The sequence below is a fragment of the Squalius cephalus genome (genome assembly GCF_949319135.1).
Source record: "Squalius cephalus genome assembly, chromosome: 24".
NCBI lineage: Eukaryota > Metazoa > Chordata > Actinopteri > Cypriniformes > Leuciscidae > Squalius > Squalius cephalus.
In genome coordinates this window covers 2,176,976-2,249,064 of record NC_137145.1, presented here as the reverse complement: position 1 = coordinate 2,249,064, position 72,089 = coordinate 2,176,976, and the positions used below count along the sequence as shown (strand labels likewise).

General features: G+C 37.7%; 1 protein-coding gene and 2 long non-coding RNA genes across 6 annotated transcripts; 2 read left to right on the top strand and 1 right to left on the bottom strand.

Moving 5' to 3' along the window:
- The first annotated feature begins 14,159 nt into the window (after nucleotides 1–14,159).
- LOC307152274 (uncharacterized protein) lies at nucleotides 14,160–17,229 on the top strand. Its single transcript, XM_079860779.1, has 2 exons — nucleotides 14,160–16,192; nucleotides 16,387–17,229. Exons 1-2 carry the CDS (start codon nucleotides 14,290–14,292, stop codon nucleotides 16,407–16,409), a joined length of 1,926 nt encoding a protein of 641 aa, XP_079716905.1. The 5' UTR covers nucleotides 14,160–14,289; the 3' UTR covers nucleotides 16,410–17,229.
- Nucleotides 17,230–17,699: 470 nt separating this feature from the next.
- LOC307152279 lies at nucleotides 17,700–46,775 on the top strand. 3 transcript variants are annotated; one of them, XR_013819988.1, is made up of 4 exons: nucleotides 17,700–17,849; nucleotides 17,930–18,254; nucleotides 19,830–19,977; nucleotides 46,572–46,775. It is a non-coding gene; the product is annotated as an uncharacterized lncRNA (long non-coding RNA). The 3 variants fall into 3 exon arrangements; XR_013819989.1 differs by lacking the exon at nucleotides 46,572–46,775 and adding an exon at nucleotides 38,402–39,142; XR_013819990.1 differs by lacking the exon at nucleotides 46,572–46,775 and having other exon boundaries at nucleotides 19,830–20,274.
- A 17,538-nt stretch (nucleotides 46,776–64,313) lies between these two features.
- On the bottom strand, nucleotides 64,314–71,510 carry LOC307152269. 2 transcript variants are annotated; one of them, XR_013819983.1, is made up of 4 exons: nucleotides 71,252–71,510; nucleotides 66,668–66,716; nucleotides 66,461–66,578; nucleotides 64,314–66,339 (listed from the first exon to the last, which is right to left on the bottom strand). It is a non-coding gene; the product is annotated as an uncharacterized lncRNA (long non-coding RNA). The 2 variants fall into 2 exon arrangements; XR_013819982.1 differs by having other exon boundaries at nucleotides 64,314–66,578.
- Nucleotides 71,511–72,089: the final 579 nt, after the last annotated feature.

Genomic DNA, 72,089 nt, shown 5'->3' with positions numbered 1-72,089 from the left:
CAGTACATTTGGAAGAACAAACTGTAATAGCCTCAGCTATAATTCCCATGACGCATTTTCAGGCCTGTGAGGAGATCTGTTTCTGCCAAAGCGGTGCGGAACAGGAGGCCGGGGGTTCGGGGGGAGAAATCCAAGTGCTTGAGTGAAGACAGTGACAAACTCAAGCTTTTCTGTGACTTCAGGCCTGGAAGAACACACCATTGACCACAGACACAGGATGAGGTCTTTAAAGAGGCCATATTGTGCCCTTTATCAAAGTTTTGATGATGTTTTTTGGCTTGAATGTTGATTATTTTCCCCATTGTTGCAGCTCCTCTCTTCCCAGTCTGTCAGTAACGCTCTGTTTAGTTCCTGTCTCTATGAAGCCCCTCCTTCTGAAAAGCACACTCTGCTCTGATTGGTCGGCTGGATCAGTGTGTTGTCATTGGTCGAGCGCTTCGAGTGTGTTTGGGAAATGTCCCGCCTCTTACCATAACCGCCAGTTTAACACACTACTAACTAACTCAACCAGGCCCCTCCCCTTTATTCTGCGTATTAATTATTTAAATGAGGAATATTGTGACGTGTTCGTTCCCGGAAGGAACTCGAGACTAAAATGGAGGCGTTTCAGGGAGGTCAGAAACACTGACACTGATATAGAGAAGAACTTTGTATCTTTGCAGAGCTTTTCCATGCTCAAACAGCAACATTACACTCTTTAAGAAAACCCATGCACTGAGAATTTAGCACTAATGTTAATGTTTGCACATGTATATATAGAATATTAGCTTACTGCATATAGTATGGTGTAAAATAGTATGTGAAACAGTAGTTGTGTCCCAAATGACACACTATACACTACGCACTTATACTATGTGCTCAACCTTGTAGTGTATGAATTCTGTAAGGAGTTATTTTGTCATTCAGGATCAGTCTGATAGCTTGGCCCCTCAGAAAACTGCAAAATTTGAGTGCATGAAGTGTTCAACAATCCACACTTTTTCTTTTTGTATTGTATTTCTCTTTGTGTTAGTGAAATGCACTTTTTCTTTTTGGAAATTTCAGTGTGAACACACTACTCGCACTATTTATACTATAAATATAGTGAATAAGTATGCAAATCGGGACTCATCAAACAGAAGTAGCCTGTGCTTTGTTGTCATATGACTTCACACTGTTGCATGTTTAATTCAACAACATCCAGTTAGAATCTCAGCAATATAATTTCTGATGATTTCTCATTTATTTTGTATTTTAATATAATTTTGCTTAACAGTGATTAATGTAATATTAACACATCACATAGTCATACTTCCTACTATTTAAAAAACAGCAACTGCATATCACATTATATACACTGTAACCAACGCAAACATTTTTAAGTTAACAAAGAAACTTTCTGTAAACTTTTAACTTCAAAAAACAAGTATGCACAGGTTTAAGGATGTACTATGTTGCATGTTTAGTTTAGCAAATATCCACAAAAAAAAATTATAATTTTTTTTATTTGTTTTTATTCAAATCGTAAAATGTGCAAAAATAAGTATGCCACTTGATCAAATAACAATTGATATCACGTCTGGTTTATTAATCAATTTGAGAGCATTGCATTATGGGATTTGGCTCTAACATAGAGTGATATGTTTGTATATTGCATATTTTAGCAAATGTCGAAGGTCATTCCATGCATGCACAAGATCCACATACAAAAATAACATCAGTATGCAATTCTGAGCATATCTGATTTTTAAAAAAAAATGCATGCAGAATTTATTTGAAACCTTTCATTGCTCATGAGCCATTGATGAAATGTGCTTTTCTCCAGCTCATTGAGCAGAGCTCTGAATGGCTGGATAAAGAGATACGGTCTCTGTTGAGCGCTGTTCACTTCCTCCTCGGGAGGAAACGCAGGTTGTAAATGTCGTCTGTTGACATGTGTTGCTAACACTGTCGTTTAGTGCTGGGCCGTGGTCAACTTTGATCCTTTATCAGAAGACAACCAGACCCAAACACACTACAATTACTGCAGAGCCAGCCGGGCCGGACAGAACCTCTCGCAGCCTCAACAGGAAGAACAATCGCTGAAACAATGAACGAGTGCAGCCAGGAACACCACAACCTCCTGCTGCTCACACACACACACACACACACACACACACACACACACACACACACACACACACACACACACACACACACACACACACACACACACACACACACACACACACACACACACACACACACACACACACACACACACACACACACACACACACACACTGAAAACTCTCATATGTCCCCATCAAATAAGACTGGATACAATATTAAACTTACTTTTTAACCACAGTTAATTAAACATGAGTGAATTATCAATCACTATACACACACACACAGCGCTTTAGAAATAAAGTTGACTTTCTGACTTGGCTTGTATGCATATTCAGTGTGTGTGTGTATATATACTGTTTATACTGAATGTACATACAAGCTACAATATAGATTTTTTCACAGCAGCTTCACAATAATCAAAATCACCCGAGAAGCAGCTTGGCCAACAAGACAAAAGCGTCAATATTCAGCTCAAGTCACTTCAGTGTAACATTCATCAATTGTGCATACATACTGTATATACAGTGTATTTGTGCACATACATGTACGTGTGACAAACTCCAGTACACTCCACTGCACACTGAACAAGCAAAATACACAAAAGAGTAGTGTTTTACATTTTTCGCATCCGTGTGTAGTTACCACGCAAAAACACCATTTTTGGAAGAGTTAAAATAGTTTTGAATGATGTGTTTGCTGTTGCAAGAGATGTCTGATGTTTTGCATGTTGTGTGTGTGTTTTGTGGTTTTGTGTGTAGAGTTTCAAGAAATTGAGCCATAGTTCCAGAAATTGTGTGTAAGCAATCTGAAAAACTGTAAAACACAAAAGCCGCTCCCTCAATGACATCATCGTCCAGGAAGTGACATCATTTTGGAGGGAAAACAAGAGTACTAGTAAGTATAAGCAATTGATTTGACTATTTACTGTGATATTTTGTGGTGTTAGTTGGTTTGTGTTAGGGATGCACAATATATCAGCGGCCATATATCTGCCGATATATGTTAATTTTTTTAAGTTATCGTTATCAGCCCGTTAAGAAAATTTGGCCGATATATTAAAGCCGATAAATAATGTATTATTTCCTTCAGCTGAGACTCTTCAGATGCGCACTGTTCAACATGAGGGTTTTAAATTGCTTGAAATATGATTGGAATCACTTCAAAACAGGAAAATACAGTTCAGTGCAACGCAAGTCTGTCATATCGGCTACATAAAATTATAATGAGAATATTATAATTGTGTGGTTGGGACATGGACTTTAATGGTCAGACTTTTGGTTTTGTAATCAGGCTCTCAAATATTACATAAAAAGTTGGATTTAGATTTATCGGCCAATATATCGGTTATCGGCTTCCAAATGAATTATCGGTTATCGGTATCGGGCAAATATATATATTTTTCATATCTGTGCATCTCTAGTTTGTGTCCATCCTTTTTTTTAATCAAAGTTCACAACTCAGTTTGATACTAACTTCATGATTACATTTAGCTCTTTATTTCCATCTTTTTTTAGTGTCAATTCTGTAAAGTGAACAATCAAGTTCTTATTAATAAAGTTTAAGCAGTGGCATGCACTTTAAATGCTATAAATGTTTTCATAGATTACAAGCATATTTATCTATCTATAAATTACAGAAACGTCTGTCTGTCTGTCTGTCTGTCTGTGTGTGTGTGTGTGTGTGTGTGTGTGTCTGTTATTCGCATATCTCTAAAACCGTTAGTCCGATGGATTTCAAACTCGACAGGTGTCTTGCTATGGGCACGAGTAAGTGCAGTGCCAAGTTTGACATTGTTTGGATGAGAAATGCAAAAGATATTGTTAAATATATCATTTTTAGAAGGTTGTGGTTTAAAAATAAACATTCTGACATTAGAGGGTTGTATCGGTCAAAGAAGCCCCAAGAAGGTTGTGGTTAGAGACATTTTTAAACCACAACCTTCTTGGGGCTTCTTTGACCGATACAACCACTGATCTATTCTATATAGATCAGTGGATACAACCCTCTAATGTCAGAATGTTTATTTTTAAACCACAACCTTCTAAAAATGATATATTTAACAATATCTTTTGCATTTCTCATCCAAACAACGTCAAACTTGGCACTGCACTTACTCGTGCCCATAGCAAGACACCTGTCGAGTTTGAAATCCATCGGACTAACGGTTTGAGAGATATGCGAATAACAGACACACACACACACACACACACACACACACACACACACACACACACACACACACACACACACACACACACACACACACACACACACACACACACACAGACAGACGTTTCTGTAATTTATAGATAGATTTTGATTTTCAAAGATTTATTATAAAAACGGATTATTTTTCCCCAAAATTGCAATAAATTCATGACACACTTTTTTTTTCAAAATGCAATTAATCCATTGAATCAATATAAAAGTTATTTTTTATCATATTGAAACTGTTGAAATCAGCCATCGCTAAGAAATATATCCTGAACTTTTTGATGGCGATCAGCTCACAAAAACTGATTTTGCACGGGCACTTCGCACTGCTCCCTGAATCGATGCGCTTATTCATTTGTGGATGTAAACTGAATCTGTAAGTCAGCTATGCTGTTTACTTCTGAATATTATATTTCATTCTGGTGCGCTTAATGTTATCGCTACTGTGTAATAGTAGCCTATGCTATTCACCAACTAAACATATCCTATTCAATGCGTTCCCAGTCCCTTTAACGGGCATCATTTGTAGTTGCCTATTCACAAACTGTTTGCTCAAGCATAGCGTTTTCTCGGAGTTCACTGTGTGCTTTCTACCATGCACAAATAAAAACGTCATTGAACTTTTGCTGTGTAATTGTAACAATGAGCACTCAAACACACCAAACCAACAATTACTAAAAACACACACAAAAACTGATTTTGCACGGGCATTTTGCACTAGTATTCTAAAAGGCACAGAATTCAGTAAATTCTGAATTAGAGGAATGATCTAATCACATAATCTTGGTCTGAGATCTGCTGTATTCCAACAGAAGGCAAACATTCAAGTTTGATACAGTGATTTAGGAGTGATAAAGTTAGGAGCTGTTGAAATGAAAATTATTCAGTTCATTTATTTATATTCTTTCATTGTAAATTAGAAGCCTTTGTGCTTTTTATCCATGTCTGCTTGAGATCATCTGCATGGTACTGTATTCCTAAAAGTTGACGCCCACTTTTCACCATCCAATCAATTCTGGATGGAATAAATCAAGTAAATAAAGTAATTTTTTCATCTAAATCCTGTATTGTTAGGAAATATGTCGAATTATTGAAGTAAAATGAATTGTAAATGCCATTTAATATTAAAAAACAAAAGCCACCCTCTCAATGACATCGTCCAGAAAGTGACATCATTTTGGAGGGAAAACAAGAGTACTAGGTAGTATAAGCCAGTGTTTCCCAACCCTGCTCCTGGAGGCACACCAACAGTACACATTTTGGATGTCTCCCTTATCTGACCCATATATTTTTGGTCTTGGAGTCTACTAACGAGCTGATGAGTTGATTCAGGTGTGATTGATTAGGAAGAGTTGGAAAATGTGTAGTGTTGGTGTGCCTCCAGGAAGAGGGTTGGGAAACACTGGTATAAGCAATGGATTTGATTATTTACCGTGATATTTTGTGGTATTAAAATGGATTATAAATGGCATTTAATATTGAGAAAAGGAAAACTGGTCATAAAAGTAAACTATGACCCTTTTTATGAAAACCTCGACTAACATTAAGCACTCCTCAGGGAAAGAAAGTAAACCTACAATGATTTAAAAAAGTGTATGATATGAGTGAGAGCTGCAAACTTTACTTTAACTGCAGAAATGAGCTGGTAAATGCCACTGGTCATAATGTGGGAGCAACAGAACGCACTGACCAATCAATACGCTTCACATTTTACCCAGTCGCCACCGTTTGCTCTTTTGGAAAAAAAAGTATTTCCATATGAGGGCTTTGAAGGCCACCTTTTGAACTTTCACATTCTCAAGATTTTCAGATCTCACTTTTCAATTATGCATGCTTTAACCTTTCATGCTCTCCTGTGCAAATCAGTGTCAGTTCTCTGTAATCTGTTTCTCACACAATCTGAGGGCTTTAAAACTATTCATTGCATTAAATAAAGCTTGAGTAGATAACGCAGACCCGACCACGTCTCTGGCCCCGGTTATCAATCATGAGTGGGCCTACAGAACACAGAGCATAATATGATCAAACCTGAACCTCGTCCTCCCCGCCGGTGTTTGTGTGTAATCTATTGAAGAAGATAATGTGGTGTTTTACCACACCGTCACAGTAAAAGCCTGTCGGTGCTCTGAGCATCACAGTCATGTGTAGAAATCCTGTTGGATGAACAACACAACAAGAGCATCAGATGATTCGATCCGCTGCCTCGCATATAAACAAAACATGAATTTATTGTGCTATTATGTGGTTGCTAGGGATAGGGCATTGCTAGGTGGTCTATATTGTGTTCTAGGTGGTTGCTAGGGTGTGAGTTGTTTTGATCGTAATACAATGTGGTTGCAAGGTTAAATAGGCCTTATTCAGACTGAGCAGCGCCATGACAGGTATTAAAAGCAGGGTAGCTGTTTTCAATGTAAAAAGCTGTATAAAAAGCTCCTAGATCACATAATTGTCTAGAGTTTTTTTGGCCTTTGAAATTTCTTGAAAAGATTCAGAAGAAGCAGTCGAACAACAGGAGAGATCAGCAGTCTGTGAGTGTTTACTTTTCCCAGTAGATTTTAGCGCGGCTGTGTTGCTAGGAAGTGTGTTTTACCGTGTTTTTACTATGGTAAAAACGCACGTGTGACTTTGTTTGTGCGTCGTGACTGGTTAGTTTCGCTTGACTAAACAGGAGGGCGGGACCTAAGCCAGTTAAAGTATTTATTCTAAGAAACTGCTAGTACTTATCAGAAGAAGCAGTCGAACAACAGGAGAGATCAGCAGTCTGTGAGTGTTTACTTTTCCCAGTAGATTTTAGCGCGGCTGTGTTGCTAGGAAGTGTGTTTTACCGTGTTTTTACTATGGTAAAAACGCACGTGTGACTTTGTTTGTGCGTCGTGACTGGTTAGTTTCGCTTGACTAAACAGGAGGGCGGGACCTAAGCCAGTTAAAGTATTTATTCTAAGAAACTGCTAGTACTTATCAGAAGAAGCAGTCGAACAACAGGAGAGATCAGCAGTCTGTGAGTGTTTACTTTTCCCAGTAGATTTTAGCGCGGCTGTGTTGCTAGGAAGTGTGTTTTACCGTGTTTTTACTATGGTAAAAACGCACGTGTGACTTTGTTTGTGCGTCGTGACTGGTTAGTTTCGCTTGACTAAACAGGAGGGCGGGACCTAAGCCAGTTAAAGTATTTATTCTAAGAAACTGCTAGTACTTATCAGAAGAAGCAGTCGAACAACAGGAGAGATCAGCAGTCTGTGAGTGTTTACTTTTCCCAGTAGATTTTAGCGCGGCTGTGTTGCTAGGAAGTGTGTTTTACCGTGTTTTTACTATGGTAAAAACGCACGTGTGACTTTGTTTGTGCGTCGTGACTGGTTAGTTTCGCTTGACTAAACAGGAGGGCGGGACCTAAGCCAGTTAAAGTATTTATTCTAAGAAACTGCTAGTACTTATCAGAAGAAGCAGTCGAACAACAGGAGAGATCAGCAGTCTGTGAGTGTTTACTTTTCCCAGTAGATTTTAGCGCGGCTGTGTTGCTAGGAAGTGTGTTTTACCGTGTTTTTACTATGGTAAAAACGCACGTGTGACTTTGTTTGTGCGTCGTGACTGGTTAGTTTCGCTTGACTAAACAGGAGGGCGGGACCTAAGCCAGTTAAAGTATTTATTCTAAGAAACTGCTAGTACTTATCAGAAGAAGCAGTCGAACAACAGGAGAGATCAGCAGTCTGTGAGTGTTTACTTTTCCCAGTAGATTTTAGCGCGGCTGTGTTGCTAGGAAGTGTGTTTTACCGTGTTTTTACTATGGTAAAAACGCACGTGTGACTTTGTTTGTGCGTCGTGACTGGTTAGTTTCGCTTGACTAAACAGGAGGGCGGGACCTAAGCCAGTTAAAGTATTTATTCTAAGAAACTGCTAGTACTTATCAGAAGAAGCAGTCGAACAACAGGAGAGATCAGCAGTCTGTGAGTGTTTACTTTTCCCAGTAGATTTTAGCGCGGCTGTGTTGCTAGGAAGTGTGTTTTACCGTGTTTTTACTATGGTAAAAACGCACGTGTGACTTTGTTTGTGCGTCGTGACTGGTTAGTTTCGCTTGACTAAACAGGAGGGCGGGACCTAAGCCAGTTAAAGTATTTATTCTAAGAAACTGCTAGTACTTATCAGAAGAAGCAGTCGAACAACAGGAGAGATCAGCAGTCTGTGAGTGTTTACTTTTCCCAGTAGATTTTAGCGCGGCTGTGTTGCTAGGAAGTGTGTTTTACCGTGTTTTTACTATGGTAAAAACGCACGTGTGACTTTGTTTGTGCGTCGTGACTGGTTAGTTTCGCTTGACTAAACAGGAGGGCGGGACCTAAGCCAGTTAAAGTATTTATTCTAAGAAACTGCTAGTACTTATCAGAAGAAGCAGTCGAACAACAGGAGAGATCAGCAGTCTGTGAGTGTTTACTTTTCCCAGTAGATTTTAGCGCGGCTGTGTTGCTAGGAAGTGTGTTTTACCGTGTTTTTACTATGGTAAAAACGCACGTGTGACTTTGTTTGTGCGTCGTGACTGGTTAGTTTCGCTTGACTAAACAGGAGGGCGGGACCTAAGCCAGTTAAAGTATTTATTCTAAGAAACTGCTAGTACTTATCAGAAGAAGCAGTCGAACAACAGGAGAGATCAGCAGTCTGTGAGTGTTTACTTTTCCCAGTAGATTTTAGCGCGGCTGTGTTGCTAGGAAGTGTGTTTTACCGTGTTTTTACTATGGTAAAAACGCACGTGTGACTTTGTTTGTGCGTCGTGACTGGTTAGTTTCGCTTGACTAAACAGGAGGGCGGGACCTAAGCCAGTTAAAGTATTTATTCTAAGAAACTGCTAGTACTTATCAGAAGAAGCAGTCGAACAACAGGAGAGATCAGCAGTCTGTGAGTGTTTACTTTTCCCAGTAGATTTTAGCGCGGCTGTGTTGCTAGGAAGTGTGTTTTACCGTGTTTTTACTATGGTAAAAACGCACGTGTGACTTTGTTTGTGCGTCGTGACTGGTTAGTTTCGCTTGACTAAACAGGAGGGCGGGACCTAAGCCAGTTAAAGTATTTATTCTAAGAAACTGCTAGTACTTATCAGAAGAAGCAGTCGAACAACAGGAGAGATCAGCAGTCTGTGAGTGTTTACTTTTCCCAGTAGATTTTAGCGCGGCTGTGTTGCTAGGAAGTGTGTTTTACCGTGTTTTTACTATGGTAAAAACGCACGTGTGACTTTGTTTGTGCGTCGTGACTGGTTAGTTTCGCTTGACTAAACAGGAGGGCGGGACCTAAGCCAGTTAAAGTATTTATTCTAAGAAACTGCTAGTACTTATCAGAAGAAGCAGTCGAACAACAGGAGAGATCAGCAGTCTGTGAGTGTTTACTTTTCCCAGTAGATTTTAGCGCGGCTGTGTTGCTAGGAAGTGTGTTTTACCGTGTTTTTACTATGGTAAAAACGCACGTGTGACTTTGTTTGTGCGTCGTGACTGGTTAGTTTCGCTTGACTAAACAGGAGGGCGGGACCTAAGCCAGTTAAAGTATTTATTCTAAGAAACTGCTAGTACTTATCAGAAGAAGCAGTCGAACAACAGGAGAGATCAGCAGTCTGTGAGTGTTTACTTTTCCCAGTAGATTTTAGCGCGGCTGTGTTGCTAGGAAGTGTGTTTTACCGTGTTTTTACTATGGTAAAAACGCACGTGTGACTTTGTTTGTGCGTCGTGACTGGTTAGTTTCGCTTGACTAAACAGGAGGGCGGGACCTAAGCCAGTTAAAGTATTTATTCTAAGAAACTGCTAGTACTTATCAGAAGAAGCAGTCGAACAACAGGAGAGATCAGCAGTCTGTGAGTGTTTACTTTTCCCAGTAGATTTTAGCGCGGCTGTGTTGCTAGGAAGTGTGTTTTACCGTGTTTTTACTATGGTAAAAACGCACGTGTGACTTTGTTTGTGCGTCGTGACTGGTTAGTTTCGCTTGACTAAACAGGAGGGCGGGACCTAAGCCAGTTAAAGTATTTATTCTAAGAAACTGCTAGTACTTATCAGAAGAAGCAGTCGAACAACAGGAGAGATCAGCAGTCTGTGAGTGTTTACTTTTCCCAGTAGATTTTAGCGCGGCTGTGTTGCTAGGAAGTGTGTTTTACCGTGTTTTTACTATGGTAAAAACGCACGTGTGACTTTGTTTGTGCGTCGTGACTGGTTAGTTTCGCTTGACTAAACAGGAGGGCGGGACCTAAGCCAGTTAAAGTATTTATTCTAAGAAACTGCTAGTACTTATCAGAAGAAGCAGTCGAACAACAGGAGAGATCAGCAGTCTGTGAGTGTTTACTTTTCCCAGTAGATTTTAGCGCGGCTGTGTTGCTAGGAAGTGTGTTTTACCGTGTTTTTACTATGGTAAAAACGCACGTGTGACTTTGTTTGTGCGTCGTGACTGGTTAGTTTCGCTTGACTAAACAGGAGGGCGGGACCTAAGCCAGTTAAAGTATTTATTCTAAGAAACTGCTAGTACTTATCAGAAGAAGCAGTCGAACAACAGGAGAGATCAGCAGTCTGTGAGTGTTTACTTTTCCCAGTAGATTTTAGCGCGGCTGTGTTGCTAGGAAGTGTGTTTTACCGTGTTTTTACTATGGTAAAAACGCACGTGTGACTTTGTTTGTGCGTCGTGACTGGTTAGTTTCGCTTGACTAAACAGGAGGGCGGGACCTAAGCCAGTTAAAGTATTTATTCTAAGAAACTGCTAGTACTTATCAGAAGAAGCAGTCGAACAACAGGAGAGATCAGCAGTCTGTGAGTGTTTACTTTTCCCAGTAGATTTTAGCGCGGCTGTGTTGCTAGGAAGTGTGTTTTACCGTGTTTTTACTATGGTAAAAACGCACGTGTGACTTTGTTTGTGCGTCGTGACTGGTTAGTTTCGCTTGACTAAACAGGAGGGCGGGACCTAAGCCAGTTAAAGTATTTATTCTAAGAAACTGCTAGTACTTATCAGAAGAAGCAGTCGAACAACAGGAGAGATCAGCAGTCTGTGAGTGTTTACTTTTCCCAGTAGATTTTAGCGCGGCTGTGTTGCTAGGAAGTGTGTTTTACCGTGTTTTTACTATGGTAAAAACGCACGTGTGACTTTGTTTGTGCGTCGTGACTGGTTAGTTTCGCTTGACTAAACAGGAGGGCGGGACCTAAGCCAGTTAAAGTATTTATTCTAAGAAACTGCTAGTACTTATCAGAAGAAGCAGTCGAACAACAGGAGAGATCAGCAGTCTGTGAGTGTTTACTTTTCCCAGTAGATTTTAGCGCGGCTGTGTTGCTAGGAAGTGTGTTTTACCGTGTTTTTACTATGGTAAAAACGCACGTGTGACTTTGTTTGTGCGTCGTGACTGGTTAGTTTCGCTTGACTAAACAGGAGGGCGGGACCTAAGCCAGTTAAAGTATTTATTCTAAGAAACTGCTAGTACTTATCAGAAGAAGCAGTCGAACAACAGGAGAGATCAGCAGTCTGTGAGTGTTTACTTTTCCCAGTAGATTTTAGCGCGGCTGTGTTGCTAGGAAGTGTGTTTTACCGTGTTTTTACTATGGTAAAAACGCACGTGTGACTTTGTTTGTGCGTCGTGACTGGTTAGTTTCGCTTGACTAAACAGGAGGGCGGGACCTAAGCCAGTTAAAGTATTTATTCTAAGAAACTGCTAGTACTTATCAGAAGAAGCAGTCGAACAACAGGAGAGATCAGCAGTCTGTGAGTGTTTACTTTTCCCAGTAGATTTTAGCGCGGCTGTGTTGCTAGGAAGTGTGTTTTACCGTGTTTTTACTATGGTAAAAACGCACGTGTGACTTTGTTTGTGCGTCGTGACTGGTTAGTTTCGCTTGACTAAACAGGAGGGCGGGACCTAAGCCAGTTAAAGTATTTATTCTAAGAAACTGCTAGTACTTATCAGAAGAAGCAGTCGAACAACAGGAGAGATCAGCAGTCTGTGAGTGTTTACTTTTCCCAGTAGATTTTAGCGCGGCTGTGTTGCTAGGAAGTGTGTTTTACCGTGTTTTTACTATGGTAAAAACGCACGTGTGACTTTGTTTGTGCGTCGTGACTGGTTAGTTTCGCTTGACTAAACAGGAGGGCGGGACCTAAGCCAGTTAAAGTATTTATTCTAAGAAACTGCTAGTACTTATCAGAAGAAGCAGTCGAACAACAGGAGAGATCAGCAGTCTGTGAGTGTTTACTTTTCCCAGTAGATTTTAGCGCGGCTGTGTTGCTAGGAAGTGTGTTTTACCGTGTTTTTACTATGGTAAAAACGCACGTGTGACTTTGTTTGTGCGTCGTGACTGGTTAGTTTCGCTTGACTAAACAGGAGGGCGGGACCTAAGCCAGTTAAAGTATTTATTCTAAGAAACTGCTAGTACTTATCAGAAGAAGCAGTCGAACAACAGGAGAGATCAGCAGTCTGTGAGTGTTTACTTTTCCCAGTAGATTTTAGCGCGGCTGTGTTGCTAGGAAGTGTGTTTTACCGTGTTTTTACTATGGTAAAAACGCACGTGTGACTTTGTTTGTGCGTCGTGACTGGTTAGTTTCGCTTGACTAAACAGGAGGGCGGGACCTAAGCCAGTTAAAGTATTTATTCTAAGAAACTGCTAGTACTTATCAGAAGAAGCAGTCGAACAACAGGAGAGATCAGCAGTCTGTGAGTGTTTACTTTTCCCAGTAGATTTTAGCGCGGCTGTGTTGCTAGGAAGTGTGTTTTACCGTGTTTTTACTATGGTAAAAACGCACGTGTGACTTTGTTTGTGCGTCGTGACTGGTTAGTTTCGCTTGACTAAACAGGAGGGCGGGACCTAAGCCAGTTAAAGTATTTATTCTAAGAAACTGCTAGTACTTATCAGAAGAAGCAGTCGAACAACAGGAGAGATCAGCAGTCTGTGAGTGTTTACTTTTCCCAGTAGATTTTAGCGCGGCTGTGTTGCTAGGAAGTGTGTTTTACCGTGTTTTTACTATGGTAAAAACGCACGTGTGACTTTGTTTGTGCGTCGTGACTGGTTAGTTTCGCTTGACTAAACAGGAGGGCGGGACCTAAGCCAGTTAAAGTATTTATTCTAAGAAACTGCTAGTACTTATCAGAAGAAGCAGTCGAACAACAGGAGAGATCAGCAGTCTGTGAGTGTTTACTTTTCCCAGTAGATTTTAGCGCGGCTGTGTTGCTAGGAAGTGTGTTTTACCGTGTTTTTACTATGGTAAAAACGCACGTGTGACTTTGTTTGTGCGTCGTGACTGGTTAGTTTCGCTTGACTAAACAGGAGGGCGGGACCTAAGCCAGTTAAAGTATTTATTCTAAGAAACTGCTAGTACTTATCAGAAGAAGCAGTCGAACAACAGGAGAGATCAGCAGTCTGTGAGTGTTTACTTTTCCCAGTAGATTTTAGCGCGGCTGTGTTGCTAGGAAGTGTGTTTTACCGTGTTTTTACTATGGTAAAAACGCACGTGTGACTTTGTTTGTGCGTCGTGACTGGTTAGTTTCGCTTGACTAAACAGGAGGGCGGGACCTAAGCCAGTTAAAGTATTTATTCTAAGAAACTGCTAGTACTTATCAGAAGAAGCAGTCGAACAACAGGAGAGATCAGCAGTCTGTGAGTGTTTACTTTTCCCAGTAGATTTTAGCGCGGCTGTGTTGCTAGGAAGTGTGTTTTACCGTGTTTTTACTATGGTAAAAACGCACGTGTGACTTTGTTTGTGCGTCGTGACTGGTTAGTGTCGCTTGACTAAACAGGAGGGCGGGACCTGCTGTATTCAATAAAGAGGTATTAGGTGTGTATAAAATTGGTTAGTGCACCGCGGCAGCGGTCGCGGCAGCCCTCGTGTGAAGCCCTCATCGTGTTAAGACCGAAGAGTGTAAAGACCAACGACTCTACCTGTGCGACTCCACCGAGCAAGGACACCAACAAGGCACTTGAGTATTAATTTTCCCTATTTATTCCTTTACTTTCTCGTCTACACAACTTTTTCATCTGATCTATTTGTTTGTGACCTTACACTATGTGTTTTCAAATCCCTACTATTACTAACACACGTAAATCAAATGTCACACGTCAGAGGCAGTCCAATCCTAACAACCTGCGTACTTTTCCGGTGTCTTCTAGTACTATATTCTCTTTTCCTATTGGTCTCTGGAATTGCCAGTCCGCTGTAAACAAAGCTGATTTCATTACATCTATTTCTAGTCATTTGGGTCTCAGTCTACTGGCCCTGACTGAGACCTGGATCAGACCAGAGGACACTGCCACACCAGCTGCCCTCTCCACTAAATTCACTTTCTCACACACCCCTCGCCTGACTGGAAGGGGTGGTGGTACTGGTCTGCTCATCTCAAACGATTGGAAATTTGATCATTTACTAACTCTGTGTGACAACAGCTCTTTTGAATCACATTCAATTACTATCACTAGCCCTATTAATATCCATTTTGTAGTTGTATATCGTCCCCCAGGGCAGCTCGGCAGTTTCTTGGAAGAGCTTGATGTGCTACTCTCGTCCTTCCCTGAGGATGGTACTCCTCTCGTTGTTCTTGGAGACTTCAACATCCACCTAGAAAAACCTCAGGCTGCTGATTTCCACACTCTGCTTGCCTCATTTGACCTCAAGCGAGTATCTACTGCAACTACTCACAGATCAGGTAATATATTGGACCTTATCTACACACGCTACTGCTCCACTGACCATACACTGGTCACTCCACTGCACACCTCAGATCACTTCCTCCTCACTCTCAACATCAACCTGCCACGGAACACAACACACACTCCTCCACAGGTCACTTTTCGGCGAAACCTACGCTCACTCTCACCCTCTCGTCTATCCTCTCTGGTCTCATCCACACTTCCTCCACCTGATCAGCTTTCAACACTAGATACTAACAGTGCAACTGATAATCTTTTCTCCACTTTAACATCCTGCTTGGACACCTTCTGCCCCCTTTCCTCCAGGCCAGCCCGCGCCACACCCTCTGCCCCCTGGTTATCTGATGTTCTCCGGGAACATCGTTCGAAACTTAGGGGTGCAGAGAGGAAGTGGCGCAAATCAAAAGATCCTACTGATCTTGGTCTTTATCAGTCCCTCCTCTCTTCCTTCTCTGATAATATCTCTACTGCTAAAATGACTTACTATCACAACAAAATTAACAATTCTTCAGACTCTCGCATGCTTTTCAAAACCTTCTCCTCTCTTCTCAACCCTCCTCCTCCTCCTCCTTCATCAACACTAAATGCTGACGATTTTGCTACATTCTTTATAAATAAAACAACCTCCATCAGCGGCCAATTTAGCAATCCACAAATTGACACACACACTTTTCCAGCTAACACGCACTCTCTACCCTCCTTCTCTCTACTCTCAGAGACAGAAGTCTCCAATCTCCTCCTTTCCAATCGCCCTACCACCTGTCCGCTTGATCCTATTCCCACTAACCTACTTCAAGCCATTTCATCCTCAGTTGTACCCACACTCACACACATCATAAACACCTCTCTTCACACTGGTACCTTTCCCACAGCATTTAAGCAGGCTCGTGTAACCCCACTGCTTAAGAAACCCACTCTAAATCCAGCACATCTGGAGAATTACAGACCAGTATCTCTCCTTCCATTCGTCGCGAAAACACTTGAGCGAGTTGTTTTCAACCAGATCTCTTCCTTCCTTACACAGAACAACCTCTTGGACAACAATCAATCTGGTTTCAAAAGCGGACACTCAACTGAGACGGCCCTGCTCTCAGTAATTGAAGCTCTGAGACTGGCAAGAGCAGCCTCCAAATCCTCAGTTCTCATCCTGCTGGATCTGTCTGCTGCCTTTGACACAGTTAACCACCAGATCCTCCTGTCAATCCTAAAGACGAAGGGCATCTCGGGAACCGCACTCCAATGGTTCAAGTCATACCTCTCAGGTAGGTCCTTTAGGGTTTCGTGGAGGGGTGAGGTGTCTAAGACACAACATCTAGCTACTGGAGTGCCTCAGGGCTCAGTGCTTGGACCACTTCTCTTCTCCATCTACATGACATCACTAGGATCTGTGATTCAGAAACATGGTTTTTCCTATCACTGCTACGCTGATGACACACAACTCTACCTCTCATTCCAGCCCGACGATCCGACGGTAGCTGATCGTATCTCAGCCTGCCTGACAGACATTTCTGGCTGGATGAAGGACCACCACCTTCAACTAAACCTTGCGAAGACAGAGCTACTCGTGGTCCCGGCCAACCCAACACTTCACCACAACTTCACCATTCAGCTAGACTCGTCATCCATAACTCCATCTAGATCAGCCAGGAACCTTGGTGTGGTAATTGATGATCAATTGAACTTCACAGACCACATTGCAAGAACTGCCCGGTCATGTAGATTTGCCTTGTACAACATTAGGAGGATCAGACCCTTCCTATCAGAACATGCTACTCAACTCCTTGTCCAAGCGCTTGTTTTATCCAGACTTGACTATTGCAACGCTCTCCTGGCTGGTCTTCCAGCTTGCACAGTCAAACCTCTGCAACTGATCCAGAACGCCGCAGCTAGAGTGGTCTTTAACGAGCCGAAAAGGGCACATGTCACTCCTCTCCTCACAAAACTGCACTGGTTGCCAGTTGCCGCTCGCATCAAATTCAAGTCACTGACGTTTGCCTACAGAACAACCACTGGTTCTGCTCCCTTTTACTTTAACTCTTTACTTCAGACTTATGTGCCTTCCAGGAACTTGCGCTCTGCAAGTGAACGGCGTCTTGTGGTGCCATCTCAAAGAGGCACAAAATCTCTTTCTCGGACCTTTACCATGACTGTTCCCTGCTGGTGGAATGATCTGCCGAACTCAACCAGAGCGGCTGAGTCCATAGCCACTTTTAAGAAACGGCTGAAGACACTTCTTTTTCGACAGCACTTGATCCAGTAATACTAACACTTTCTCTCTACTACTCTATTCTGTTCTATTAAAAAAAAAAAAAAAAAAAAAAAAAAAAAAAAAAAAAAATGCGTTTATTTAAACTGAGAAGGGTCATAGCACTTGCATTTTGTTGTCCTACTGCTAGTTTAACTGCTTCTATTGTTCTCATTTGTAAGTCGCTTTGGATAAAAGCGTCTGCTAAATGAATAAATGTAAATGTAAATGTAAATGTAAGATATTTTTGCAGGGTTTCGTCAGCAGAACAATTTAAAAACACATTAAATAACAGTATAACCCACTGAATATATATATATATATATATATAGAGAGAGAGAGAGAGAGAGAGAGAGAGAGAGAGAGAGAGAGAGAGAAAGAGAGAGAGAGAGAGAGAGAGATCCTCACAGCCTCGCTTTCATTCCCGTTAAAAATCAAAAATGGCGCTTATCTGATGAATACAGATATTCGTTTTATATTCATTCATTCACACTACCTTTCGATAGTTGTCTCTTTAATAGTTAATTTAATAGTTTTTCTAATATAAACCCCATTTTTATTACAATATCACATCCACCTTTTTTCACGTAAGAGTCATTTGCTACGCCTGGCTTCCGTTTACAGTTATTTTAGCTGTACAAAACAGCTTAACGTACTTGCGCGTTGAAAATAAGGTAGATAAACCCCCAAAGCGTTTCAAGTAAATCATATTAAAACACATATTAATAATCCCTTCCGTGTGTGTGTGTTGCAGCAGGATTTCGTGGGGTCTCGTCACAGCACACTAAACCCCGGGATTTTCGCGGGCCGCGGGAGGTGTGTGAGGGGCGTACGGGATTAAATTAGGCACACCGGGGTTTATGGGAACCGTAAAACAGAGCAGGCAGGGATAGTATAACACACAGCTCACCTGAGCGAGTGTCCTTGAGAGATATAGGATTCCATAATCCCTGCGCCTCCCCCGGGAACGCCGGGAATGCGCCGTGAATTGATGCATCAGGCTTACAGTCCCACTCGCTCACTCCAGTCATATGGATTTGCTGTATGTGCACCTACAGCCACACACTGATGACTGACAGGTGAGTAAATACATAGTTATAAGAAGGGGAGGCTAGTCTGCATGTTGGAAAAATTCCCTGGCTTTATGCAACTTCCAAAGATACTATTTTTCCATGTCAGGCATATTTCCCAAAGTTCTCCACGTGACTTCAGACCGTTGAAAGACACTCAAGTTTTGTTTGAGGCACAGGTTACCAAGTTATTAAAATCTTGTAACATGTAGTTTTGGTTTAGTTTCATGGTGTTTTAGTTTGGTTTTCCCTGTTCCTGTTTGACCTATAGTTCCCCAGTGTGTGCCAGTTTGTTCCCATTACTGATTAGTTTCACCTGTATTTCATTTAGCTCACTTTGTTTTCCCTGTGTATATAAGCCCTGAGTTTTCCTAAGTTCCTTGTCCAGTATTGAATGTTATGCTAGTTGTTTTGATGTACCCTTGTGTTAGTTAAATGTATCTTATTTATTCCATGTCCCGTTCTTCATTCCTTGGATAATAGGCTACATAGCAGCACGTAAGCTTGTTTCCACCAGTGAAAAAAATAAATAAAAGGTCCACTCTCTTTTTTTTATCTTTTTTTTTTTTTACCATTTTCATTGTGGTATAATGTTTCACATTTACTCTGTCTGGTTTAACACATTTTTACCAGTTATTTCCCTAAAACCGGTGCTTAAAATCTTAAAATGATTTAATGAAGCATGGGTGGTTTATGATGAATTACATCAATATAAGGCAAATGAAAATGTCACACATGAACAATGCTGGATCAATAGGAACTATCAACGTTTTCTTTATACCATTTTTATCGTGGTATCATCTTTTTCATATTTACTGAGTCCCATTAAATAGGGATGCACCGATATGAAAATTTTGCCCGATAATTCTTTGTATTTGAAAGCCGATAACCGATTTATAAACCGATAACCAAATTTTTATATAATATTTGAGAGCCTGATTACAAAAACATAAGTCTCACCATTAAAACCCATGTCCCAGGCACACAATTATATGCCGATATGACAGACTTGCGTTGCACATGTTGCACTGAACTGGATTTTCCTTTTTGATTCCAATCATATTTCAAGCGATTCAAAACCATCATGTTGAACAGTGCGCATCTGAAGTGTCTCAGCTGAAGGAAATAATACATTATTTATCGGCATTATTCTTATCGGGTTGATAACGATAACATTAAATACTAACATATATCGTCCGGTACTGATATGGTGGCGATATACTGTGCATCCCTACCATTAAACACCGTTCAAATGCATCCCTGCAGAATTATGCAGATTTTTCCATAAATTTGGTGCATAAAAAGCTAAATCTGTATCTGGGAATCAGTGATAAATTTTCTTAAAATATCTTCCAATAATTTAATGAAGTATAAGAATGGGTAGTTTATGATAAATGAGGGCTCATATCTGTTTAAAAAAAAAAAAAGAAAAGAAAGAAAAAAGAAAATCTAAGGTGCCCTTTAAGTTCATTAACTTTACTATTGACCCTGCGATCTAAAAATGTCAGCCTCCTCAACCTCCCCATGAGGGGAATTTGTCTGTGGTTGGCAAATTTGACTCTTTTTTTTCCCCTTTCGATACAGATCTAGCCTTCCCGTTCTCCCCTGGGCGTTGAGGAAACTTTCAGGCTGATTCTGCTGGTGTTTGAAGCCATCGGGCCCTCGTTCCCATCGCCGGGCTTCAAAGACCATCTCACCACAGATGCACCGTTAACCTGGAGATTTAAACAAGGTCTTTGCAAGTTCTTCTTATATCTAAAACATCTATCAGCATGTGATACATTGCACCAGGGTATTTGTGACCTTTTCTCTGGAGATGAAAGGCCCATCGCACGCTTTCATCTAAAGTAGCTGCGCTCTCAAGATTTGAAGCCACTGTCGCGTCGTATTTTTGAGTCTCCGGACAGGCGAGTGACGTCCTAACATCTCGACTTTAAAGGCAAATGAAAATGTCACTCATAGGAGCAATTGCTGTCCATAACGTTTTCATAAATGTCACTGCAGAGAAAGGGGGGAAATAATGGAGGATAATTAATGGACTTGGATTAATAATATCCTTTCTGCATTTTATTCACTAGATATTTACATGAGTGGCACTTTCCTGTGCAAAACCCGCTGACCATGAAGTTTTTGAAAGTGTCTTTATTTGTTATTTGATCAAAAACAGCTGACTTGACTTGACAAAAATAGTGAAATATTATTAGAATTTAAAACAGCTGTGAATATATAGTAAAGTGTAATTTATTCCTGTGAATTTTCAGCATCATTACTCCAGTCTTCAGTGTCACATGATCCTTCAGAAATCATTCCAATATGATGATTTGATGCTCAAGAAACATTTATGATTATTATCAGTGTTGAAAACAGTTGTGCTGCTTCAGATTTTTGTGGAAACCGTGATACTTTTTTCAGGATTCTATGATGGAATATAATATAGAACGTATATAGAACTTATTTATTTTTAATAGAAAGTTCAAATGACAAGAATTTATTTGAAATAAAAATATTTTGTGGTATTATAAATGTCACAATGCAGACGTGGAAGTCGGGCAAGACATCTTGAAACTAAAGGCAGCATTATTGGTGGCGTTTGCTTATAAGGAGAGCGTAAAATCAGTCAACTTTACAGTCAGGACTCTTTTCTGAAGTTCATATTAAAATGAGGTCCCTCGTGTAAAAACTCGTTCTGTAAATCCAGAGAGACACTCTCTGATTTATACATCTCACAAAAATGCCCTTCCCTCACATCCCAAGTGGATTTCTATAAATGCCTCATGAATACCACTTTTATTTTTATTTATGGGCCAGGGTTTTATAATTGAATAGTAATTAATACCGTCAGTCATGAGCCCCGGCTCCGTTCTTTACATAGACGCTTTGAGGTGATGAAGGGGGCCCATCTATTACACTACCTAACAAGGGCCGCTTCCTCACGACGTTCCTGATTAAAGCATCGTGCTCATTTTCACACGAAAAAAGACCAGCTCTCAATTTAATTTAGAAATTGCCCCCGATAACGTCGGACCGTTCTCCGGCAACCTGACCACTCAGTAAAATAGATCTCTTGTAAGATTCATAATAGATGAAGAAGAATAGAGACCATTAATAAAACTGATAACTTCATTTAGGCATTGTGAATTCAGGAGCATTTTACCAGAGGGCCCCCATTACTTTTTATTGTATTTAAAGGAGATATAATTAATGTCCGTGATCAGTGAAATTCCGAAATACCTTGACAGAGCAGGTAATTATGGGTATGAGTGATCTTCTAATATTCGCTTCGGCTCTGTTCCGTAATGCTTCCTTTTAATTGCATCTCGGAATGACATCACAGTAAATAATGTGAGCGTTCAACACGGAAACAAATAATGCCATTAGGAGAGGACGCAGTTACAGTTAACTCCGCAAAACATTCATATATTCTGAATATACTTTAACTAGTGCTTTGATTTACTATATATATGGTGGGAACACACACACACACACACACACACACACGTACTGTAAATACACTCTCAAACACTGAGACACACACACACACACACACACACTGTAAATACACTCTCAAACACTGAGACACGCACACACACACACATACTTTTATGTGGTTTTGTCATTTTATTAGTTTCTATTTAGTTTTAATTAACTATTTAGTTCTATTCACTTCATTTAATTAAAAAAGATATATTTTTAAGTTTTAAGGTTTTCATGTAATATTTACATTTTATTTTATTTCAACTTTATTTCAATTAACGAAAACTTTTAGTGAACAACACTGTTTAAAACCAGTGACATCAGTTTTCTTTTTTAACATTTTTACATGAATTTTGGAAAGTTATTATAACCTATTATTATTTTATACCCGATCATACACTATCCAAAATAAAGCAGATCTGGCTTGTTGAAATTAGGCTCTGGGTACCACAAAAACACAAAAATACCCAAAATGTATAGTAGAATTAGTTTGTTTTTTTACCATCTATGTTTTTTTTACATAAATGTTTATCCCTGCTGCAGGATTTCTAATCCAGTGAGTCACATGACTTGTACGGCTCAGGTGATTGGTTCAAAATGAAGCAAAGATGGCTGCATATATAGCTCATGTAGTTCAGCTGAGTGACTGCTTTGGTAACTAGACCCTCTCAGCCAATCAGAATCCTCCTATCACTCCAGAGAAGCACAAAAGCAGAAACACACACATTAACCTGACAGACAAGCACTTTCTATGACCACGAAGAGCTGAACGCACATCGAAACACTCTGTGTCTCATTGGCAGGGGGCCAGTTTGCGCATGTTGTTCTCAACCTTCCTCCAAAACACACACACACACACACACTCAATATATACTGTGTAATGACAGCATTAGTGCGGGCAGCACGGGCAAACTAAAAGCCACCACTTGTCTTTCCGTTTTCATCTCGTCTCTGCTGATTATTTTGCAGTTTGTTTCCCCGCTTGAGCTTCTGAAGTGAGGTGTGAGCCACCGAGACAATGAACACCTTATGTTCCGCTCCACCTGTTCACTGACAGGCAGCCGAGCAGGTGTGTGTGAGTGTGTGTGTGTGTGTGTTGTAAAAATGCGGAGCGGCTCCCAGGTGACAACACACTGACACACATACACAAACACACACACACACACTGGCACACTTTTAACATCTCAATTTAACCTCCTTTATGCACAAACTGGAGCATGTTGAAATGAAGGCCTATTCGGTCCATTCTGTGGTTTAGATGTGACATTGGTGGAGTATATACACCGTACACTACTTCCGTTTGAATTTAAAAAAAAAGAAATTAATGTTTTTATTCATCGTTAAAGGCATTTATAATGTTACAAAAGATTATATTTCAAATACATGCTGTTCTTTTGAACCTTCTATTCATCAAAGAATCCTGGAAATAAAGTGTATCACAGTTTCCACACAAATATTATGTTTTCAATATTGATAATAATCATAAATATTTATTGAGCATCAAATCATCATATTAGAATGATTTCTGGAGGATCATGTGACACTGAAGACTGGAGTAATGATGCTAAACTTGTTTTGGAGGAAGAACATAATTTTTTGCAGTGTTTAAACATGTTTATTTTCACTAAAAAGTATACTTCAGGTTCATACTTAAGGTAAGGTTCAAGTGTATTTTCAAGTTAACTTTATGTAATAATTATACTAATATAATGCACTTGTAAGTGTACTATTTCAATACTACTTGGTACTATATTGCCCCACTTTTTAGTGTATAAAAGTATACTTTTACCAGTAGTACACCTTGAGCACACAACTAGTTCACAACTATGTTTTTTTTGTTTGTACTGCAACTACTACAAGTGAACTTCCAGGTATACTGATAGTTTACTAATCAAATACTTGTAGCACATGTTTTTTTTTTTAGTTTATAAAAGTAAGTACACTTTGAAGTATACTCTCAGTAACTACTAGTTTAGTATAGTTTATACAATTTTCTTTATGTGAACATAACATCATACTTATATATTACTATTTATTATTTTTGCACTTTAAGTATACTACTATGTTCCTATTTAGGCATTCATTTTTATACTTGAAATACTTTAACTGTACTTTAACTCTTTTCCCACCAGCGTGTTTTTTTAAGTCGCCCTGTAGTCAATTATTGTTTCCCTTAAAACTCATCTTTGATCACCAAAATGACATATTGAAAATGAATGAAAAAAATGTCTTCATGCCTTAAAATATCTTGAATGTAACTCGACACCCTTGCCTCATTTAGTATGCGCAGTTCTATGAATATGCAAATTAGCCCCGCCTCCACTCACTCACTCAGCTCAGAGATCCACTGGTTGACGATCACACGTTGATCTGATTGGTTACAAGGTAGTTTGTGACGTCAGAAACACCAGCGATTTCAAAGCATGTTTTTGAGACTGTCTTTGGTTCACTGCAGTTTTAAGGAGAAAATACTCAGCAATGGTGTCGACTTATTAATTTACACATGGTTTGTCTTAAAGCAGATTAAAAACACCACTTGATTTTCACCACTGTAATTATACTTTTATCTCGATCAAAAGATTGAGAATGAGTATAGGTCAAAGACTTTTCAATCAGTACAAATCAAGTAGGCTAAAGTGTAATTTTTGAGAAGTACATAAAAAGTAGACTGAAAGTATTCAATTTAAAAGAAGTTTACTTAGAGCACACTTTTTGCACACTTTACTTTTTGCAAGGGCAACTTTAGTAGTTGTTTTAAAAGTGAAACTGACTGTAGACGAAGACATTCCTGCTAATGCAAAGCATGCTTGCGTTGCTTTATGAATTCTGATGCATGGAGTTGAGTTCACGGCTGGGGTTCAAGCTAATGTTCTCCTGCTTCTGGAAGTATTACAGATTCTGTGGATTTTCATCTTTCAATTGTTCAATCTCCAACGCCGCGGGAAGAAAACCTTCCTGATTAAAATCGCAGTCAGTGTGTTGTTTGACGGCTTTTCACTGTAATTTTATGACGTGACCCCTCCTGCTAAGTGAGCTATTAGCGCCTAACTGTCCATTTAATACACATAACCAGCGCAGCAGCTTGCAGAAAGCTTCATTAAGAAAGCATGTTTGGGTTAGCAAAAACACTACGCAGATATAAAGAGAGAAGTAATTACTGGAAATTAGCTGAACATCTGCTTGTGGTTTTGGGTTACCCTGAGATTAATTAAATGAAATATGGATATTTCTGGTGTGTTTTTTCATCATGCAGTGTGGCCACATTGAAACGCTGAGATCAAATGAGATTTTGAAGCTCTTGCTGTTTTGGCGAACCGACCTGAAGTGAATCTCCACAGATTTAACCACTGCACTCAAGATTTGTGATGAAATTGGGTTTTAAACGTCCAAAGGTTAGCAGTAAATGCGGTTTAAATTGAATCAGCAAACACAATATAAACAACAAGTACAGTAGTGGACAAAAACGATGTTTGTTTTTAATGACCCTACAACCATCAACATATGAGGAATATATTTTGTTTTTTTAAATATTTTATATGTGAGGGAAGAACAAAACACTAAACTTGATTACGATATTATCTGATAAAATTATTTGTTATTATTTATTTGTTTAAATAATTATTTGTCCCGGACAAGCGTTAATGACGAGAATTACGTCTATTTTTCTTGCATCGTCAAATATGTTTTGTGATGAACCAAGTAATTTTCCTTTTCAAGTAAATGCATTTTTTTTTTAGGAATTTGTGGATATTTGTAATGTATGGCAAGCCGTTTTAGCTTAAATTGTACCCAGCGTTACTCGTCGTAATTGCATTTTTACTAGTATGAATTCAATTAGAGAGCTCTACAATTCAATTCTTACTAGTAGCAATTACAATTAGAGAGCTCTCTTATTCAATTATTACTAGTAAGAATTACAATTACAAAGCTCTCTAATTCAATTCTTACTAGTAACAATTCCAATTAGAGAGCTCTACACATGAAATTTTTCTAGTCATATGTCTCCATTGACTTCCATTCATTTTTAATTACGGAGCTCTACAATTGAATTGTTACTAGTAAGAATGCAATTGCAGAGCTCTTTAATTCAATAACAGAGCTCTGCAATTATACATACCTTTAATTCGTTTTTTTACTAGTAAAAATTCAATTAGAGAGCTCTGTAATTAAAAATGAATGGAAGTCAATGGAGACAGCCTACAACTAGTAAAAATTCATTTGTAGAGCTCTCTAATTGGAATTGTTACTAGTAAGAATTGAATTGTAGAGTTCTCTAATTTAGTTCTTACTAGTTAAAATGCAATTACGATGAGTAACGCTGGGTACAATTTAAGCTAAAACGGCTTGCCATAGTAATGTAAAGTAAGCGAGGATCATTCGCACACATGCAGGTGTTTCCTGCACGCATCCTGCAATGGTTCTCATTAATCTCTTCATATCTCATCAGTATGAACCCTTAGAAAGCAGAAAGATGCGTTTGCTCTTTGGAAACAGCATTGCCTCCCTCCACCCCTGTGTCAGTTGTCTCTTTTTCTTTGTGTCATCTGTGCAAAGTCTACCAGTTGTCATGGCATTGTGTTTAAAGTGTCTGTCATCCATTCCTCTGAGAGAGTGTGCGGCATTCCCGACAGTTCTGGCCGGAGAATACAGTTATAAACGCTGTGACATTTCCATAATAAGCTATACGGTAATGACTGGCTAAACTATAACAGGAGTTTGTGATGTCAGAAAGAAATGAGAGGTAAAGTGCACGCGTTGTGAAAGAAAGGCATGTGGCGCTTCAGAGGCGGCGAGAGATGGAGGAGGTGGAGCTCTTTTCCACCAGCCATCATCCCAGATAATAAGCAGGGAGGTTGGCCCAGCGGTGGGGCTGTCACACACACACACAGGTCCCAGTGGCGCTGATGGAGCCATCAGCTGCTGGCATGACAGGTGCCCCCTCGTCCCCGCGCAGAGGTGATCATTTTCTGCCGCTGCATAATGGACCATTGTTCCACACTACACACACCCCCCCCCCCTTCTGTTGTTTCGCTCACACACTCTCTTTGTCTCTTGCTGCCTTTAAGTCACGTCGGAATTATCGTATTTGCGAGCGCACAGTACCGCCACCAAAATAACACACAGTCAAACCAAAAATTATTCACACACCAGATATTTTTATCTAAGACACTATAGTTCATTTATGTAACTGAGGAGAGCAAAATAAAGTAAACTGTGACATATTATACACAAACATTCTTCATACAGTGACTACCAGTGAAATTTATAAAAATTTGGGACCAAAAATTATTCAGTTACTATTATTATATTATTCTTTAATTGCTAAGGCGACCTTTTTACACCACAGACTGAACACAATTAACCCTTAAACAGGCAAGAGTAGAAAATGATAAGCAACAAATAATTTCATGTCATTTTTTATATCATCTGGACTTAAGTAAATCATATCCAAAAGAATTTTTAAAAAATGTTATGTATTTTGGATTTTATGAGTTGTGACTCCCAGATCACATTGCCTGTTTAGTGTATAAAAAAAGGACCAAATCTATAACTGTAACTGCCATTGCATGTTTAAAACAATTATATCCTATACTTCAGCTCATATAATGTTGACACCTGTGAAAACCGTTTTGAAATCGGACCTTACGTTACAATAAAAATGGTAAAAAAAAATTGGTAAAATGGTAAAAGATGTTGGATTTAGGTCAGGCTGACTAATTGATCACAGATAACTTGAAGCAAATCATGTGACAAGCATACTCAAGACAGACAGGCTGTATCAGTTTAACCTGTAAATTTTATAATTTGTAAAAAAAAAAAAACCTCAGAATACAAAGATTGTTACAAAAATGAATACTAAGTTAATCCCTTTTTTATACCCAAAAGTGGCAATGTGACTCGGGTGTAACATATATTTCAAAACGTGCTAAATAACAACATGAACAACATTTTTATACATTTTCTTTTTCAGCACCTTAAGACAATGTTCATAATTAATGTTAGCAGTGTTAGTATTATTTTTTCAAAAGAAAAGTAAGTTTAATATATATTTACTTATCTCAAAATCTGAATGTCCTGCACCACTGGCAGCCATGTTGGATTTAGGTCAGGCTGACTAATTAATCACAAAAATTTTTAAACAAACCATGTGACCAGCATACTCAAGACAGACCAGGCTGTGATAAATGATAAAAGGATTTGATGAAAAAATCATTCTTACGCCCCAAAAAAGATGACAAAAACTATGTTACACCCAGATCACATTGCCAGTTTTAGGGTTAAAGGGTTAGTTCTCCCAAAAATGAAAACTCTGTCAGTGATTACTCTCCCTCATGTTGTTCCAACCCAGTAAGACTTTCGTTCATCTTCTGAACACAAATTAAGATATTTCTGATGAAATCTGAGAGCTCATAACGGAGGCTCACTATTGGCCGATGCTGGTCATGTGTGTGATGCTGACCAATAGTGAGCCTCCGTTCTGACGTACAACCCAGAAGCGCTGCGCTGTTACACTACGTGAACTCACTCAGAGAAACACAGAGGAAAATGAAGAGTTGAATAAAGTCGTTATTTTTGGGGTTTTTTGCGCACAAAAAGTATTCTCGTCGCTTGATAAACTTAAGGTTGAGCCACTGTAGTCACTTGGACTATTTTAACAATGTCTTTACTGTCTTTCTGGGCCGGCAAGTTTCGATTACCTAGCAGCCTATGGAGGAGTAAGACAGCTCTCAGATTTCATCAAAAATATCTTAATTTGTGTTCTGAAGATGAACGAAAGTCTTACGGGGTTGGAACAACATGAGGGAGAGTAATCACTGACAGAATTATCATTTTTGGGTGAACTAACCCTTTAAATTTAAATTTAACAGCTGACAGATATTCAACATAATTCATGTGTGAGACAGTCTAACAGAAGGATGGACAAAACCAGTGAAATATCAACTGAGTTCTGCTCATATTTTATTCCCATTTTCGAAACTGTAGCGAATAAACTGTGAGAAATGTTGAAGGCGTCTGAATACATTTTGGTTTGACTGTAATTACCAGTGGGAAACTTGAGACGTTTGTTGCATTCGAGTGCAATTGGAATTTTCCGTTAGCATTCTCATTCATCTCGATGGCACTTGCTTGGCTGGCACACAATGGGTGCGTCTCAATCTCCCGAGGTCGCTGAGATTTTGTGTTCTGTTTTTTTTATTGTTCTGTGTGAATAAACTGCATTCTCCCGTAATCTCGCCTTGCTGAGTCTCGTGTTACAGAACATAAAACCCACCAAACCCGTTTCACTTGCTTCTTTCAGTCATCTCTTTAGCTCTAACATACAGAAAAATATAAATTAATATTTAATATTTAAAGTCGGCATGTAGCGGAAGTTGCGCTAGTCTTTAGCCTGGTTAAAACCAGACCATTCTCAGTAGTAACTGAGTTATGGTCTGGCAAAGCTTCTTTAATAACTCATTTCCAAAGGGGCGTCACCAACGGACGTCGCTCAAATGCCTCTGGGCGCAATTGGATAGACCTAAAACTCCTAAAACCAATCAGAGCGATCGTCATCGTGTAAAGCCATATGCTGCGTCCCAATTCGCCTAAGTTACACTACGCCATAAAAGTATGTACTCTTTTTGTGAAGAAAAGGTATTTACTTTTGAATGTGTAGCAAAAAAGTAGGCAAGCTTTGGGACATAATACTTCGTCATCTTTATCGGACGGATCTGTCGCGTGCGTCCTGTCACGTAAACTGCCCTGTCAATCATCTTGTCACAGTTAAAATCCTCTATTAAATCTAATTAAATTTCCTACCGTTTCGGAGAGAAATGTAGTAGCACGTTCATCTGCCAGTGGGTCTTTCATGGAGACTGTCCTCATGTGTTTACAATTTGAATATAATAATGCATTTAAAAGTTGGTGCGCTTCACCAACAGAGTGGACGTCGCTCAAATGCCTCTGGGCGCAATTGGATAGGCTAGACCTAAAACCAATCAGAGCGATCGTCATCGTGTAAAGCCCGCCTCAACGTTTCTGATTGGTGCCGTGATTTCGACGGCAAGGAAATGGGCTTGAATGAGCTCTTTGCCAGACTACTTGCAGAGCAAATCTAAATTTGCCGGAAGTTGTCTGGGTTTTCCCAGGCTAGCTAGTCTTGTCTTCCCTAATGTGACGTATATCCCAGTGAAACTGCTTCTCAAACAAGAACAAATGTGGGCGGGGCTTGATTGTGTCTGTGAGGAACTGATTGGATGGTTGTGGTTTGCTATTGGTGGATCTCATGTGAGTGACAGGTTGCCCCGCCCACAGCATCAGAGAAGAGATATTCTCTATACATTATATATATTTTTATATATTATAGATAATATTCCATACAATTTTGATTTCATGATGACGTTAATATTAATATCATACATCATATTGTAATCACGAATCCTGACCTCATAAGAATGACGTGAAGGCAGCATTAGCCGGTGTCTCTTATCACCTCGTTTCCTCTCTGTTACAACAACCGTCTGAAGATGTTCGCTAGCGTAATGCTAAACATGAAGCACAGGTGATGCTGAAACACTGCAGCAGGATTGCTTCGGCTCGCAGGAACAGAAGCTCTCAGCCGCTCTCATGTCAGATATCAGCAGTCTGGTGAATAGATGAAGCAATTTGTGGGGGTGTGAAGGTGCTCTGAGAGAAAGAGAGCAGAATGAGAAGGTGGAGACAGGCGGGTATGAAGGTGATGTGATGGTCCGGGTGAGACTGACGCTTCCCTGGGGAAAGGCGGATCACAGGGAGTCCACAGGGGACCAGATCTAGAGATGTGTCAGGATTCAGGCTCTCGCTCCAAAGCCTTCATCAGGATTTCTGTCCCAGAATCCTCCATCATCTCCGGGAGCTCGACTCGAACGGGAATATGAGCATGTCAGATCTTTCTGAAATCTATTTCTGCATTTTCGCTCCCTTTAATTTATCTATTATATAGTTTCACATCTGTTATCTGATAAAAAAAAGAAATGTTAGTTGGAAAAATTTAAACTTGCATGAAAATTTACAAAAGTCTGTAACAAAATTGCTATTAATGAAAACTAAAATGACTCAAAATGATGGTGATTGTGATCATTTTATTGTATTTCAGAGAGTATGCTAATTGTAATATATATACATTAGTGGCACAAAACACAATTTAATCTCATAAATAGTTCAGTTTGAACCGTCTTGAAAATAAAAAGTCATCATTATCCTTAAAATAACTACAATTTATTTATTTATTTATATTTATGTCGCTTGCCAACAAACATCTACCAGCTGCTAACCAGGTTACGTATTTGTATTTTTATTTTAATATCATGTCTTGTATTTTGAAGACTTGCTTTTTTCAGAATTTAGATTATTCAGACCTGTGAAGTATAGCCAGATTTAAAGGTTCTACGCAATTATTATAATTCAGCATATTTGTTTTTGGTACCACGTTACAAAACGTTTTATTAGTTCACTACCTTAGTTAACATGAACTAAGAATGAACAATACTTCTACAGCATTTATTAATCTCAGTTAATCTTAAATTCAACATTTACTAATACATTATTAAAATCAAAGGTTGTATTTGTTAACATTAGTTAATGCACTGTGAACTAACATGAACACACAATGAACAGCTGGATTTAACTAGCATTAACAAAGATTAACTAAAACTGTAATAAATGTATTGATCATTGTTAGTTCATGTTAGCTAATGCATTAACTATAACTAATGAACCTTATTGTAAAGTGTTACCTTGTTTTACCTTTTATAGATGGTCTATTACTTAAAAAGCTGGTGATTGTGATAACAATGACTTTAAATTAGGGCTGTCAAACGATTAATCGCGATTAATCGCATCCAAAATAAAAGTTTGTTTTTACATAATATATATGTGTGTACGGTGTATAATTATTTTCTATATATAAATACACACACATGCATGTATATATTTAAGAAATATTTGCATGTATATACTGTGTATATATATTTATATTATATATAATTTATATTATATATCAATATTTTATATATAAATAACACATTTTTCTTAAATATATATGCATGTGTGTGTATTTATATATAGAAAATAATTATACTCCATACACACACATATATTATGTAAACACAAACTTTTATTTTGGATGCGATTAATCGTTTGACAGCCCTACTTTAAATGTCAGTAAATTCATTGCATTTTCTATGACTGGAAGAAGAAGCGTCAGAAAACTGGACGTGTCTCGTTTCAGACTCGATCCTGAAGGTCGACTGAAGATGCTCATCCCTGCATCTCTCGATCACACACTGTATAGTGTGTCCCTCGTCGTAGAGTATTCATTTGTTCATTTGCTGAAGAGTCTCACGTACCTGGAATTCACTTCAGATTCTCTCTCTCTCTCTCTCTCTCTCTCACCCTGCTCTTTATTACACTGAAACGCTTCTGACCCTGACTATAATTCCCATTCTATTTCAAGGAGAGCATCGCAATAAAGCACAAATCTAGGGGTGGGAGTGAAATCCAATGGGGTCCTGGATTGTGAATGTCAGCGCGAGCAAACAGAGGGGGATGGGCTGGAGAAGAAAGAGGGAAAAGCGCAAGAACAGAGAAAGGGAGAGTGTGCGATGGCTGACTGTGAATATTTTCGCGCCTCTTGTGTTCTATCTGTTATTATCGCGGCGTTTGACTCGCCTCTTGACGTGTCAGCCCCGACTTCAAAAGAATCCAGGCACTAGCCTTCCCCCCCTTATACATGCTTCGGCATCGCTTCTGGGATCGAATTAGGGCAAATCCATTATACTGTTGCCATGGAGACCAAGGCACAAATGCTGATAAAGTGTGTGCGCACATGCATTTTTTTTTTTTTATCTCTCGCCCAAATAGGCTCGATGAAACAGACTGCATGCATGCATGCCTCATACCGACAGCGAAACTCCCTGTGTTTTCCATGAAAGGTCTGACTCCGATTCGGGAATACTTAAGTAGTGGAGCGCCTGCAGGAGTGCTGAACTTACCCATACTATTATTTGTTCTACCCATTTTTTAACAAACAAGTATTCATTACTTCAATGAGCTCACTGTTTCTGCATTAAATTATTACATTGTTAAAATTTTTAGCTAACTGTGAATTTGTATTTGTACATTCCTGAAATACATAACTTCACTCTAAATTGTCATATGGACTCATGCACTTTCAGTAAAGCTCCTTTAAAATGATGTGTATTGTGAAAAGCGCTACAAATAAACGTGAATTGAATTGAACTATCACTACCGGTGCCAATTAAGGGAAGGTTGGGAGCAGCCACAAATAATCTGTCACTTTCATTGGGCGGCTACAAACGCCAGAGATGGTTATCATTACAAAAACAAGAGCATGTTCAATCAGACGGAGGGATAAATCACGCCGCGACTGACGGGAATGAAGGCACCGGGGGGCGAGCGATAGGCTCTGTGTCCCCTGAATATAAAAACACATGCAGTACAGATGCTTACAATGCCGCCTTTAAAGGGAGAGTTTAGCCAAAAATGAAAATACTGTCATTGTTTACTTGCCTACATGCTGCTATGATAAAGCTGATTTGTAGTACACTAGTGCTCAGTTGGTTTTGCTTAGAGATGCACCGATGTATCGGCCAATAATCGGTATCTGCCGATTAAAGCAACACCAAAGCACTTTTCCTCTTCGGTCCCCCTACAGGTTGGAAGCGGAATTGTCCATTACCGCTGTCGTAAATAAGTTAGCCTACCGTCGCACGCACGCTATTTGTTTATCCAGCACCGGCTTAGGAAATAACGATGTCCACAGACAAGGAAGAGTATGTTGCATGATTTTATGAAAGTATGATGTATTGCGACATCAGAAACAAAGAAAAACAAAATAATGACGTATCTTAGATATTTGGGTTACACTTTATTTTAAGGTGTCTTTGTTACCGTGTAATTATACATTTAAGTACTGAGTAATATTAATTAAGAAAATGTACTTACTAGGTAGGATTAGGGTTTGGTTGAGGGTTAGTTGCATGTAATTATGCATAATTTACTGTTATTACTATTTTAAGTATGTAACAAGGACACTGTAAAATAAAGTGTGACCGATATCTGTACTGGAAAACCAGACAAAATATACTGAGTAGTCACTGTTCACAAAAGGACAGACCCGTAAATGAGATTTGTTCACTTAAAATGTCCGTTTGATGTTCTTTAGAGATGTGCTCGAGCAGTTTTCTCAAGGCAAGAACGATTCTGCGCACACAGCATCTGCGGGCCGCTCTGTAATCCATGCGACCTTTCTTTGTGTTCAAGCCGTACAGTAAGTCAATACTCTCTTTCTGCCAGCACAATCTTTAAACTCTTTTATTTTATGCAGACAAGCAGAATTCCACATTAGCTTATTTCCAGGGGGCGCCGTTGGAAGTCGTGGAAGCACCTCTAGCCATGTCATTATAATATATTATACACAAATTTGCCTCAGATCACTTTCATCCCGGGCAAATGGCTGCGGAGAGACGGAGAAATGAGAGTAAAGGGAGGCAACAGCGCGGCCGTGCGCCACCATTCAACAGAATCCAATTTACAGAGGCAATGAGGGATATGACACATAATGTATACTAATTTCACATCAGGCTAATATAACCTCAAACATGCTCCTCTTTACAGAACGCGCATGCATAAACGTCCCCGGCCTCATCCGACGCTCAGAAAGCTAAAATGCTAAAACGCCACAGCTTGACACACTCTGAAGATGCTTTATGAGAGTAATTGCTGACTTTTATTTCCTCAAACTAAATAGAATTAAGCAATAACGCAACGTCAAATGTGATTCACGCATATTGAAAGTTGAAGACATGTCGCTCTAGATTTAATATCAATGACCCCAGTGGCACTGCTGCTTATAAATTTGAATATGTGGAAGTATGAATATTTGAGAGCTACTTCTTGAGATTTAAATCTGTTCCTCCCTTGTTTGGGTTCAGAAGACTTTTAGTGGAATATGGCTCATGAGACATTTGCATTTTTAGAGAATGTCCGTCCCTGGTCACTATACTTTCTATTACAGATTTGCGCTAAACTTTTGCGATATTTTTCTAAATGTCGATTAAAAACGATTGCCGTTTCCATTAACCGATGTTATGCGACTAAAACATAATTTTTTCCTCTCGCAATAAGTCATTCCCAAAATCATGGCAACTGATGTTGGTAGGTTTATGTATATCTCAGTCACCACATATTTGTGATTGTGAATAAAGCACCGTTTCCATCCAGCGAGCCGAAGAGAACAAAATAGTCACTTCCTGATAAACTGGCGCTAAATATCACTGAGAAAATTAGAAAGTTGCCGCATTAGGAAAAGCCACTGTCTAAAATAATAAAAAATAAAATAATTTCGTATATAATAAATTAGGTTACTTGTGCCTCAGAGTGTGCAAACGAAAAATAAATTCTATATACAAAACCCTCAGCAATACCCATTTAGAAGAAAATTTTTAAATCAAGACTTTTAAATTATATGATTAAATCAGACGAACATCATTAGCCGCGTGTCCGTTACCCTTCAAATTGCGCAAATTGAAAGGAAACATGTCATTTGTGCAAAAACTCCTACATATCGCAAAAAAGTTTTTAACGTTCGAATAAGGTGGTTTTTCAGGCAATTCGAAAAAGGAATATTTCGCAAAACTGCAATGGAAAAATTTTTCTCGCATTTACAGGTCACCTGACGTACGTTAAAGTCGATCATTCTTTAAACGTACAGTATGTAATTTTTTTCGCCGCTAGGGGTCGCTAACCTCTTACTTTAACAAAGGCGTAGTTTGATGACGCAACATTTGCTAAGAATTATGGATCTTGTCGTCAACGTCAAGCCGACCGATCTAATAATGTTTATGGATGAGTGAATACATCGATGTTTTTATCATGACTGTGATATGAAGCAGTTCGGGATTGCTAAGAGACAGCTATCAGCTCCACACGCGACGCGAGTCCCGCGGATATAAAAGGAATATGGACATTTCATTTTACTGAACTACACGCAAGTGCAGAATTACTGCTCACAGGTCAGTTTATTAGACAAATTAAACTTGTGAGGTAACGCAGCGCTGTTTCACTTGGTCTAACATTACACTATCACACTAAACTGCATTTAAATGTGTTTAAATTGATGTGTTAGTTTGTCTGTATGAGACTAGCAGTAAGCTAGATCAACATTAGAATAACATTGATCATATTCTAACATTTTATCATTGTTGAACTATATAACATTGATTCGTTTTATGTAAATGTGCTCACCTGTTTAATAAAGTACATGTAGGAGCGTTTGTCGCCTTGGTTACTATCAGAGGGCTCTGGTTGCTATGGCAGTACGAGCGGAAACCAGAGACAACGCAGATATGACGCCATTGACGGCGACAAAACGGAAATAAAGAAACGGGACGTGTCTTCGAATTAAATTACAAATTTCTCCTGGTTTGAAAGTTGTTGGAAACAGTCGGGATAATGTACGTACACAACTAAAAAATATATATAACATAGATATAGTGATTTTTGCTATTTTTAAAGCAGAAAAGTTACATATTGTACCTTTAAAGATGATGTGGTATGTTTGGACAGAAGACGAGACAGAGTCCTTTATTAAACCCATAAAAGACAAAAGTACCACGATAAATGGCTCAATCAAGAGCTTGAAGCAGATATGAGGGAGAAACACCTTATATGTGCCGCTTATAAGTATAAGGGTCTTTCCTTGCCATTAATGCTTGAATAACACTTCCATTAAAAATAATGGCTAGTGTTCCCATTTCGTGCATATGTTCAATTCACAACATTGGATGGAAACATAGCTTGAGACGATGACAATAGTACTAATTATGTGCTTTATTTAATGTTAGTCTGAATACCATTTTTCCGTGATATGGGAAACGCTGAAAGTATAGCGCCGAATATTGCAGATGGCGTGATTGACCAATCAGAATCATGTATTCCACAGAGTCGTGTAATAAATGTTTTTATTTTACTCCAAAACGCAGCATTATCACTCTTTTTTTATTCGCACAGAAGAAAGCCACACTGAAACGACGCGAGGGAGAGTCAAAAGATGACAGAACTTTCATTATTTGTGAAGGTAATTGCTTTTCTTGTTCTTTACATCAGAGCCCGTGTCCTTGGCTGTCTAAACCAAAGGCTCTGTAACTGTGAAAGGCCATTTATCTGGGAGACGTTCAGATAAATGACCAGCTGAAATCCTCCTCTTGGAGATGTTTCACATCCACATGCAGAAGAACAGCTGTACTCGTGTGCTTGCATGCTCGTGAAGCACATATCTGCGTGTTGGCTGGAAGAGATACGGCGCAGCATATGACCGCATATCTCCCTGTTGACATTTAGAGAGTTTTGGTATGCAAATGGAACTCCATGTATGTGCCATCTGTGTAATGTCTTTTGTTGCATATGTGTGGCTGTAAATTGAGCCCGAGAGAGACGCCATTTCACATAATCAGGCACAAAAACACAACCAACACACATTTTTGGGGGTCAGGGACAAATGGTGGAATGTAAAAATGTAGATTTTTTTTTTTTTTTTTTGTCATACCAAACATAAAAAAAATATCCTAAAACATTTATAAAAGCTTAATTTTTCAAGTGCATTTTTTACAAGCAAATATGCGACTTAATGTTTTAGTAGACCACCAGTAGAATTTACACGTTATTTATTCATTTATTATTTGTCCTTAAATAAATATTTGATGACTTCTAGCTACTTGCTTCTAAAAAATTATTAAAATAGCCAAAATTTATAATAAAAAAATATTAAGCAAAACCCATTAAGCAAAACATAAAATTGCTGTGAGATTGTGTTGGACATTTTCTCTACAGTCTGTATAATCTTTGTTCTAATATGCAAATGCATGCATATTAAGAAGATGGTGCCTATTTGCACATTTTAACAAATTAAAACCTAAGAGAAAATTCTTTGTGAATTTTCATATGGCAAAGTTTTATTTTGATAAACCAAAGATAAAATTGCCTCTTCGCCTGTAGTTTCTCCCCTTAAAATGGGTAGTTCACCCAAAAAACGTCATTTACTTTAGGTAGGGATGCACCAATATAGAAAAAAATTGGCCGATACCAATAATATTTGAAAGCTGAAAACCAATATATTGGCCGATAAATCTAAATAAAAAATTTTATATAATATTTGAGAGCCTGATTACAAAAACAATAGTCTTACCATTAAAAGCCATGTCCCAAACACACAATTATAATGTTCTCATTATAATTTTATGTAGCCGACATGTTGCACTGAACTGTATTTAACTATTTGAAGTGATTCCAATCATATTTCAAGCAATTCAAAACCATCATGTTAAACAGTGCGCATCTGAAGTGACTAATAATCCATTATTTATCGGCTTTAATATATCGGCCAAATTTTCTTATCAGGCTGATAACATAACATATATATCGGCCGATACCGATATGGTGGCTGATATATCATGCATCCTTAACTTTAGGCATTTCTTTCTTTTGTATAACACAAAAGAAGTATTTTTTGGTGAACCATCCCCTGAGGAAGCAAATGATGGCACATGAAGACAAAAGAGAATTTCCTTCCACTTTTGTTTTTTGGATGCATGTTCTCTGCCAGACCGAAAGTGCTTAAAAAAAGTTCATTTATCACTTCACAGATCACTAGTTCCTGTTAAGAGCGCCTGAACGCGCCGGAGAGACGCGTTTGTCATGCCGAGAGAGATGCATTGCGATTTGCACAGGATTGTGTGAAGCTTCACCCCCCGTCCCGTTTCCTTCAACCACTTCTGGGGCCGTCCACGTCCACACACACACACACGTGTGGGGACGAGAAACATCTTTTATCACAATTGTGGGGTGCAGCGCGCGGTCCAGATGGAGGGATAAAACATGCATGAGTCGCCCGCAGCTCTGAAAATAATTATACTCATTTACTAGAGACAGAGAGAGTGCATCCAACCAAGTCACCACCCATCATAGAGACAAGCTCCCTGCATACTAATGAAGACATGAGCCAATGACTGACCACCACAGAGAGAGAAACATGTGAGAGAATGTGTGTGTGAAAGATTACAGAAGGAGTGAGGGAGAGTGTGTGAGTGATGCCCAACAGACCATGTACAGGTTTAGAGGAGTTTAACAGTATCATGGTTCTCCATGCTGAACTTAGTCGGCATGAAAGGGAAGTTGCGCCAGTCGTTTCTTCTCTATTGTGACGTATATCCGAGTGAAGCGCTTCTCAAACAAGAACAAATGTGGGCGGGGCTTGGTTGTGTCTGTGAGGAATTGATTGGATGGTTGTGGTTTGCTATTGGTGGATCTCATGTGAGTGACAGGTTGCCCCGCCCACTTCATCAGAGAAGAGAAGCGATGCTGCAAGAGGAAGATATTCTAGATTACCAAGAACATGAATTTAAAAAAAAATGTGCATTGATAAACCAGTCATAATAAACTACAATATTGCATAAAATTGTCCACTTTGATTTCATGATGACTAAATGAACTTCATCTGTGGCACAGAAAATCATTTAATTTGGTAAAATTTAATTCATACATTTATAGTCCGAAAAGTCCATACAGTATAAACTTAGTACAGTTGGCAATATGTAATATGAAGCTGCCTTTATGTAAAGAGGTCACATGGTGCTGCGCTCATCCAATCAGTGATACTGACACTGAAAATATGCAAATAAAGATGTTAACCCAGAGTTTAGAAATGTACAGGGTGAAACGTCAGCTCATGAATACCCAGGATTAGTTGTTAACCCCAGGTTATTTATGAGCAGTGTGAAATGTGAATCAAGATAACCCTCTGTTGACCCAGGGTTTAGACTGACCCAAGGTTAACTAGTTCAAGTGTGAAAGCCGTATAGTGTTAAACTGAAAGTTCTTCTCTCCTCTGCATTCAGCCCTATCTTTAAACTCAGTGTCGTTCACAATGCTGCTAATTTGCTTTCCATTTACTTTAAACACAGTTTGTGTTCTACTTCACAATATTAAACATAAAACTATAAGGATGCACCGATATGAATATTTTGGCCGATACCGATAATTCTTAATATTTGAAAGCCGATAACTATGGAAGCTTGTTTCCGCCACTGAATTTTTATCTCACAATTCTGACTTTTTTTCTCACAATTGCGAGATATCAAGTCAGAATTGTGAGAAATAAAGTTGCAAATCTGAGAAATAAAATCGCAATTGCGAGATATAAAGTCGCAATTCTGAGAAATAAAGTCGCAATTGTGAGATATAAAGTCAGAATTGTGAGATATAAACTATTCTGAGGTAAAAAAAAAAATAAAAAAAAAATGTTTCCCTTATAGAATTGGACTTTATATCTCACAATTGTGAGTTTATATCTCACAATTCTGAGAAAGATGTCAGAATTGCGAGATATAAACTCACAATTATGTGTTATAAAGTCAGAATTGCGAGATATAAACTCACAATTATGTGTTATAAAGTCAGAATTGCGTGATATAAACTCACAATTATGTGTTATAAAGTCAGAATTGCAAGATATAAACTCACAATTATGTGTTATAAAGTCAGAATTGCGTGATATAAACTCACAATTATGTGTTATAAAGTCAGAATTGCAAGATATAAACTCACAATTATGTGTTATAAAGTCAGAATTGCGTGATATAAAGTCGCAATTGTGAGAAAAAAAGTCTGAATTCTGACTTTATAAGACGCAATTGCGACTTTATTTCACGCAATTCTGACTTTATATCTCACAAGTCTGACTTTATAAGACGCAATTGCGACTTTATTTCAAGCAATTCTGAGAAATAAAGTCATAATTGCGAGATGTAAACTCGCAATTGTGAGATAAAAAGTCGCAATTATCTTTTAAAATGTTTTATTTTGTGGCGGAAACAAGCTTCCATAGATAACCGATATATTGGCAGATAAATCGAAATAATAATTTTTGAGTGCCTGATTACAAAAACAAAAGTCTCATGCCTCAAGCACACAGTTATGATGTTCTCATTATAATCTTATGAAGCCGATATGACAGACTTGCGCTGCACATGTTGCACTGAACTGTATTTTCCTCTTTTTAAGTGATTTTAATCATATTTCAACAATTCAAAACCCTCATGTTAAACAGTGCGCATCTGAAGAGTCTCACCTAAGGGAAATAATACATTATTTATCAGCTTTAATATATCGGCCAAAGTTCCTTATCGGGCCGATACAGATAGCATTAGAAATGAGCATTTATCGGCCGATACCGATATGGTGACCGATATGTTGAGCAATCATTGCATGGGACAACAGCATCATTATACCAAAATATTTGACTGCAGAATCAAGAAAGTTAGTGGTCATTTGAAACCAGCTCAGACTACAAGTGACTCTCGGCCTGCAGAGACTCTTCGTCGTGTGTGTTTGGGATGTGCATTCTGCCGCCAGCGCTACAGTAATTGATGAATGGGCTGTTTAAACGGTGGAATATGAATGAACAGCAGGTCCCCTTGAGAATATTCAGCAGTATTGTAATCAACCCTGCTGATAGTGTCCCTACCTTTGACTAATGGCCTTAAAAGAAGCCTCTTAGAGCTCCGTTATTAAATTTACCATTCACGCAGCCAGACGTCCCATCTCTGACCCAGTCGGACACGGACAGAACGATTAGTCGCTCACAGACGGGGAAAATATTAAACAATATACCAGCTCTGGTATGCATGCGGCATTTTGTGAAAAATGTAATTAATTTAGTCCTCCATGAATGATTCAAACAGAGTTTTTTATGTTTGTTAATGAAGTTTGAGATTCACTGACAGTGTTTTGCAAAACCAGGTCACTTGCCTTTTGTCTCTATTGCATTTATCATACAAATGCAGCCATAATTGAAATATAGTTCATGTAATATTCTTTTGTGATACCTAAAATATTAATAAGGTTAATGAGGAGATTTGGTATGTATATGTACATGTACATGCTGCATAAAAGGTCATAATAAGGTGTTAGTTGGTTACCATATCAGAATTATTTTATTACCTGTTCCAGTCTCTCTCTCTCTCTCTCTCTCTCTCTCTCTCTCTCTCTCTCTCTCTCTCTCTCTCTCTCTCTCTCTCTCTCTCTCTCTCTCTCTCTCTCTCTCTCTCTCCAGTGAACCTGTTTGAAAACTTTTCCGGTCGGAGGTGGGAATCTGCTCAATGAGCCTTGATTTATGTCTTTCGATATTAACACATTTTTCATCCTGCGGCCGGATGGAAAGCAAAGCTGATGAAGGATGGGAGGTAATCAAGGGTCTAATGTGGAGCAATGCCGGACCACAAATGAGTAATGAAGTTGCTAAGAATTCAAATGGCATTAGTTCAGACATTATATAATGAATATTGCATTGACTTTCAGACATTCTGTAATGTCCTTTGGTAAAGTAACGACAGGTAACGGATCTGTTTGTTCCACTTTGTGACTATTAATCATGTGGTCTTTTGAAAATCACTTTTGTTTACATTGGGTTTATACTATCATTCATAAGTTAGGGGGCGAAGTTTTTGAAAGAAGTCTTTTCTGCTCACTTTTTGTTCAAAAATACAGTAAAAACAGTGAAATATTATTCCAATTTAAAATAAGAGTTTTCCATTTTTTTCATATATTTTACATATTTCATATATTGTAAAATGCACTTTATTCCTGTGATCAAAGCTGAATTTTCAGCATCATTACTCCAGTCTTCAGTGTCACATGATCCTTCAGAAATCATTCTAATATCATGCTTATGACTGATAGTTGGTGTTCATTTGACTAATAATTGGTCAAAACATTAATGCATTGTGGAATATTGCATGAAATGCATGCCTTGTATAAGCTATAAGATCTGCTTGTATTAAACATGTATAGATTCAGAACAGTACACTAATAAACGCATGCAAGTGGCCTTTAGCAACTGTCCTCTGAGACTCGGCATTGACAAACCTACAAGCAGTAATTGGACCATTACGAGTCCCTGGGATCTGTATTGATTTTTCTGTTTTTAGGGCCCAGTCAAATAGTCATGGTCTAGACATCAGGGCTTGTTTCTTAAGTCCTTCCTCCATAATCAGCATATGTTGCCTGATCTTTGCGCATTTCCATGTAGAGTTTAATAGAGGATTATGCTGGTTTAAAAAAAGATCATAATCATCTCTCTAAATCGCACTTATATCCTCCAGTTTCTTGAGAGAACGGAAGGATAGCATGAATAATTGGCTTTTGTGGTCATGATGAATCAGGCTATTGGACATAGACCCTCACCTTTAAATCCAAACCCATCACGATATGGATCGGGAATGAAGAGAAACCTCCGGCACAGCTTCCATAGTAACCAGCAGACCTTGTGAGACCTAAACCAAAATAAAAATCAGTGTGTTTTGTGAGTGTTTATGCATTTACATTTAAGCAGAAGCTTTTATCCAAAACGACTTATAAGAGCATTTTTAAGTTAAAAGCTGTAGTGTGTAATTTCTGTATCACTGGAATTGCATGAATAATGCCTATGGATTTTTGCAGGGATTTTTGCATGTATTTTTGTCGGCCAAAACTTTTGAACTAAAATTGAATTTTAGTCGTCTCAAAGTCAATGGGTTTTTCTTTAAATGCCTGAAATAAGGTCTGTGGTGAACACATGCTCAAGATTATTTCACATTTCATTTTATGACATAAAATAACCCTCTTGTGATTTAAAAAAATGTTTTAATAATTTTTAAAGTTTGTCTTGAAAAAGGCAGTTTCTATCAAGTGGCTTAATGGGACTAACGAGGTTGTTAAACGTCATCAGCCGAACAGGTAAACTCATCTAATCACTTTACAGCCTCGTTGTGTTCATAATCGTGCTCTTGCAAACAATTACAACTCGAACTTTCAGGGAAAACGTTTTTTAAATAAAGACTAAAGACTTTTAAAATCCAGCTTTTACTGTTGTTTATGTGTCTATGTGGTGTTTTTAATGTGCTTTAAGACAAACCATGTGTAAATTCATAAGTCGACACCATTGCTGAGTATTTTCTCCTTAAAACTGCAGTGAACCAAAGACTCAAAAACACGCTTTGAAATCGCTGGTGTTTCTGACGTCACAAACTACCTTGTAACCAATCAGATCAACGTGTGATCGTCAACCAGTGGATCTCTGAGCTGAGGGAGTGAGTGGAGGTCGGGGCTCATTTGCATATTCATAGAACCACGTATACTAAATGAGGCAAGGGTGACGAGTTACATTCAAGATATTTTAAGGCATGAACACATTTTGTTCAGGAAAAAATGTTTAAATATGTAATTATGGTGATCAAAGATGAGTTTTAAGAGAGAAAATTATTGACTACAGGGGGACTTTAAGAAGCTAATTGATGGTGACGTTGAAGTCATGCGACCGTGTTGTTACATATACATTTCAATCTATATATTTTAGCGTGTCAACAATCAGCACTATTTTTGAAGAGTGTGCAAGTGCGCAAAATGTGGGAGGGAACTCTGGAGTATGACGTATGAGGGAACCCGTGATGAATCAAACATTTCTGCTACAAATATTCATATTATCATAGAAGAACTGGGATAAAAGTTTATAGTTCAGATATAAACACTGATGTCTGGTAGCGTCAAAATAGAGCAAATCACTTTTTGAAAGCAACTTCAAATAATGATTGTATCGATTACATCGTTACACCAGTAGGTGGCGGCAAGTGACTGATAATAAATGTGTTTGTCATTAGATCATTCATTCAAGAGATTCGTTCAAAAACGCTGAATCATCCAGTAATGAAGAAAGTGAAGTCTTTATGAGTGAGTCATTGAATCATTCACTCAAAAAAATTCAGATTAAACATTTTAAATAGACTGCAGCAATTAACATTTTGTCAGAACCTCTAGTAAATTACATGTTATTTTGTTTAGTTGTCTGTTCAGAATCGTTGTCTGTTAACGAAAATCGTGCACATCAAATATCTCGGAGATCTCGAATAGATCAATAAGTTAATACTCCACCTGCATGTGACGTCATTAGCGACAGGCCTATATGTGGTGCGACCATGTTACTGTGGTCTTGGAAAACGGGGGGAATAGTTGGTTAGTTTCACCAATGATGCATTGCACTATGGTAGTTAATCATGCATCATTGTACGGGAAGCATTTAAGGGAGCGTTCGGGAAAGAGTGAGTTTGGGACGGGCCTTGACTTGCTACTGGCTGAAATATTCATCAACGGCTGTCTGAGCGAAACACATGTGCTAATGCCTACAAGCTCAGTGCCAAGGGCTCTTTTCACATCGTCAGTCACAGGACATCACATCAAACGCCCATCTGAACGAAAGAAAGGCCCAGTGCAGCCAGATGCACCAAACCTGCCCACACGCTCCCGGATAAAAATACTCACCGATGACAAACAGTGTGGATGTGGCTCACAGATGATTCTCTGAAGGGTCTGGTGTGATGTGCTCATGTGTAGTCCTCTATAGAGACCATACATCAATGACCGTTACCACACATAAGAACATAGGAACAAAGGACATAATGAGAAACCAAGGAAGAAAACGGGAAGGAAACATGGAAACCAAAGGGAACTAGTGTGGTAAAGTTGATTAATCGCAATTAATTGAATCTAACATAAAAGTTTGTAAATGTATATGTGTGTGTTAAACACATATTACATATTTACAAACTTGACACCATTGACAGCACTAAATGAAACACAACACAAGAGTCCAAAAACAGAATATAACCATTAAGTATATAATTATGATATATATATATATATGTGTGTGTGTGTGTGTATATATATATGTATATAGGAAAAAATTTAATTACTTTTAGTTTTATAAATATATATATATATGCATATATGTGTATATATATATATATATATATACATACATATATATGTGTGTGTGTGTATATATATATATATATATAAAGATCATGGTAATTATAGCAACACCCTGGAAACCATAGCAACACCCTGGCAACCACATAAAATGACAGGGTTGCATATCAACTGTTGAGACTTGTCTTAAAAGTTAGTCATCTAAATGTTTTTCTTCAAGACTGGTCCTAACTTTATGAGGTCAGAAACACAAAAAGGTAGATTGGTCTAATTTAAATTGAAAGAGTAAGACTGATTGCCCCTGGGTTAACTGATAGTTAGTCAAATTAGTTCTTAAGACACAGTTTTTACATAGGGGCTAAGCTTATGCAACTGGACCTTGGTAACTATATAAAAAGACACTGATAACTATAGCAACACCCTGGCAACCTCATAGCAACACCCTCGCAACCACATAAAAAGACTGTGGTAACCATATATAAAGACACTGGTAACCACAAAGCAACACCCTGGTAACCATAGCAACATAAAACAATGTAATTCAAAGGGAAAACCAATGACCTTACAAACAAAAAATGAAATCTAGTGGAGCTGAATGTGTTATTTCATGTTTATCCCGGTGGTATTTAGGCTTACTGGTTTCAGTCCATTCAAATTAAAATTTGCTCACTGTATATAGTATTTCCAAGGCTAGCCTTAAAATAGCAGACACTGTAAATGTTTTATTAAAAAGTTCAATTTATGGCAAAGCCTTAATATCTACAGATATCCTGGCTCTGAGAGCAGGCAGGGCAATATGACACAAGATAGATGCGTCTCATTTGAGACGAGCTTTGCATATTCAGGAGCCGCTATAATAAAGTCAGATGGATGGGGTGTGCATCGTTCATGATAAGTAGAGGAGGAGGAGAGAGAGAGAGAGAGAGAGAGAGAGAGAGAGAGAGAGAGATGTAAACAGTGAGTGACACGCTGCTCTAAAATAAGCCCTTCATAACCCTTGTGTCTCCTACCTGACAGGAGCTGTAAATCCCCAATGTAATGATGATACGGCAGCAAAAGCAGCACTGAACGCGCTCCGTGAGGCCTGAGGATACAATACATCTGAATGAGCAATAACTCAAGACGCGAGTCTTCTTCAAGGCCCTAAAAGACTGATCAAAATATAGCCACGCATGATGACTGCCATTGAAGAACTTACTATACCCATCAGCAACTCTCAAATCCGGCCGCATCTGCTTTAAATGATTAGTTGAATTTAATAAAAAAAAATTATCGTAAGTGGTTGCACACAATTGATTTTAGCTACATTTAAACAAATGCATTAAGTTGAACTAAAATTGGTTAAGTTCAACTTAATGCATTTGTTTAAATGTAGCTAAAATCAGTTGTGTGCAACCACTTACGATAATTTTTTTTATTAAATTCAACGAATAATTTTTTTCAGTGTAGGCTCTTTGTTTCATTCTATGCATATTTCTATATGGAAGCCCATTTCTGCCACATAGAAAAAAAATCATGCTCTCATAATTCATAATTATGACCTAAAATGTCGAAATCATAATTATGAGGTGAAAAGTTGAAATTCTTACATTAAAAATAAATTATGTAATGAAAAGTAGAAATAATGACTTAAAAAGTTAAAATTATTCAAACAAAAAGTCAAAATTATGACTTAAGAACTTAAAATTATGACTGTAAAAGTCAATTATATTATTATTTTCTAAATAATGACTTGATCGAATTGATCATTTAAAAAGTCATGCTTTGGTCAGTCATATATGACATAAAAAGTCTAAATTATGACTTAAGTCATAATTATGAGAGAAAAAGTAAAAATTTACATCATAATTTTACATTTTCTTTATGACTTTATGTCAAAATTGACTTTTTTTGTCAATTACTTATTTCTTATAGGTTAACTTATTTTAAGTCATAATTTTGAATAGGTATGTCAATTTATGGAATCCCATTACCGCCAGATAAGAAAAAATAAATCATGCTCTGGTGAGTCATAATTATGATGTCAATTTCGATTTATCTCATAATTATGACTTTTAATAATTTCAACTTTGTATGTCACTTTTGACTTTTTGTCATAATTTAGACTTTTTAAGTAATAATTTGTAGTTATATAGCTCGCTGAAACAAATCATGTATGAATATCTTTATCTAGCACTGAAATGGCATCTTATGCCATATTTTATTTCTGTTCAAGTTGAAATATTGTTTGAATGGAAAATTATGCATACTTTCTATTTAATGTAAACTACCTATTGTTTCTTAAATACAGAATGTGAAACATTGCACAAAATGTTGATCACTATCACTCTCAGATTAAAAGGTTCTTTTTAGAACCTTAAAGGGTTCCCATCATGGTATCACTTTATGGACTTAATTTTAATTAATTTTTAGTTTTAATTCAATTTTATGAATTAATCAGCACATAAACAGACTTTATCACTAGAAACATTTGAAATAACCTGTCAAACATGAAAGTATTATACAATCATTTAAGACATTTCACTTTATATAGAACCTTTCTGGCATAAAGCGTTGTTTAAAATTGAGTTCTATATAGAACCGTTTTTCTAAGAGAGTGTTGCCTGTTTAATTTACAGTGTGGTATCTAATTGCTTGTTGCAATTCCAATTTCTTAACTTTCAAATCACGAGTTAAAGACAAAGATTTAATATTGCTCCAGTTCAAATGCATGGAAGTTGAGTGCATTGCATTGTGGGATACAGTATAGGCCTATTCCTTCCAGTTTTCTGTTTGTTTACTGCACATTTTGACGAAAGTCAAGTCTGAGAATTCACACAGAGCAGTGTATGCTTACCATTGAACAATTTGTGGTTGAGAGCGCCACCGTGTGGTTTCAATCTGCTTCTGCTAGTCCAAAACAAAAAACCGCTGCGAGTGAATGACTACCTGACGCCTGAAAGTAATCATCATGCTTATAATCATCGATTTAGTAAGTAATACATTTACTTCTTCAAATCCCTGTTAGTTTTCATCTAAATAGCCTATGTTTGGTAAGCATGGTTGTTTACTTGATATTACAAGCTTCTCCAAAGTCTATAAATAATTTCTCAGTGTCCCTTTGATTTTCTCAAAACGAGTTTCATGCACAGGAGTTATTCTTACATGCATTTTTAAAACACTAGTCATATGGTTTGGTAATAGTTTGGAGTTTGAAGCTATACAGTGTGTGCAAGTTTAATGGGAAAGCTAGATTAGCCATTGAATTCACCCTGTGGAAATGCATTAAATCAGTTCACAGCAGACCGAGTGTTCTGGCATGTTAGACTTTGAAAAAGAACACGCTTGCTGTTGATGTTACAGCAAAAGGAGCTTTGCGCGTCTGTCACGAGTCTCGTTTGGGAATTGCATTAATTTATTTATTAGGCAGAGATGCCAAATATCAGTTTAAGTTAGATTAGCTGGAGATCCACTTTGAGGGTTTGACAGTAGTGAATAATTTACAGAGACAAACATGTAGATTAAGCACAAGCAGTCTGTAATGTCTGATATAACACGCTGGCACGCGCGTCCTTTCTTTCTTGTTCGCACCGCCATTTTAACATCAAACCCTCACGCTTTGTTGATGGAGTATCAAATGCGTTTACAATGAAACTCGGTCTTTGGTGGAATACACAGTTCTGAATGGAAATTGACAAATAAATGCATGCGTGTGCGCTGAGAAAAATAATTGCTGAGCTGAGGTGTGACAGGCTTTGAATAGCGGAGGAGATAATGACTTTATCATCAAAGCGCTGGATACATGACAGCCAGAGGACTGGAAATGAGAAATAACTCACTTCACAAAGCACACATGGATCAGCTGATGGCAACTAGTCTGCGCTTATTATATTCTTATTTGAATGACAAAACAAACAGAGATTTGAGCCTATGTTTGCAGGCTGAACACCTCAAGTTGGTTCGTTTTCATTTGATGCGAGGCATTTAAATTCAATTTTGGATAGACATCTTCAGTTGTTTATCATGTGTCTTTTTATGTTGGTCTGCTATGATATTATCTGAATATGTTTTGATGTTGCTTTAGCTAGCTGGTGCTAGCAACACAAGGCCATGTGTTCGATTCCCTCCGAATGCATGAGCTGAATGAATGCAATGCAAGTCAGTTTGGGTAAAAAGCATCTGCCAGATGTGCAAAAGTAAACGAGATAAGCCGTGCAGTAAATACGCCCTCAAAAACTGCATGCGAGACAATATGCAATAAAGCAGTAATAATGTAATAAAAGAAGATATTTCAACAGTAAACATTCCAAATAAAAGTTTGCATTGTAAAATACTGGCTTGTTTATTCGTAAAACTGGAAATTTTAGGTAAAATCAAGAGCAATGCATTGTGGGATACGTCAGACTGCACATTTTGCCAAATTTAGTAGGTAATCAGGGTTTTCTCTGCATACTATGAATTTTGCATACTATGCACAGCTTTCATATACTGTAGAAAGTAATGTGCTATTATGCATAGAAAACCCTAACAGAAAAAAATACATGAATTTCACATCTTCCACATATTTTATATGTGCTTTTAACATGTTTTCACATGTTAAAAACATGTGACCATGTGTTTTTGCGCATGTGAAATTCATGTGTTTTTTTCTGTAAGGCTCTCTGCAAATGTCTATTGAAATAAAAGATTGGCATTCAGTTCATCTGTTTTATTCAAGTGTTTGCGATGATTTCCTTTGCTCTCTTCTCATGCGTGCGGCCTTTGTAATCTCACACTGATATAGCAGGGGTGAGAAAACACAAACACACAGCAAACAAACGCATTGTTTTCTCGAAGCACACACTCTCGTTCTGCGTTTGAGATTCTCTGGAGGAAGTCTTTCAGTCGCCCTTCACCTCGCGATCAGTGTGTGTGTGTGTGTCGTCTGTCAAACTCCACGCGGGAGAAGAAAAACACTCCATTCCCCGGGTAATTCATCTCCTGCTGCGCACAAGAAAAATGAGTGGAAAGAAAGTAAATACGCTCCATTCAGCGACAGATGCATCATGGGATGCGTGTTGTCTTCCTCTCCACTGCCTCAATCATGCGATCCCACACACTGATCTGAGGGAATACAGTGAAATAACGATATTGGCCTTGACATTTTTGCTCTGCATGTTTAATTGTGTTCATCATGTAGGAGCAAAAGATGCAGATTCTGACCGGGAAGAAGCCATTAGTCAGATTACACACACCGTCTGGGTCTTTACAGAAGCCAATACCTGACACCAGACCCTTTTATTGCGGAAGAATGATGGCAATTCTAGCGTGACACATTCATTTCTTTGGTTCAGACGTGCTGAATAAAGGGGTTAGATGAGGAATTTCTTTGTCATCTCGGAACAAAGCAATAAGGAAATATGATATTTTGTAAGAGGGAGTTTAACTATATCATATGGACCATATGGTTAGTTCATATATGAAGCACTCGACATACACTGAAGGAAGTTCAAGAGTGAAGTTCTTGAATACCACTGATTTGTCCCCTAAAATAAATGTATTTTATGGGATAAACGTTCAAATAAATGGTGTATAACTACAAAAATTAAACATTAGTGTACATCATTTAATATTTCTTTATTAATTGTGCATAATATTTAGCCATTTTTATAAAAAAATATATTATACCGTAATAATTTGTTTTTATATTATTTAAGGGATGAGTCGAAATTTATTAGATTTTTTTTCTCTTTAATCTCCAAGAGGCCAAACAAGAAAAATGTATGTTATAACATAACAAATGTTATGTTGTGTTGTGTTATGTTGTGTTATGTTATGTTATGTTATGTTATGTTATGTTGTGTTGTGTTGTGTTGTGCTGTGTTGTGTTGTGTTGTGTTGTGTTGTGTTGTGTTGTGTTGTGTTGTGTTGTGCTGTGTTGTGTTGTGTTGTGTTAGGTCAGTATTTGTTCTATTAATTGAAAGATATCAAAATGAATTACTTTAGGCCAAACAAGAAAGACCTATGGTACAAATTGTATTATATTATATTATATTATATTATATTATATTATATTATATTATATTATATTATATTATATTAGCATTTATTTATTTTTTTACTAATTGAGGGATGCATTTTTCATTTGATCTACAAGAGGCCAAAAACAACTTACAAACTGTACAAAGTTTAACATGTAGGTTTCTGTCCAATAAATGAGATTAAATTTAAAAACTTTATGAATCTAAACTTTGGAAAGGGTTTAAACCCCATATTTCCCTTTTAAATATATGTAAATATATAATAAATATACACTAACATTCAAAAGTTTGGAGTCAGTAAGAAATTTTTATGTTTTTGAAAGTCTCTTCTGCTGATCGAGGCTGCATTTATTTGATTAAAAATACAGTTAAAATAGTGAAATTTTATTACAATTTAAAACAGCTATTTGTATGTGAATATATAGTAAAGTGTAATTTATTCCTGTGATCAAAGCTGAATTTTCAGCATCCTTACTCTAGTCTTCAGTGTCACATGATCCTTCAGAAATCACTCTAATATGATGATTTTAGAAACAGTGTGTGTGTGTGTGTGTGTGTGTGTGTGTGTGTGTGTGTGTGTGTGTGTGTGTGTGTGTGTGTGATTTATATGACAATGAACAGTCTTATTATTCCATGCCATGTTGGATTTGTAATGGTGTCGACTTCAGACAGGCGATCACATGATTATGTATGAGAGCGTAAAAGCATATTATGATGCCGTTGCAATCAAAGGGTAAAGTTCTGTATCCAGTGAATCTCAGAGGTGTTTTCAGCTCCAGTGCACAGCAGTAACGGCCTCCGATTAATCATGAAACCTCTCTTTTGGGTTTATTCCCTCTTTCCCTTCATTCCAGCTGTCTGAGTCTGAGGTACATGACATTAATTAAACCCACGGTCATCTGACTTCATCTGTTTAGTGACCAACGAGAAGAGTGCAATTGTAAACACTGGTCAGATCTAAAGAAAAATAAGTGTGCATTTGTGTTGCTGGTAAGGAATTATTTGGACACTTAAAAAATGCATGCAAACTGTTATCTCGGCCTCTTGCTGCTGTACAAACACAACACACATTCTCTGAGACACTGACAGATGTTTCCAGCTCAGTTCCTCATTCGAAAGCCCTGCATCTAGTGTTCACTTCAAAGACACATTAGGGCTGTTATTAAATGTGATTGCCAAACATTCCAATTATATTTAACCATCATGGATCTAATACAACACTCCCACCTTGTGGCCTTTTACCTGAAAGGCACGAGTAAACCTGCATTGACACGGAAGGCACAATCCATAATCAACGTAATGTAGCCTACCAGTCATTAGGAGGCAGAGACTACATGTACCAGTTAAACTTTTATTAACTTGTAGGCTAATCTTTATAAACTTTTTTTTTTTTTTGACTCGGTCTGTCTTGATTCTGAATCTGAAGGTTTAATCTTTTAAGAATTCATGAAGCTTCGAAACCTTTTTGAATCATTTGTTTCGAATCAGTGATTCGGAGCGCGAATCCAAACGGCCAAAGTCACGTGATTACAGTAAACGAGGCTTCGTTACGTCATAACTGTTTCGAAATGCTAGGGTGCGATCGCTTATACTGTCTATGGGTGCGATGATCTCTGTGAACCTATCATTTGTGTAATAGAAAATAACAGTTTTAGTTGATAGTCTCTTATTGGTCTGATTAACCAAGCTCTCCAAAATGTAATAAAATGACACATATTGTACATTCATATTTAATGGCATTAGATGATTTTAAACATTTGCAATTCGTTTGTAAAATATGTTTTCATCCATGTTTTGGCTGAGTTTTCATTGCATTTACACAGTTTTGACCAGCAGGCGTCACCCAGCGTGTGGCGTTTCGAGCGCTTCGGAACAGTGAATCATTTAGCGAATCAATTGGTTCAATTGAATCAAAGTTTCGAAAAGCTCCGTTTCTCCATTCACTATCAAAATGTATTTATTCGGAGATGTCTCGAAGCAGATTTCTTACTAGTCCAATTATAATTGCAAATATGTCTAATTATCATTCTGACTTGTGAAAATTCTACATTTAAATTATTTATGGATAGTCAATACATAGTTTCATATGCCAATATGTAGCCTCTGTGTGTGTGCTATAATTTGTAAGGGATAATACACAGTTATGGCCTGTCATTATTGCAAAATAATCCCAGACAGCCTATTACAACTATTTGCTATTACACAGTTACTCACCAAATAAATAAAAATACACGGACATTACATATTGGTTTGAGCTTAAATTAGCCTATATTACTATAGATTGTTTTTTTTTTTTTTACATATACAGTACTTTAGCTAAGCATTGCAATGAGTAGCCTCAATGGTCTTACCTGTAGTTCTAGATTAAAACAAATAGCCAACCACAATTAGAAGAACTATAGTACATTTTATATATAGGGCAAGTGCAATCAAGAGCTTTAAAGTCTGGACCTTCATGAGTTATGGACCAAGCTAGTTTTCTCTGTGTAAAATCTGTTCTGTTTGATGTTAGGAAACACTTGGCTTTCTGATATTTAAAAAGATTTCATAAATCATTAAGAGTCTGATGAAAGTAAAACAATATCTGTTAGTAGGAAATAAGCATTTTCAACAGAAGAAAATTAAAAGGTTCCAAATGCTTAAGTAATATAAAACTTACTTCTTCGTTAGCAAGGAATGAAGATAATTAGTCTATTAATTAATTGCAGTAATCAACTTTGCATGTGGGTTATAAGTAAGTTTTTTAAATGGTTACACCATAATATAGCTCTTGATAGTAGATTATAAATTAAATTTACAGAAATTAATAAATTGTGAGTGGTGTGTATCCAACTTCATTTAGCTGTGCGATAATACAATTTATATTTTTGCGACGATATAAACAATCATGCTGCCTAGATTTGCTGTATTGGTTTATAATATTCTGTCTCTAGAAACCTAATGGTTAAGATTCACATCACTAAGAAAAACTGAGCAAAAGAAATACTAATGTTTGACTTAGCAAACACCACAAATGAATTCCCCTGTAATCTAAAGCATATTCATCTTTATCATTGCAGATTTGCCCCATGTTTGATTCAAGTGTTGAGACAGGGTGTACACAGAGCAGTTTCATCCTCTTTAATGCATCTGGAGCATTAGTCTGGTATAGATAGCATGATGATGATGTTTCCCAAAGATATAGGTGAAGGTGTGTCTTTTTAAATGTGTGTGGTCTGCTTACATTCCTTCACCTTCAGCTAAGCGTCTCCTGGGCTGTGTTTCCAAATCGACCCCTATTCTCTCAGTCCCTACATTACCAGTAAAAGTCCTGCCATATGTTTATTCCACCCATGATTTCACTAATTAGTTCTTCTGGCTGAAAAGCTGTGCTAATTAGCAAATCAGGTGAGTGGAACTAAATACTGAGGACTTTTACTGTCTGAACCTGGACTTTACACCTCTGTACATTATATAGTCCTTAAAAGAGTGAATGAAAACGAGCGAGTGAATTCGGACACTGAGTCGCCGGAAAGGCTGCCGCTTTGCATAGTTTGTGCTTTTGCTGTTTAATAATCAAGTCAAGTCGGCTTTATTTATATAGCGCTTTTAACAATACAGATTGTTTCAAAGCAGCTTTACAGAGATAACAGGAAAATAATGCAACAAAGTTTGTTTCTAGAAGAAAATAGCGTCACAGTCCAGCTTAAGTAAGATCAGTGATGGTTCATTTTTGTTGTAAAAAAGTTATTAATTTAGTTAATTTATATATACAGCCGCTCTGGAGAAAACCGTGATGTCATCGTCCAGCTCAGTTCAGTTCTCATATAATGGTGTCAATGAATGGAATGGAAACAGATCAATAAATCATTTAATAATAATTTAATAATATTAATTTGAAACTAAACTTAACAATCTGGCAGCTCCAATGGTAATGAAAAGATTTATCTTGAAATTTGTTGTGGAAATGATGTATAAACCTTAATTAAACAATTTAAAGGGGTGGTATAATGCCCTTTGCACAAGATGTAAAATAAGTCTCTGATGTCCCCAGTGTGTGTATGTGAAGTTTTAGCTCAAAATACCCCACAGATATTTTTATATAGCATGTTAAAATTGTCACTTTTGTCACCGTTTTGTGTCTGTTCCTTTAAATGCAAATGAGCTGCTGCTCCTGGCACAGGGGGTGGAGCTTCAACAGCTTGCACTCACACAGACATGCACTAAAAATTTCTAAAACGTTTAGCCTTTTATGTTCAAACCGGAGTCAGACAATGATGGAGAGACTCAAGAAGAAGTGACAACATGTAGAAGCAACAGGACATTTCTGAATGGTTAGTTGATAAATTTATGTAGTTTATGTGTAGTTATCTTCTAGTCATTGATTAGCATATTCTGTCCTGATAATCTATAAATTGTGTTCAGGGGGCGGGGTTTATGTAAATTTTAGGGTTAGTGATGTCACTAACCTGGGAGGAATGTGGTGTAGTCTCTACCAGCCGTTTGTTGTAGTCCTTAAAAAGCAATTTCTTTAAAAGCAAATATCTCCCTTTGCTTTGAACTTTGAGCATTGTAACTTTGCAGATGTTGTTTATGCTCAAACAGCAACATTACGCACTAACTAAAGTTAGAAAAGTGAAATCATAATCAATCCCCTTTAATATTCAATTAAAAAGGAATTCATACCTGTATGGTATTACGCTGTACCCACATTGGACCAGTGGATAGGAAAATGAATGGATGGATGATTCAGCTGCGGGCGCCATCTTCTGGCATGACCCTCACAGTGCATTATGGGTATTCTCTAGCATTCTACATCAGTTGTACAGTACACTCATTATTGCAGTGCATTATGGGATTGAATGAGTGCACTCGATGGTTTCAAACACCAATACAAATGGCTGTCCCCTCAAACATTGCCCTATTTAAGGGTATAGGGGGCGTTTTGGGATACAGCCCGGCTCTCACTGGGCGACTCCATCTGAACTTACAGCTCAGCTGCAACATATTTGTGTGAGTCGTGGCAAACGGCCAGAACAGTGTGCCAGATGCACTCACTAACCTCTGTTGAGGGATTTCAGGACAAAGAAACAAAGACAGAGACAAAGAAAGCCAATATACAATCACTTTGTGTTTGTGACTGTTTCCACAACAGATCTTGCTCATTTCATATGAAGCAAAGCCATTATTTTTCAGGGTTCAGGTCGTGATCTGACAGAAACCTATAGTTTCTGTAAATCTGTTTTTTTTTTTCATGCATGGTCGACCAACAAGTATTTAAGGCAAGATGCTGCAGGCAAAAACATTTCGTTTTTTCATCCACTGGTAAATTGTGAGATTTTGGGCTGTTTTGTTTTACATAATGTTTTGTTTGAGACTAGTGGAAAGAAAACATCTAAAATAAAGTTTATATATCTTATATATAATAAGTGTTTATATATCGATTTGCATCTGTAGATTTCAACAACAATACATATCTTTAAAACAGTTTTTTCTCCTCTTCAGCTGCACTTACAGACACCAAAATGTACAGGTTTATTCCTATCTATATTCTGAAGGTTTATACTGAGGGGTTTGTTTATATATCATTAGCCTGATTTTATACAATATTTTATTTCTAAAAACATGTTTTTTTTTCTTTCTGGCATATCTTTAAAGAGTTTTTTGTCCACTTCAGTAACACTTACACACACCAAACTTTATAGATTTATTCCCAATCTATATTCTGAAGGATTTTACTGTGGGGTTTGTTCATATATCATTTGCCTGCTTTTATACAATATTTTATTACTAAAAACATGGTAAAAATTGATTTTTTTCTGGTATCTTTAAAGAGTTTTTTTCTCCACTTCAGTAACACATATACACACACCAAACTTTACAGATTTATTCCAATCTATATTCTGAAGGATTTTACTGTGGGGTTTGTTCGTATATCATTTGCCTACATTTTTATATTCTTTTATCTATAAAAACATGGTGACATTTTTTTTTCTGGCATATCTTTAAAGAGTTTTTTCTCCACTTCAGTAACACATATACACACCAAACTTTACAGATTTAGCCCTATATCTATATTCTGAAGTATTTTACCGAGGGATTTGTTAATATATCATTAGTCTGATTTTATACAATATTTTATTACTAAAAACATGTTTGTTTGGAGTTTTTTCTCCACTTCAGTAACACTTACACACACACCAAACTTTACAGATTTATTCCAATCTATATTCTGAAGGATTTTACTGAGGGGTTTGTTAATATATCATTAGCCTGATTTTATACAATATTTTATTACTAAAAAAAAGGTGAAAATGTATTTTTTCTGTCTGTTGACAGTATTTTCTGAGTGATAAAAAGAGAAATCCCAAATCCCTTAAAACATTTAAATCAAATATCAACAAAATGAAACTTTGAACCTGGCTTTATCAAACGTTTAGAACAATGCCTAATTATTTAGACAATGCCTAATTTGCATATTTAAAGACAACATTTCAAAAAATGTTTGCATATCATAATATTATCAATCAACTGGGAACAGATACAGTAGATAAAAAAAAATACATACCATAGATACAAAAATATCAAACCAATTGCTATGTATTTTAAAGAACAAATTCACAAGAACACACTTCATTTCATTTGGGATTTTGTTGGGGTTTGCCAGGATGTTAAGTGTTCTGAGTAGCTGTTAGGCAATTGTTTCTTAATGTCTCCAATCACCAGCCTCAAGCCTAATTTATAAAACATGTGTTTGCACAGATTTGATCATAGATTATGCGTATGCTAAAATCCAACGGCAACGATCAGATTTATAAAAACGTTCTTTGATGTGGAAAAGTGCTCAGCACTTTACCTTGTGGCAGAGTCAGAGTACTGCAGGTATTTATAAGTCTAAGCAACAATGAGAATAATTAAACCCTGTACACAGCATTAAAGTTAAATTATTTAGCATGCATACTTTGGTTTCACATGTTTATATTATTTCGGCCAATCTATAGGCTGTAAAATGGCCTGTAATGCAGAAATGGATTTCACATCTGTAAGAGTTTTTTTTGTGCACATTTGAGAAATGATCTTAGATCAAATGTAGGACTGTTTCTATGAAACTTGTATAAACGAGGCTCCTGCATGGTCTCTATACATGGCTCGTGTCCCTTCTTCAATGTAAGTGTATTTGTTAACCTGGTTTATCGTCCAGCACCTAATGCATGGTGTAGTGTCCAAATGCATTTTGAAGTTACTGTACATTATCCTGGGTGTATTTATGATTAGAGCCAAGCAACAAACCAGAGCTGCAACTGTCCAGAAGAGCAATGACGGTCATCTGTAATAATTGGATAACAGCGCTGTTTGCAGGGAAGTACAGGATCCTGTTTACATGAAGCTCATTGCACAAGACTGTTGTCCTGCAGCGCTCGGAAAACAGGAAGTTTTATAGGCCGCTAAACTCAGATAATCTTGTTTGCATTCCCAAACCAATTCATTAGGTACAATATTGCTGTAGAACACAGAGAGAAACTTCAGCACCCTTGTAGTAAAATCCTGTGCAAGTTCCTTCAGACTATAGGATGGTAAAAAAAGATTACATGAACACTAACAATAGCTGCACCAAATGTGTATTTGAACACTATAAGAAACGTATGCATTTCATCAAATAAAATCTCAAAACAAAAGTCCAAAAACTGTCCTGGCAGAGGAACCACTTTGTTTGATATTTTGTTATGCAATGCAAGTCAAGTCAAATGTGTTTTCTGTAGCGCTTTTCACAATGCACATTGTTGCAAAGCAGTTGTACAGAAAATCATGATTTTAATGTTTATAATCTCAAAATCTTCATGCCTTATTAGTTGCATGTAGCAGATTAGAGATGGGCAATACTATAGTTTACATTTTGTAGCAAGTCAAGCAGTTGAGATTTGCGATATTGCTTTACACAAGTATGTATGCAAATAAAGTTGGATATCCAACTTTATAAAGAGTTGAACGATAATATAGTGGCATTTTGCAACTAAATAAAAAATCAGGCAGAGATTTGCTATTTCACCCTATACAAATGTGCTATATATATGAGGATAAAGACATACTTATATTTAACTTTATATAGAGCTGTGCGTTTACTTTTTTGCAAATATCTACAACCACACAGCCGAGATTTGCTATATAGTATATATTGATTTATATTAGTTTATTGTATCCAACTATTTTATAGTTTACATTTTTCAATGCAATGTAGACATTTTTAAGAGTGACTTGACGGTCCGAATACTTGTTTTGGGAATGCTTTACAAATGTAATCTTTAAAATAAAGGGTGCAGGAGCTTGTTCTAGTATCCTTTCAGTCAGAAACAGATTGAAGTAGATCTTGTTTAATCCAGCAGCCCATTTCCGTAGAACTGGACACCTTCTATTTCTGCCAAAATGTGGTTAAAAGCACCAGGGTTATATGATCATAGTGTGCACATGACCGGCGATGCGTAGTTAATGAAAGGCCTTTTTGTGCGAAGAGATCATTAAAACCAACAGATGGAGAAGCGAAGGGATTTTAAACTCCATCCAGGGAGGTTCAGCTGTACAAATCTTTGTCAAATGGTCACATATGAGCGGTGTGCTTGACCAGAGCTGTTGTCCATTACAGAGACGTTTCAGTGCCATCTGTGGAAGACTCTCAGACGTCTAAATGATCAGCTTATACAAGGATCTGTGCCTCGGCTTTCCAAATTCCAGCTCTGAATTGCGCTTGAAGGCACTTTCCATGTGATTAGGACTGAAAAGATTCCTTGTACCCTTGTATAAAACCACAGAGTTAGCCTAACAAACATAATCACATTCCATTGAAAGGACTGTACTTTATTAAATGACAGCGTTGGCATCTGAATGAGGGGAACAAACGTTGAAAATGGGTGTTTAAGAAGTAAATTACATCATATTAGTCTTCTTGATTACCTGACCAGGAAACACGTACTCTGAAAATAGCGAATAACTATGTGAAGTCATAAAAGTCTGAGAACACACTGAAAAAGTGTTTTGTTTTTTTTTTCATTAAAAGTTCAAGTCAAAAAATAAAAAACAAAGTCTCAGACTTTTGCACCTGTACACCATTCAAAAGTTCGGGGTCAGTAAGAATTTTGCTCATCAAAGACTGGATTTATTTGATCAAAAATACAGTGAAAACGGTGAAATATCATTACAGTTTTAAATAACTGTTTTCTATTGTGATATACACACACCGGCCACTTTATTCGGTACACCTGTTTACTCTTTTACGCAAATATAATCAGCCAATCACATGGCAGCAACTCAGTGCATTTAAGCGACGATCTGCTGAAGTTCAAACTGAGCATCAGAATGGGCAAGAAAGGGGTTTTAAGTGACTTTGAACGTCGCATGGTTGTTGAGTATTTTAGAAAACGCTGATCTACTGGGATTTTCCTGGACCACCATCTCTGGTAGCCTGACTTCGTCATACTCATATTCTAGTCAGAATGTGAGTCTGAGACTGCTCCATAGAGATTTGATTATGGGGCGTGTCTCAACCGAACCAGGAAAAAAAAAACCTCTGCACTCAATTGGATAGACCTACAACCAATCAGAGCAACGGAGTAAATGACGCATGTTCTTCATTCATATTTTCAACCAACAAAATGTCGCGGCTCTCTGTTCCTCTTTTAAAATGAATGCGCTGTGGATATCTTCTATAACAGACGCGATGGCGGAATCTACACATGATGTTTCATAAACAAAGTTCGGGAGGAGCACGTACAAATAATCAATCCAATATCAACTTGTCATCAAACAATACCATGTCTAACGTTACCCTATATCAGCATGAGGAAGCATATTCACTCTGTCAACTTACCTAACACTCCTTGACAGTTTTTCAGCATCCCTCCACCACCCCGAATCCTCACTCTTGTCTTGTTCTCTCACAACCAGGAACACGGGGGAGTATGGCTACCGAGCCCACAGCCCTCGGACAGCACGTCATATACGCATTTAATCTATCTGACTTATTTGTGTGAACTCGTGAAATCTTATATATGCATTTATTCTATCTGACTTATTTGTAAATGTGAACTCGTGAAATCTCAATTCTCCAGCTGCACTCGTCTTTGTTGTAAACTAATTCAAATCAAGCACTCTTTGGTGACGTAGGTGATTACGTTACCGTTGCTCATCTGTCCATCATCGTATAAAGCCCGCCCTGACAATTTGATTGGTCCGAACAATTTTTGTTCGGGCATAATAGCTCCTCAACAGAGCGAGTCCAGGCCGGTCCAGGCCGAACTTCCCGACCAAAAAATATTGTGGGCGGGGTTCGGGCTGGCACCCAGGCTACATCTCTGGGGTTTACAGAGAATGGTCCAAAAAAGAGAGAAAGTGTTCTGTGGGTGAAGGTCTGGTTGATGAGGTCAGAGGAGAACGATCTGAGGTGTGTTTCCCGAAAGCATCTTTATCCAACTGGTTTTAAGTTCTGTCGTTATCAGCAGTTTAACGAGTCTGTGTTTCCCGAAACCATCGTTCTAACGAACATTCGCGAACAGCATCGCAAAGTTGTGTGTTTAGAGCGACAGCTCTCGATCTGTGGTTAGAAGCAGTTTCTCTTTTGCATGACATGTGGACTCAATAAATCCTTATCTTGAGCCAAATAAGCAAGCTGACATTCAGTACAATCTATATATTTTATTTAGAATACATACAAATGTCATTTACGTCTTTTAGTTTGTCAAGAGATTTCAAGTGTCGTTTTTGAAGAGTGCGCATGTGCGAACGAGCTCTTGTGCGCAAGAACGAGTCAATGATTGAATCTGGAAATAAAGCAAAATAACTGAGAAAAATGAGAAGTAGTCCTCAGATGCCATGTTCATAATTTATAGCAAAACATCTAGTGTTAATTCGATCTAAAAAAGATTCGTAAAATAAGTTATTACTCCACCACCTGCGTGACATCATTAGCCAACGTGGTTGAACGACCAATTTGCAACAATACGGTTTCGGGAAACTGTCGTGACTAGCTAGTTGGTTTCTTCAACGCTGCATCATACTACAGTAGTTAAGCAGCGAGTTACACAGCTTTACGAGACTGGTTAAGCTGATAGAAAGGCAACATAAGCACTGGTTACAACCGAGGTCTGCAGAGCATCTATGAACACGTCAAACCTGCAGGCAGACGAGCTATAACAGCAGAAGACACACTCCTGTCAGCTGAGAACTGCAAACTGAGGCTATAATTCACTCGGGCTCACCAAAACTGGACAATAGAAGATTGGAAAAACGTGGCCTGGTCTGATGAGTTTCGATTTCTGCTGCAACATTTAGATGGTAGGGTCAGAATTTGGTGTAAACTACATGAAAGCATGGATCCATCTTGCCTTATATCAGCGGTTCAGGCTGGTGCTGCTGTAATGGTGTAATGGGTATTTTCTTGGCACACTTTGTACTCCTTAGTACCACTTAAGCATAATTTAATTGCCAGAGCCGACCTGAGTATAGTTGCTGACCATGTTCATCCCTTTATGACCATCTATGGCTACTTCTAGCAGGATAACGCTTCATGTCACAGTGTTTTCTATTTTAATATGTATTTTATTCCAGTGATCAAAGATGAATTTTTTTTAGCATCATTATTCCAGTCTTCAGTGTCTCATGATCCTTCAGAAATCACTGTAATATGATGATTTGATGCTCAAGAAACATTTCTGATTATTATCAATGTTAAAAAAAAGTTGTGCTGCTTCGTATTTTTCTGGAAACCGTGATGCATTTTTATTTTCAGGATTCTTTGATGAATAGAAAGTTCAAAAGAACAGAATTTATTTGAAATAGAAATTTTAGAACATTATAAATGTAACTTTCGATCAATTGAATGCATCCTTACTGAATAAAAAAACAAACTTTTGAACACTAGTGTATATATAATGTAATATTTCAATTTCAAGCCCAATAAACAACACCAATAGTGAGAGCTTGCATATTTATTCAACTACAGCTTAAGTTGCAAAATTACATGAAACACCAGTTCATCTTCAAAAAGATGATGAGGCTAGAATTCATGTTTTATACACCAATCATACACAATTATTACAGAGTAATTCAACGTACGAGAAGCTATTCACTGGCTATTTACAACACAGTTAGCATACCTAATCTATGAGAAGAAACTGTGAGGAGAATTATTCAGAGCAGAAACAAAAGGAAGAGCATGCAGTCGATACGCCGTAAGCACTAAGGAAAGACTAGAGCAAGCTGGGAAGGTCCCCAGTTTAGTGGAAAAATATATGGAAGACTAAGAAACTAAGGTGGGCTTTCCAGTTGGTCTTTGAATTAGGATTGTTAGAAGTATGTGAACTGGAAGCAAAGACAAAACTGCAAATACCGAGTGCTACTTAAATGAATAAATATAAAGCTTTTGGTTCTTTAACCCATAAAACCCATTTACAAGAGCAGTTGCTAAAAATGTCAATGAGAAAGTTGGTTTTTGATGCTACATTTTTTGCCTTAGAAAATACACCAAAGGACCCTGTGCGCTAAACGAATGAAACTAGTGTTTTTGTACTTATTAGACATTTCCAGCTGGTGTAGGATAAACGGCGGAGGATAAATCTGACCTCAGCTGCCCTGGTGTGTGTGTGTGTGTGTATATATATATAGGGATGCCACCATATCGGTATCAGCCGATATATGTTCGTTTTTAATGTTATCGGCCCGATAAGAAAATTTGGCCGATATATTAAAGCCGATAAATAATGGATTATTTCCTTCAGCTGAGACTCTTCAGATGCGCACTGTTCAACATGATGGCTTTAAATTGCTTTAAATATGATTGGAATCACTTCAAAATAGGAAAATACAGTTCAGTGCAACATGTGCAGCGCAAGTCTGTCATATCGGCTACATAAAATTATAATTAGAACATCATAATTGTGTGTTTGGGACATGGCTTTTAATGGTAAGACTTTTGGTTTTGTAATCAGGCTCTCAAAAATTACATAAAAATTTGGATTTAGATTTATCGGCCAATATATCGGTTATCGGCTTTAAAATATAAAAAGTTATCAGCCAAAGTTTTCGTATCGGTGCATCCCTGGGACTGAGCACAGCAAACTACAACAGCAACAACAGCCTCCGTCTACTTGAATGCGTCCTTGATGTGTTTAAGGAATTCACTGCTCAACAAAAACATGAGATTCGCTCTGTAAGATACCCTGTGCTTTAAGTATGAGATCTAGACTGAGTTTGCTATTGCCAGAAGTGACTAGTGCCAGAAACTGTAACTACTCCTTGAATTAAACCTTTACAATAAAGGGTAAATAGTGTTAATAATTGCAGTTTTGTGATTGCTCCGATTGTCTGAAGTTTTAGAATTTTTCAAATAACAATCTCTGAGGAAAAAAAAAAATGAAAGGAAACAAAACACCAACTCTTTAACAAATCAGTTTTTCTGTCCAATGAGAAAGCCACACGGAAACAACAAGGGGGAATAAAGTCGATCCGATCCGAGTTACGACAACCATTTACATTTATGCATTCGGCAGACGCTTTTATCCAAAGCGACTTACATTGCATTTTCAAGATACACATTTACATTCTCATCAGTTCTTGCTTTCCCTGGGAATCGAACCCATGACCTTGGCGTTGCAAGCGCCAACGCTCTACTGTTTGAGCTACAGGAAAGATAAACCAGACAACAAAGAACCAACACCTCTTCTGAACATGAACATATAAAATAAAACCCATCTGAGCTTCCTTCACAAGGAGCAGATTAAAGTCCAAAATAGCACCATTCATCAGTGTCTCAAATCCGTGGCAGCATCTCAGTCACTTACCACAAGGAAACAATGCATCTCTACAGCTACTTCTATATCACAACGTACATGATTACACTTTAATATACTGGCAAAGCAACAAAAAAAGTTAAAAAGCAAAAAAATTAACAAGCAAATACTACAAAAATGAAACCAAAAAGATGAACTCTGCAGCTTTTTTAGTAACTGCATGAGAAGTGGGGACTCTTAGCCTTAGTAAATACTGTAAGGTGTGAGTATTGACTGACGTTTACGTGTTTTAGTAATGAAGACGTATTGATGGATGTGAGGAGGGACGTCACGGTTCTTCTGTGAGAAGTGATAGACTTGTATTTTTGGCGATAATGTCAAAGTTGCCATCGGCCGGTTCACAGAAGTGCTAGTTTTGACTTCAAATACTTTTTAGAGAATTACAAATCAATAAAAATGCAACCAAAAAAAAAAAAATATATATATATATATATAAATTTGGCAATTGTCTCATTTGCTATTATTCAGTTTTATTATAGATACTGCAGGGTTCCCACAGAATTTAAGTAATAATGTTGCATTAAGTTGCCATTCATCATTTGATGATTAAATAACCAGCGCATACTCAAGACAACAGACATCCCATGAGTGTTTTTATTCATTTCCACGATTCGAATTCACTTATATTTCTATGGGAACCCTGACATCGGCCTTAAACAACACATATTGGTCGAGCGCTAGTGTTCGTCACATTACAGCATTGTTGTCGCATGTACAGAACACTGTTAACGTTTCGTGGTGGGTTTTTTGTTTACAGGGAATTCACAGAGATATGAAAGACTCCAGCCGTGCAAAGTAGAAGTGGACAAGTGGAAGACATGCTGCTGCTGCCGCCAGGGTCCCGGACCCCCGGGAACAAACACACACGTATGGGTCTTCAGTGAAGCTCCAGTCTGTCTTGAGGTGCTGTGTGTCTTTACTGCCGCCCCCTTCCGAAGAGCATATCATCAAGGCTTAGAGTCCCAGGTTTTTCTAAAATTGTATTAATCACATAGATGGGGGAAAAGCCCCAGCGTCATAATTCATCTGTATCGCACGCCATAACCATAGAAAATAAGGATGTACATGATTTAGGAAATAAAAAATAATATACATGAGGATACAATCTCTCCCCACAGAGGCCCGTTCTCTATCCTACATCAGACAGGAATGTCGATCTTTCGTGGCGGGTCCTCTCCTCGCCGCCAGGCTCGGGAACAAGGCTGTTCACTCTGAGGAAGAGAACGAACAATAGATGGAAATCACCGCTCGGGACACTGTGATGTCATCAAAACACTGATTACTGGGGGACTCAACCTACCTAATGGGATCCCCCATTGCTCCTGTTGGTGTCATTTTGAAGAAGGAACCTGCAGGAGAGAGAAAGAGAGCAATTAATTTATGTGTATGTATGTGTATATATATATGCATGTATATATTTAAGAAATATTTGCATGTATATACTGTGTATATATATTTATATTATATATAATTTATATTATATATAAATATTTTATATATAAATAACACATTTTTCTTAAATATATATGCATGTGTGTGTATTTATATATAGAAAATAATTATACTCCATACACACACATATATTATGTAAACAGAAACTTTTATTTTGGATGCGATTAATCGTTTGACAGCCCTAATACCCTAATATATATATATATATATATATATATATACACACATACACACAGGGGTTAAAGTGGGCCTGTAAATGTATTCGCCGGACATTTGTTTTCCCTTGCCACTGTTCTATAGGGTCGGCAGTCTTACAAAGATATTAATAGCAGGATTAGTTTTAACATTATGTAACCATTGTATATCGACATGAAATATTCGTTCAAAATCACCTACAGTACGTGCGTTAATGCTGCATATATACATGAGAATGCTTTGACGCGTTTCCACAGCGCACGATGTCTAAGGGAACGTCTGCCAATTACACCAACTATGGTAAACGTAGCCTATAATTTGTATTATTTAAAATTACTTTTAACATTTAAAAACAGACGTCTTCAAATTCCAAAGCTTGTAGAAGGTTCCTATTGGCAATACTGACTTAAGGCTATTAAAATGGCTAATAAAACATATAAATATCAGTTGAGCCTATGTTTGCTTTCGTCACTGACACAGACGAAAATGAAAAGACTATCAGTCAAAGTTCAGCTTTAGGAGGGGAAGAAATAGGGCAGGATAAGGAGACTGAGAGAAAAAGAAAGATGGAGATGAGGAGAGAGCATGTGTTGACAATCTAATGCCCACTGACATGGTTTTAAAGCTATTTCTTATCCATTTTTTTTGGCCTTCAAAAGTCTTAAATTGCACATATGTAGGTCTGAGAAAAACAAGGTTGTGTTCCATATTGTGGTGTTCAGCAATTTTAACATGGTATCGTCATTATATCAGTGTAGATGTAGATGGATCTATATAAATCCATTAAAATATCAAGTTAATAAGTATTGTGATACTTGGTGCCACAGTGACACTCTTGTCCCGAAAAGTGTTGCTATACCACGAAACTCAATATGTGGTCCTACGGTGAGTCATTTTTCCCTGTTGCACCTACACAAAATTTTAGGGTTCCCCCACTTGCCAAATCCCACCTTAACCACTGTATGTATGTATGTATGTATGTATGTATGTATGTATGTATGTATGTATATATGATCCTAAAATTCAAGATATTAAAGCAAAAATATCTGTATGAGTTTGTCTCATTTATATGATATTATATAGTTAAGAGTAACGAGCGCCATATCACACTAATGCTGTTTTTGTCCTGAGTAGCACAAGTGCAAATGTAATAGATTTTATACAACAGGTCAATTATTAAGAAGTTAATATTGTGTTATATTTTAGGCACATTATTTTCTGTTTTTGCTCAATTTTGCCAATGAAAATATTACTTATAAAGCCAGAACAGCAGCGCTTTGTTTCTGAACGAATCAGCGTTTTGAGTGAATCAATCGGGTGAACCAATAATTCAGTGACTCATTGATAAAGAGAGCCATTTATTTAATTCCTGAATGAATCAGCCATTTAAAACAAATCGAATGAATGATTCAATGACTTACTCATTTACTGCCGCCTACTGGCAGTTTTAGTTTCTTATTTAGAGTATAATTGCATAAAAAAAATAAAATAATAATTAATAATAAATAATATATATATATATATATATATATATATATATATATATATATATATATATATATATATATATTGGGGAATAGTTTGCCCAAAAAAGAAAATTCTGTTTGTTTTTTAATCTGTATGACTTTCTTACTTTTGTGAGACATAAAAGAAGATATTTTGAAGAATGTTGGTAACCAAACTGTTTTGATCTGTAGCCTATCTAAATACCAATTCAGTTGCAGCTTCAGAAAAAAAAAAATGGCCGTTGTAGCCTAAAAGTTTGTGTAATAAATTCTAGGTTGAATCATAAAATATTTATTTCTATATATCTATCTAAAGCTACTTTTTAATAATGTTTATTTGATGCTTTTCTCATTTAACACAATAATAACTTTAAATTATCTTTTGGGATTAATTTCTCAGGCAAATTTGATGTGCAATTAATATGTGATTAATTAGACTAATTATTCGGCACATCACATCATGTGAACCAGCAATGAGGTGAATCATAAACATTGATTTGAAAATTGGACAAAAAGACAAAGATACAAGACTGTCTAGTTAATGGCTTTAACTACAATCCTATGAAGCAATCCACATGACAATAAAAAAAAAAGTTTACACTGGCAAAATATATATATATATATATATATATATATATATATATATATATATATATATATATATATATATATATATATATATATATATATATATATATATATATGAATATATGTGAATATATTCATATATATGAACTCTCCATATATATGAAGAGTTCAGATGCAAAAGCCTCTAAGTGCCATCTGGATTTTTCTTCTAGAATGATCATTTTTATCAAGCTTGTATATTTAAATAATTTCACTTAAATGACAATTAATAGGTCATTTTCATTGCCATTTAAGTTACATTATTGAACTTAGATATACAAGCTTGATAAAAATTCTAGAAGAAAATTTCAAATGGCACTTAGAGGCTTTTGCATCTGAACTCTTCATATATATATATATATTCAGTTTAAAAAAAAATGTATATATAGCCTACCTCTAATTGGTAGACATTTCTTTGAAGAATTTCGTTTTCCACCAAGAATTCCACATTAAACATGATTATTTAAATTAAAATTAGTTATTCAAGAAATAATGTGGGCTGTTTTTCTTCAACAAAAGCAAATAACATCGATTAACACCCTAGTTCCCACTAGGTCTGTCTTTAAAGGTTTGCAATGCAAGTTGTTATTATTGAAAATAAAATGACCTGTGTAGAAAATGGGATTTTTACTCCATTACCAAAATATCAGATGCATAATGTCTCGTGAATGTAAGGTCATAATCTCTGCTCTGAAGAAACATTCATCCTCCCACATTCCTGCTGAGTCAGACAGACTTCAGACGACGACTGAATCTACTTGATAAACTCGGTGTGAGCCGATATCATGCACCACAGAAGCGTTTTGAACATTTGAACGACAAATGCAACGAACAATGCAGAATATGCATTTATTTTCTTAAGCAAATGCACACGGTTGCAATCGTGGGGCCAGACACTGGCTTCCCATTCCACTTCCCTGACTGCAGCTTGGAGCGTTTCCAAATCCAGTCAAACGAGGTCACATTTTCCCCCGCCTCAGCCCGCCATACTGAGCGCGCATGAACCCAATGAACCCATCTGCCTGCTGCAGAACAGACTGATTGTGGAAAAACGCCCCTGCTGACACGGTTCCAGCTCACGCCAACGATACCCTAGTCTACACTGGGGTTTTAATCATATATATTCACAATGCAATAATGAGCAATTGCATAATTGTACAAAAAAGCCCTAAAATTGCATGCATATCAATCCCATGCAATGCAATGCACACAAAAAAATGGGGTTTGGGATCAAATGACTGAAATGACACTGCAATCAAATGCCCTTGATGTATGTATAAGCATTTGAAAACAGATCATGATGATTTGCATGATGCTGGAATAAGTATAACAGCAAAGGAGACACGTCTACCGACGATGCCCGTATGCATGACTTCATCTTTGAGTCTAAATTTAGGACTGTGCTGTGCATGCAACAGCTTTGGAGCTCCCTAGCTAGCCAGTCACGGATATGTGGTATTCCTGCTTTGAGCACAAGGCATTCTGGTATAGCTCTGCTGAATGAGGTGAAAATGGTGGAAAATAAGACAACCCTTGTCCTAACATGAACTGAGAAACGAGTTTGGCATCGAGAGGCTGCAATGCTGTCGGGTTTTTCCCTTGGAAGGGCTGATGATACTGAAAACAGGTTTAAACCCACACAACAGTGCAACATTTAAACGTTTCTTATAATCAGCATCAATAACCCGTAATGCTTTAAAGCTGTGTTTGTGTGTGTAGGTGGCAGACGGGGGGAATACAGTCATTCCGTGTCTGGGTACAAATAACATTAGTACATTCAGTTATTGTGCTGCTGCTGGTCTTTGACTGTCTTTTCTGCCGTTTATTAATCTAGTAAATCAAGTTTAGACTTTCCTGTTCAACGGCAAACAGAACAAAGGAGGCGCTGCGATATCAGCGGCACTTTCGTTATTCCCGTTTGTTCGATTTTATTCCCATCTGTCCTGCTTTATGTGAGCTGGATACAGTCTAGACATGTTTTGGACTAAGATAAACACAATTTCATACATTATATTCAGTACTAGAAGAATAACTAACTAGCGTTAAAGAAGTCCCGATTATTCTTCGTTTATGAACTTTTGGCGAATGTGTGAAGGTTTACTTACAGATAAAGCCTTTGTTCTTGTCCTTTCACTGTAAAGTTTCTGCTGGAAAAGACGTCTGTGGATGAAGGCAGATCCGAGCAGCAGCCTTGCGGGGCTCTGACAACCCCATACAAGGCTGCAGGACTGGAACTCAGCCGCTTCCAATGGCTGACTGCATGTGATTCAACAGAGAGCTAATTTTGACCGTGCTGGACCGGGGCCAAGCCCCCCCATTCCGGCTCTGCACTGCAGTTCGGTTCAGACGGACCGTTGATTACCCGGCGATGGGCGGGGTCTGGGAGGCTCCGCCCCCTCAGCGCGCTTGCGTGCGGCGCCATTGATTGGTCGATTAAAGTTGTCTGGTGACACACAAAGGATCTTGGTGTATGTATGGCAAGCCGTTTTTACTTTTATTCATTCCCAGGAAATTAATTCTTTCTTTTTTTTAATGAGCATTAACAAAATCTGCAAAGTTACAACGCTCAGAGTTCAAACCATAAACTGTAAAAAAAGATGGATGACGCCCCTTCGCTCTCTTCCATTGGTGAGAACTGAAGCCGCCAGTGTCCTGATATGGCGCTGACATCTTGGAACTTGAGCCAGGAAGTAAAGCCGCGAAATCAATGCTCCGCCCTCACTCTTGCAGAATGCACTCTCCCTGAGTGCACTTTTTTTAAAAATTGATTGCAGTACAACAAGAGGCTTGTTAAAATAAAGTAAATACAATCTCCTCAGTCCTCCGAAGATCCCGAAAAAAATGTCCGTTGGTGCTTCAGTGACTACTTCGCTCAGAGAACCTGTCAATCACAGCTGTCAATCATGACGTTACACCACCGTTTTTATAGCATCACGTAACTAA

Coding starts and splice junctions, on each gene's coding strand:
- LOC307152274 (XM_079860779.1), top strand. CDS start 14,290: ATGTGTTTTCAAATCCCTACTATTACTAACACACGTAAATCAAATGTC. Junction 16,193..16,386: donor GTTCAAGTCATACCTCTCAG/GTAGGTCCTTTA, acceptor CTCTCATTCCAG/CCCGACGATCCGACGGTAGC.